This window comes from Mixophyes fleayi, chromosome 5, assembly GCF_038048845.1.
Source record: "Mixophyes fleayi isolate aMixFle1 chromosome 5, aMixFle1.hap1, whole genome shotgun sequence".
NCBI lineage: Eukaryota > Metazoa > Chordata > Amphibia > Anura > Limnodynastidae > Mixophyes > Mixophyes fleayi.
Genome location: NC_134406.1, coordinates 279,631,451 through 279,703,539, shown reverse-complemented (window position 1 = coordinate 279,703,539; position 72,089 = coordinate 279,631,451). Strand labels below are relative to the sequence as shown.

Here is a 72,089-nt window from a genome sequence, read left to right as displayed (position 1 = left end):
AGTGTAGGCAAGTCTCTCTAGAAGCTTGGAGGGGCAAGGGAGCTGAGAGATGGGACGGTAATTTGAGAGAGAGTTTGGGTCGGAGTTTTGTTTTTTTAGAATAGGAGTAATCAGTGCATGCTTGTATAGTGATGGAAAGATGCCAGTAGAGAGTGAGAGATTACAGATTTGAGTTAGAGGTGAAATGAGCACAGAAGACAGGGATCTACCAATTTGCGAGGGAATAAGATCAAGAGGACAGGAGGTAGAGTAGGAAGATAAGAAGAGCGTAGAAATTTCCTCTTCATTTGTGGGGTCAAATGAAGAAAGGGTGTCAGAGGGTAGTGGGAAGGAAATGAGCTGATGGCTTGTTGAGGAAGAGGATACCATTTCTAGTCTGATCTTGTCAATCTTGTCCTTGAAGTAGGAAGCAAGATCCTGAGCACTGATAGTAGATGGAGGGTTCGGGGTGGGAGGATTTAGAAGATGATTAAATGTATTGAAAAGGCGTTTGGGGTTAGAAGCCTGAGCATAGATAAGAGATTGAAAGTATGTTTGTTTTGCAGTGTCCAGAGCATTTCGATAGGAGTGGTAGACAGAAGTATATGTGAAGAAGTCATTAGAGCTTCGAGATTTACGCCAGTGACGTTCTGCTTTACGGAACAGTTTTTGAAGATTTCGTGTTGCTTTGGTGTGCCACGGTTGACATCAAAGTCGACGTGTAGTATGAAGTGACGCTGGAGCCACTTGATCAAGGGCCGTTGCTAAGGTTAGGTGAAAATGAGGTACTGCCATCTCAGGGGAGGAGAATGTAGAGATAGGGGAGAGAAGGTGTTGGAGAGAGGTGGAAAATTGTTGAAGATTAATAGAATTAAGATTTCTACGAGTATGAGGAGGCTGTGTTGAGTTAGACAGTAGAGAGGTTAGAGCAGTGGGGGTGAGAGTGTAGCTGATAAGGTGATGATCCGAGAGGGGGAAGGGTGTATTAATAAAATTAGAAACTGAGCATAGTCTAGAAAAAAACAAGATCAAGGCAGTGGCCATCCTTATGAGTAGATGATTCAATCCACTGGGAGAGGTCAAGTGAGGATGTTAGAGAGAGTAATTTGGAAGCAGCTTTGGAAGGTGGGTTATCAATGGGGATGTTGAAGTCACCCATGATGATGGTGGGGATGTCTGAAGATAAGAAGTGAGGGAGCCATGTAGAGAAATCCTCAATAAATTGTTAGTGTGCTCCAGGGGGACGATAGATCACCGCAACACGTAGGGAGAATGGATTAAAAATGCGAATAGCATGTACTTCAAAAGATGTGAACGTGAGTGATGGGACATTTGGTAGAACTGTGTATGTGCACTGTGGGGAGAGAAGTAGTCCAACCCCACCTCCTTGTCTGCCTTCAGGTCTGGAGGTGTGGGTGAGATGGAGGCCACCATGTGAAAGTGCTGCAGGTGAGGCAGTGTCTGATTGCATGAGCCATGTTTCTGTTATTGCCAGAAGGTTGAGGTTTTTTGAGAGGAAGAGATCATGAACGGAGGTAAGTTTGTTACAAACAGAGCGTGCATTCCAAAGGGCACATTTAAAGGACTTGGGAAGAGAGGGGAGACAGGTGATGTGTTTGAGGTTTGCTATAGAACGGTAGTGTTCTGATGTATGTGTGTGTGAGGAGTGTGGGGGACCTGGATTAGGTGATATATCACCAGCTAATAGAAGCAGAGTGAGCAAAAGATAGGCAAGGGGATTGTAAGATGTGTGGCCTTTTATTTTCTGGCGACAGGTGGAGGCTGTACTTGTTAGAGATAATAAATAGGATAACAGTTCATGGGTGTTAAATAGAGGTGAGTGGAGTAATGCAGGTGCAATATGAACAAATTTGTGTGTTGGTGGAGGGGTGAAAGATGACACAGTCCTAAAGATCATGCCATGAAATGAGACTAAGAAAAGTAATTTGTGAAACATTGTGATAAAAGGGGTAAAAACAAAAAGCAAGGGTATTTTAAGAATTACCTCTTAGCAGTCTTCCATATAAATAGACAAGTAGTGCAGAAATAGGCTGTGGCAGATGCAGCTTATTGCTGGGAGTAAAATCAAGTCAAATGTAGTCCAATGTTTGGCCAACTGTGTTGTCTAACTGTGCATTTTCGTCCACTTTGTGAGAAAATCCCACTTAGTGTAGAAATCACACACGTCTAACCCCACATACGTCTCCCCATAGAGTATACTATAGAGCATACTATAGAGCATACTACAGAATATACTATAGAGTATACTACAGAGCATACTACAGAGTATACTACAGAGCATACTACAGAGCATACTATAGAGCATACTACAGAGCATACTACAGAGTATACTATAGAGCATACTACAGAGCATACTACAGAGCATACTACAGAGTATACTACAGAGCATACTACAGAGCATACTATAGAGCATACTACAGAGTATACTACAGTGCATACTACAGAGCATACTACAGAGTATAGTACAGAGCATACTACAGAGTATACTATAGAGCATACTACAGAGTATACTATAGAGCATACTACAGAGCATACTACAGAGTATACTACAGAGCCCTCCTGTTGCTGGGGCTCTACCAGTAGGTCTCAGAGCTGTAGCAGCAGCAGCTGCAGATATTATCATTGGACAACAATTGTATTTGTATGTTCCACATGTAGTAGAAGCATTGCTAAGTAGTAAACTTACACATTTTTACTGGTAGGCTTACAAAATGGGAACTCAGCACAACTCCCAGCTACAGAGGCAATAAAGTCATTAAAGTTAAATAAAGCCAATCCAGAATGACTTTATTTAACTCCTGGTGAGAAGAAGGGTGCAATATGTTTTGGTTTGTATAGATTTGTTCTCTGGATGTGTGGAGGGACGGCTAGTGACCACAGACACAGTAAACATAACTGCAAAGTATTTCGTTTAGGAGTTTGTATGTAGGTTCGGTTTAACCCAAGTGATATCCTCAGATCAAATTTAAATTGACATGTTATCTAATAGGCAATAAACAACAGTTATACACAGGTACACACCCGATACCATCCAAAAACAAGTGAAAAGGTTGAAAGGTATAACCCGACTATAAAGACTAAACTGACTAAAATTATGAAGGAAACTAGACTTGCCTGGCCAGAAACATTGTCTGTTGTGTTTGGACCACCCACAGAAACTTTTTTTAGGAAACTCCCTAATGTTGCCTTTGCCAATCTTATCTACAGGAAATGGTTTGACTATTAAGTACTTGGCTCAAGTGGTAGACAAATAAGGCAGATCAATGAGGACTGTCTGATCGATGGGAAGGTCCTTATGAGGTTCTCTTGACGTCTTCAACTTCAGTCAAGGTGGGAGAAAATGTGATAGATGAATCACACTGTATGAAGGTAACTGCTCTCCCTAAATTATTAGAAAAAGAAGACATCTTTGCAGATACTTCCCTTGTCTTTTTGCAACAACAACTCCAGGTGCACCAACTTAGACAGGCATATTGCACCTCAGCCTGGAGTTGCATCAATCAGCACCAGGTAGCTCTGGGGGTACCAAAAGGTGCCAGCTGTGAAGAAAGGTAAAGAAATGAACTTGACAATGAATTTTTTGGGACCCAGTCTGGATAAAGGGCTTTGGAAATTTTTAGCAGTCACAACCATCTTTGCTGAAGGAATAATCTTTATTTTGGATGCATATTAAATGTTCACTGACTCTTGTAAAGTGAGTAATTTCCAAAGACCCAGAGAAGAGATCATTTAATTTCACGTTAAATAATAAGATGTAAGAATTTCTGATTGTAGCTAATGTATCAGTAATTTTATCAAAATGAAGTAATACAAAGAATGACACAAAATATAATGTTAATGTGACGCGCCCAGAACTCAGGGTAACACTTCTTCTGTTTGTTAATATCCAGTCCTGTTTTATTACTGTGTTTGTTCCCAATTGTAAAGTGCATTGGAGTATGTGGATGTTATTTCTATAAAGCAATGGCTGTGGGTCTCTGTTACAGTATGACTAGCCTGTAGTAGCCTAGTGCTGGGTACTAATGTTGCAGGGAGACCACATGATGTTTGATGGCAAAAAAAAATAGATATTAAGTTTAATTTAAATAAATCATCTCTATAATACAACAGGTATAATCTTATTTCTGCAATATGAATGAAAGTATCAAATATTTCATTCTAAAATACGCCAAAAAAATCATATAATATAGGCATTTCAGAGGTGAATCCTCAATCAGCCAATCAGAAGCAGCACCAGCCCTTAGGCACCTGCCAATGATATGGCTATTCAGGGGCGCACGGAGGATTGTCGGGGGGGGGGGTTTCTCCCCGCCAACCCAAAAAAAAACAAAAAACAAAAAACCGAGAGAGAGCTGCTGCGCATGCGCAACAGCTCCGTTTCGCCAGCGCTGTCTCATACAGCAGCCGTGACGTTGTCTAAGAAGCGTCTGCGGCGGTGCTGTATACAATACAGCACCGCCGCGGACGCTTCTTTGACATCGCCGCGGCTGCTGTATAGGACAGTGGCCACTTAGTTAGCGCAGGGGGGTTGTTTCTAGAGACTCAGAAACCCCCCCTGCGTGCACCACTGGCTATTGACAGGCAGATGGGCCTCTTCATACAGGTTCACGGCCTTACTGTACTCATTCTGCACTTGTATGCCCCTTTCCCTCCCCCATTCCACCTCTCTATGTGTAAGGAAGAGCCAGCACCTAATTTGCATACGGGTTAATGCTACCAAAAGTTGTAAAAGTTGAGGAGCGCTGAGACTACTTCCATTTCATGGCGGAGTGTCAGAAGGGACTTTCTTCACATAGGAAATTATTAGGATATCTTTGTTCCCAGAAAGAGCAGGTAGTAGGACAAGGCCAGGTTGAATTATATATAACTAATTAACTCTGAGCAGGGCCCAAGCCATATCACGCTAAAAGGGAAAATATGTAGCCTAGTGGGTTCTCAAACCAAGTTTTTACTGATCAGCTCTGGATGTGCAGGGGGGCACCCAGAGGGTGGCTCAAGTCCAATACATCGGTAGGCAAATATTTTAGGAATAATTCATGTCTCAGCCATAGCCCCCTTCTGATAAATACAAAAACATTTAACTTACTGATCTCAAACTATGTTTAAAGTATCATCTAATAGTGACCTCATTTAGCAAATCAAGCTACTACAGCTGTCCGAGATTGCAACAGAAAAAGACAAATTAAGACTTTTAAGATTTTAACAGCATTCTAAATCAGAATCTGCCTAGTAAGGCCCAAAAATCATAGCATTATGCCCCCTCTTCCACAGCCAACTTTATCAAGCTGTTTACAAAGCTATATTGTAAACATTATCAACTCAACCCATCTTTTCAACTTAATGGCACAATGACATTGCATGACAGGACAATACTTTCTAAACTCTGGATGTTCAATCATTTTACACCTTCATCCCACATGACTGTGGAATGCAGAGTATTAAAGATTGCTTCCAACAAGACGATGGCCTGTAGGAGAGGCTCCAGGAGTTCATCACTATTTTTAATTTGACTCTACTTATTTCTTACATGTAATGGGAATGGCCAAGGGAACCAGGACTTACCGAATCTATGCCAACCTCTATATGGAGTTATTTGATTCCTAGTATATTTTGGGTGGCGGATTTGGGGTGAACCTGGTTCTCTGTGTCTGCTATATATATAATCTATTTATTATTAGGGAAGGTTTTAAATTTGTTGCTTCTCTTAATACTAAAGATTATTATCTAAACTTATCTAAACTTCACTCAAACTTTCAATAGGACTTCCGTTGACTTTCTTGATTTGACCGTAACGGTACACGGTTTCTGCATTGTTGCATACTAACAATTATCTTCATTTTCAATTATCTTCATTTTCCAGTGCACATTATAAGCCTCAGAAGAAAATACACCCTAAGGCCAACTGATACGTTCAACACACAATTGTTCTTCTGTTTATCTTCAAGCTATTCAACTGTCAAACACATTCCTAGAATGCGGCTGCCCAAAGGATCTATTAATACTGGCTCTTAAGGAAGCAGAAATATTGCTCCAAAAAAGGAAAAGCGAAAGAATTTCACAAACATAGTGATTTGCTTTATTCACCAAATTTAATAAGGCCTCCCACATTATTAAACAAATTATTAAGAAAGTATAATTATTTCTTAATCAATATAAAACACTAAACAGTAACAGTAACAGTAACAGTAACAGTAACAGTAACAGTAACAGTAAGAGTAACCCTCCTTCTGGCTGAGCCAGTTATTACCGTATATACTCGAGTATAAGCCAAGTTTTTCAGCACATTTTTTGTGCTGGAAAAGCCCCCCCTCGGCTTATACTCGAGTGATGCTCCAGGACCACAATGAAAAGAACCAACCAATAACATCTGATTAGACGCCCACTTCCGGATATCGTCACATGTGTTTCACTGTGGAACGCCCGCCATTCTGACTGAGACCATGCGGATTACAGCCGCTGTGCAACGTCTAGGACTAGTGGGACGTCACCGCTCATCCACTGGCTGCATCTTTCTGTATATTAAGGATCAATCGCAAGTATTGTGCCTCCTTTGATAGTCCAATATTGAACAGCTCATTGGATCCCTGGATCCCGTTATTGCCATTACCTATAGGGACATCTATTTTTATTATTCTTTAGAATACTGGACATTATTGTTAGATTTCTGGACATTAACACCACCATCAACACTAATAGTGTTTATTATTGTGCACAAGCGGACTGTGCTATGGTTTCATATCATTATTTTTATGTTATTTAATTATTTTTTTTATGTTAGATTAAAGTATATGTGTTATTACTATTTAGCCTATGATCCATCTATGCACTGATACAATATATTAATTAGCCAATACATTTTATTTTTTAATTAATGTAAATTTATTGGTATCTATTTTTATTTTTGAAATTTACCAGTAGCTGCTGCATTTCCCACCCTAGGCTTATACTCGAGTCAATACGTAAGTAGATGTTTGTGTCAACATGAAGTGTATTGGATATTTCAACTCAATGCATTATATAGTTAGACAATGCAAATGTAACGAAGTATAAGAGTATATATGTCTTTAGAAATCATCCATATTTAGTATATTTTTTAGAAGATAATTTTTATTTTTCATATTTTTTATGAAGATAATCGATATACATAGAAGTCAGTCCAACTTTCTATATATAGTTATGAACAAACAAACTATATATAGTATCTAGATAAAGACATTTTGACCAAAATCCAAATCTAAGCATTCATTTAAATAGGTTGTAGTGTGCTGACCTGGTGGATCCAGAAGGATTCTCTAAGAAATAATCTATTATATCTATCACTCCCTCTATATGTAGGGGGGATCGTTTCAAGTCCTATCAATTTAATTCCCTTGGGGTCACTATTATGTTTCTCATTAAAATATCAGCCTATGTTATGATTAGATTTCTTAAGTTTAATATTCCCTCTGTGTTCTAAAAATTTAATCCTTTATTTCCTAGTAGTTTACCCATAATATTGAAAGCTGCAAGGGGACTGTAACATATAAATAATGTAATTTATATTGCAGTTAATAAAAGATTGAACTAAAATGTTTCTCTTGGTAATAAAATATTCCCCCAACATTTATAACAACCTATCATTTGTATTGGCTTTATAAGCCAATTATGGGTCTTATTACACTGATGAGGGATAGCTATTTCCTTAAAGTGACTTGGGGCTAGGAAATTGCCAAGGTTTTTACTGTTATGAAAGCCACCTTGGCTCTTAGTCCTAAATCAGATTTCAGCAAGCGATCTAAAGGTAAAAAATATCATGATTGTGATTAATGATCATTTATATATTGTCCAGTTGTTAAATCTTGGAGAAACAAAAAGGAAAAAGAAAATTCTATAGTTGAAGGCACTTTAAATATACCAATATTAAGATTATCTCTCGATTATATTTCCCATTGTGAATGTATTTGATTAAAAGTACATTTTATTTCAATTGTTTAAAAGGACTTCATAAGTATGGTAATGCTAAATAGAGATAGCAAAATATGTTAAAATAAAGCTGTGAAATAAGTAAGAAAGTGAAATAAAATAGAGGAAGAAAAGGAGAGACATTTCCCCTATGAATCCATATGTTCTGGATATATCAGGACCAGATTGATCTAATCTATATTGCTGTGTTTATTTATTTAGTTTCTCACTAACAAAGTTCTATAATCAATTGGGATCCTGTGATTTTTGCCAGCATTGTTTTATTGAACCATAATAGGTGATAATATTGCATTGAATTTATTACAATTCGTCTAGAATCCAATAATAACAGGTGTTTATATTGTGAACTCTATCAGCGCCCTTTATTTGGAACATTGACATCAGATTATTAACACATATTAGTATCTTGAAGCAGATCAGTTCTTAATAAAACAGCGGTATTCCTTGTTATTAGCATACAAGTGAAAATGATACCAGTTTTACCCTCTTATAAGTAGGGATGTGCACCGGCGACTTTTGGTGTCTCGTGTTTTGTGTTTTGGATTCGGATTTTCGTGATGTTTTGGGTTCGGATTTGTTTCGCAAAACACCTGCCGAAAGGTTTTGGTTCGGATTTAAGGTTTTGGATTCGGATTTTTTTTTAAAAAAGCATAAAAAGTTCAAAAATCAAGTTTTTGGGCTTATTTTCACTCCTACGCTATTATTAACCTCAATAACATTCAATAACAATCATTTCCACTAATTTACAGTGTATTTTGAACACCTCACAATATTGTTATTAGTCCAAAATGTTGCAACGAGGTATCTTTCTGGACTGTGTAGTGGAGTGGTCCCCACAATATAATAAGAAAACCATCAACTGGTTTTAATCGCACCAAAAAATGTACCTGGACTGCGTAGAGGAGTGGTCACCACAATATAAATTAAAAACCCTGAACTTGTATGATTCGCACCAATAAATGTATCTGGACTGCGTAGAGGAGTGGTCACCACAATATAATAAGAAAACCATCAACTGGTCTGAATCGCACCAATAAATGTATCTGGACTGCGTAGTGGGGTGGCCCCGGTACCCAATTTGATACCGTGGCCACAATATAATAAATACACCCTCAACAGGTCAGAATTCCACCAAATAAGTATCTGGACTGCGTAGTGGGGTGGCCACGGTACTAAATTTGGTACCAGGGCCACAATACCTCCTCCAAGTTCCAAGTGTAGTGTTTATAACATATTAACACTACACTAATTCTAGCACGTCAATACCTCTTGTTTTAAATAATGACAGGGCATTTAACTTTTGATTTAATTTTTTGAATTTGTTGACATTTTCTTTTACTTTTTGAACATGGCAAACGACTGTTGAATGGTCACATAATGCAAAAAAATAGTTGCAAGATGGAATTGTCCTTGGGCCCACCCACCCACCCTTATGTTGTTGAAATAGGACATGCACACTTTAACAAACCAATCATTTCAGCGACAGGGCCTACCAAACAACTGTGGCTGAAATGATTGGTTTGTTTGGGCCCCCACACCAAAAAAATAATTGATCTCTCCCTGTACAAACTAAACAGCCTCTACTGAGGAACGATGTCGTCCTCATCCTCAACCTCTGATTCCTCTCCCCCTACAGTGTGTACTTCCTCCTCCTCACACATTATCAATTCGTCCCCGCTGGACTCCACAACCACAGGTCCCTCTGTACTATCCGGAGGGTAGTGCTGTACTTCATTGAGGAATTGATTATTCATTTTTATAAACATCATTTTTTCAACGTTGTGAGGAAGCAACCTCCTTCGCCGCTCACTGACCAGGTTCCCCGCTGCACTAAAAACTCTTTCCGAGTACACACTGGAGGGGGGACAACTCAGGTAAAATAGAGCCAGTTTGTACAGGGGCTTCCAAACTGCCTTTTTTTCCTGCCAGTAACAATATGGACTGTCTGACATGTCTATTTGGATGGTGTCAGCAAAATAATCCTCCACCATTTTTTCAATTGTGACAGCATCCAATGCAGCGACAGTAGACATGTCTGCAATGGTTGGCAGGTCCTTCAGTCCGGACCAGATGTTATCAGCATCCCCGCCAGCGGCTCTATTAGGAAAACTGAGCTTTTTCCTCGCAGCCAGAGATGTGGAAGAAAATGAGGGTGGAGCTGTTGGCATGTCACGGTCCTCTTCAGAGGACAATCTCCTGACCAGCAGGTCTTTGCACCACTGTAGACTTGTGTCCGCCGGAAACAGAGACACAACATACGCTTTAAACCGAGGATCGAGCATGGTGGCCAGAATGTATTCCTCTGACTTTAAAAGAGTGACCACCCTCGGATCCTGGCAAAGCGTACGAAGGGCTACATCCACAAGAGCTACATGCTTGGTGTAATCGCAATGGTTTACCAGCTCCTCCCTCACTTTCTCCAGCTGCTTCTGCAACAGCCTGATCAGGGGAATGACCTGACTCAAGCTGGCAGTGTCGGAACTGACTTCTCGTGTGGCAAGTTCAAACGGCTGGAGAACCTTGCACAACACGGAAATCAGTCTCCACTGCGCTTGACTCAGGCGCATCCCCACTCCTTTGCCTATGTCGTAGGTGGCTGTGTAGGCCTGAATGGCCTTTTGCTGCTCCTCCATCCTCAACAGCATATAGAGGGCGGAGATCCAGCGCGTCACAACCTCTTGTTTGAGGTGATGGCAGGGCAGGTTCATGGTTTTTTGATGTGCCTCTAGTCTGCGGTAGGCACTGGCTGAATGCCAAAAGTGTCCAGAAATTTTGCGCGCCACCGCAAGCATCTCCTGCACACCCCTGTCACTCTGAGGTAATGCTGCACCACCAAATTAATGGTGTGGGCAAAACATGGGACGTACTGGAAATTGCCCATATTTAATGCCCGCACAATGTTACTGGCATTGTCTGACACCACAAATCCCCATGAGAGTCTAAGTGGGATAAGCCACTGGGAGATAATTTCCCTCAGTTTCTCTAATATGTTGTCAGCGTTGTGCCTCTTATTAAAGCCTGTAATACACAATGTTGCCTGCCTTTGCACGAGCAGCCATTTTGTAGATGCTGCTACTGATGCAGCTGTTGCTGTTGCTGCGGAAGGGGATGCATCTACCCAGTGGGCTGTCACAGTCATATAGTTCTTCGTTTGCCCAGAATCACTTGTCCACATGTCCGTGGTTAAGTGAACAGTGGGTACAACCGCATTTTTTAGAGCACTGAGGACACTTGATCGTACTTCTCTGTACATTTTTGGTATCGCCTGCCTAGTGAAGTGGAATCTCGACGGGATTTGGTACCGGGGACACAATACCTCCATCAACCCTCTAAATCCCACTCCACTGATGGCGGACACCGGGCGCACGTCTAACACTAACATTGCAGTTACAGCCGCAGTTATACGCTTTGTAATAGGGTGACTACTATCGTATTTTGTGGTCATGGCAAACGACTGTTGGACGGTCAATTGTTTTGTGAAAGACTTAGCGGTCTTACGACTTCCCCTCTGGGAAGATGACCGACTAACAGCAGCAACAGCAGCAGTGGCAGTAGTAGGCGTACCGCTGCAGGATTCCTCGGATGAATCCCGTATTGGAGAGGACTCAGTCTGGCTGCTGACTTGGGCTGCAGGACTGAATCTGATGGAGATCGTGGAGGAAGTTGACGAGGAGGGTGTTGCTGGTGTGTATCCAACTGGACCACGGGATTTAGGTGTCCCTGTACCGATGACGGTAATAGCCCCAGTTCCTGAACTAACCACTGAACTATGAAGGTTATTCAGGTGACGTATAAGGGAGGATGTCCCTAGGTGGGCAAGATCCTTACCCCTGCTTATTTGAGCTTTACATAAGCTACATATGGCCATACATTGGTTGTCCGGATTTGGATAAAAATAACTCCAGACCGAAGAGGTGCATTTTTTGGTCTTCTGACCAGGCATGACGATGGGCTTTTTCATCCCATGGACATCAGCTGTTTCCCCCCCTGGTGCCTCATTTTCAATAACCACATCACCATCCTCATCATCAAGTTCCTCCACAGCGCCAGCTACATCATCAATAGCCTCCTCCCGAGCCACCTCTTCCCGTACAGTGATGGGAAGGTCAGGCTTGACAACCACCAACACCCTTGGACTCGCCTTGGGGATTTGTGATAATTTCTCTTTAGAAGGCAGAGTTGTTTGCTGTTTTGTTGCTGACAGCATAACGCTCTTCAATTTTTTGTAGGGGGGGAGGAGGAGGAGGGCTAAGATCCTTGGGTGAAGATGGACCACTAGTCATGAACACGGGCCAGGGCCTAAGCCGTTCCTTGCCACTACGTGTCGTAAATGGCATATTGCCAACTTTACGTTTCTCCTCAGATGATTTTAAGTTTCTCTTTTTGCTATTTTTGGAGAACTTGGGCTTTTTGCCCTGTACTAGGAGATTGGGCATCGGGCTTGGAAGAAGACGTTGATGGCATTTCATCATCTATGTCATGACTAGTGGCAGCAGCTTCAGCATTAGGAGGAAGTGGGTCTTGATCTTTCCCTACTTTATCCTCTAAATTTTTGCTCTCCATTATATGTAGCACAAGATACTGCAGAATGTGTGAACTTGGTAATATTGCAGTACCAATGGGCTTATACTGCGGGATTGGTTTTGCAAATTTTGTTGTAATTAAAGTTTTTTATAATTATTTTTTTGTATTTTTTTTATAACTTTTTTTTTTTTTTTTAAACACTTGGGAATATTGGGGAAATAACTATGCCCTTAGAAGCACAGAGCACGGGACACAGGACCACTGGACTGAACAGGACACAGCACAGGACCCAGCAGCACCACTGAACTCAAAATTGACAGAGCACAACACACAGCACCACTGGACTGATACTGCAGAACACAACACAGCACAGCACAGCACAGCACAGCACAGAACTAAACAGCACAGCACGAGATCTACCAGGACAGAGGACCACCTAACACACCCTCCCTCTACCCTGATCAATGCCCGAGTGAAGATGGCGGCGACTAGCGGGGAATTTATAGGATCCGAGTATCGCGAGATCCGACAGCGGGATTATGACTCAGAGCCTCGGTTTCAGGTTTTCATTTGGCGCCAATACCCGGATCTGTCTCGGATCTGACTCGGATCGGCAACGTTCGGGTGGGCTCGGATTCAGAAAATCCGAGTGCGCTCATCTCTACTTATAAGTGTGCATTCATGCAGTGTAGTCAGCTAAAGTTCTGTTAATTCATATTAAACAGTATATTTCTTAAAGTATAGGACATTCCTACCTGTTTTCAAATAAAACATATGTAGTTAAATTTCACCCTCAACTAACAAAATAGTCAACCAGCATTGATAGCTTAAATAATTGTCACACTTCTATGGCGATTTTATCTGCTTCAAACTATCACTGGCTTGTGTTACTATTATAATAGCCACTGCTATTTCTTGTCTACAATGGGTGCTTGTTCATGTAATGAACAGTTTGTTCTAATTACTGCTACAATCTAATGTTCTATTATCCACATATAGGCAGCAATTTGCTGTTAATTTTGAACACTTGCATATTCATAAAGCGTGGTGACATATAGCCCTATTGCTTCCCATTAGATCATGGAAGCAGTGTGCTCCTAAATGGTTAAGAAACTCCTCCTTGTTTTGAGATCAGTTACTGAGGATCCCTTAGTAGGTAATGTTTACATGCAGCATGTCCTTATCCGGTCGGATTGTCTATAAACATTGCTAATATCAGAAATCTATTGGAGTTATTTCAAACTTTTAGTATTTAACTGTATATTCTGCTCTCACATTGCTATTACGTTTGCCTGATTAGCAGCTTTTCTCCTTCTCTCTTGGTTTACAGACTAGTTTGGCAGCTGCTAACTAGGCTAATAATTCTGGTTCCTAAAATGCACTTCTAAATCAAGAACATAGTGAGTAAATATGCAGACACCCCTGCATGTTCCAACGTACGTTTCGCTAAAAGCTTATTCATGGTAACAAATGTTGTTAAATCTTGAAACAAAAACTGGACCATTATTTCAGCCATTGTCTTTATTTTTCAAGTTTTTGCCTCTTAATAGAATTTCTCTATTAAGTTTAGAAACATATTTTAAAGAGTCATCTAAAAGAGGACAATTTTTTCCTTAAAGGAATCAATCAAGTTTGATGCTTGTTCCACAAACTTATTATCAGTAGAGTAATTTGATGTAATCATTTTAATTGTCCAGCTGGAATATTTGGAAGCCAATCTTTATGATGGTTGCTATGGAAATGTATAAGGTTGTTCACATCAACTTCTTTCTGGTAAGTTTAACCTTAAGTGTTATGTCTAAAAATTAATAGATAAAGCATCTGATGATCATGTAAAGGTAAACTGATAAGTATTTTGATTAAGATATGTGACCGGTAGAATTTGAGTCACCCCGCCTTATAAAAAAAAGGTCATCTATATATCTCGCAGAGAGCACCAGGTTCACTCCGAACTCACCAACCCATATAAGGTCCTGGTGCATGTGACCCATACAGAGACTGGCAATGCTTGGGGCAAACCTGGTCCCCATCGCTGCACCATTTGTTTCTAAATACAATTTACAATAAAATTATTATGTGTTAATATAAACACTATAGATGACAAAAGAAAATTCCGGTGATCTATAGAAGTGCTATTGTGTTGATCTAAATAATATTTGACTGGCTCTATCCCTTTTTCATAAGGAATATTGATGTAAAGTGACTGAGCATCACACGTGAAAAACAAACAATCTGCATCCCAGTGAATGTGTTGTATGAGATTGTGTAGTGTCTCTAATGTGAGAGGGAGAAGTAGCTGAATGTTGAAGAAAAGACTCAAACAAAGAGAGAGATTTGAAGTGAGAGACCAAAACCGGAAATTATGGGATTCCAGGGGAGTGAGTGAGGGATTTAAGGATATTTGGGAGATGATAATGATAAACTTCTTTGATGATAATCCCTTTATCTTGTGTAGTGTCAGATCAGCAAGATCTCTTTCATATTAAGCAGTAGGGTCTAAAGATATAGTTTTAGAAACCTATATATGTTAATGGTCGTTTTGCATCTAGAAGACAGTCATCCAAATTTTGAATGACCACTCCACCATCCTTGTCTGCCATTGTTATTATTATGAATCTTTCTTCACAAGGGTCTTTTAGTGCTTTTTATTCCACTAATTTAAGGTTTTGAGTTTTATATTTAATATTTTGGGTTTTTTCACATAAAATTGTAATTTTTCCAAAGAAGACTTGTACAAATCAGATTAGTACATCACAGAACTTAACATTCTTTAGAGTGAATTCTTTGTATAGAATAATAGGGATAAGGTTGAATGGATGGTTTATTAACTCATTGGGTTCTTAGCCTGTAAGTAGAATCCCTATCTTTTTGGAAGTTCATTGGTTGTTGATAATATCGATCATTTTGTTGTGCTCTTTGATATAAACAAATTTCATCTTTAGAGTAATCCCTTGGTTCCTCCTGTATTTTTTCTCTTTTATATATTTATTTATAATCTTTTTTTCAAATTGCATAAGTCTTTATTGATTTGATTTTCTGTATCTTTATGAAATGGATGATCATTAATTGTCTCTAGATTTTCTGTAGCTGTATCACCGACCTATTTAGATGCTGGAACACTGGTTGAGAGTCAGCTAGACCAGCAAATAAAAAGTAGAATAATTCCCTTGAGCGCTTATGTATAATGATTAGATATTGTGTGACTTCTTAACAGAGAATAAGCTGCTGTCCTCCTAGGTTTGTGCAGACCTCACATATGAAAATATAGAAACATAAAGAATAAGCACCAACACTTGTCTAATTAAATAGTGTAGCAACTCCTTATAAGATAAATAAAAAATGTACATTCATTTAGAACACGTATAGTATATAATACATTAATAACACCATACATATACAACTGTAAAATTATTACAATGCACATATAGCATCAGTATCTGAAAATGACTGCAACTATTTAATTTATGAGCTCAATGAACTGATATGATCAACTAATGCAATGTTAGACAATATATTCCCTTCAATACTAGTCCGCTGTGATGATCCAGATTGGACATATATTGGTTGATCATACCAGCTCATTGAGATCAGGAATTACATAGTTGCAGTCCTCTCTCAATATCTGGGAGGGTCGCTCTTCAGTCAAAATATAGAGTTTCCATAAGTTCGATTTTGACATCATTTTAAAATGGGGGAGTGAATAGAGTCCATTTAAGGAGAATTCCTCTTTTTGCTGTTGTGATGATAACAATTAAAAGTTTGATTTTATATCTATAATACTCCTTGCAGGAAGGAGTTGAGCCCAACTGTCATAATTGCAGAGGAGAAAGGAGATAGGGTAAGAGCAAAGATTTAATAAAGAATAAAATCTCAATCCAAAATTTGACTGTTTTCCTAAATGTCCAAAAGTTGTGGAGAAAGGAGGCAGGTGTATTCTTACATTGTGGACATAATCTTGATTCTCCTTCCATATAATGCTTTCTTTGGGATTGGGAAATATAGACTCTATTTAACATTTTTGGGCAGATTTAACTTCTGCGTTGTTCTTTAGAACAAAATGGGGCACTCATCATTACTGTTACATTAATATTACCATACTAAGGGTAATGATGTGTGCCCGCGTTGTTCTAAAGAACAGTGAGGGGAATTGAATCTCCCAACTTGAGAAGAATCTCTTTCAATCTAGTTGAATGTAACCACTTCATTATCTTATCATAATATTTATATAATACTTCTGGGGAGCTCAGCTCCAGTGAGTCTCTGACCCAGGAATCATAGAGTTATCAGGGTAGAGCAAGTCTTAATATATAAATCTTATTTTATACCTGTTGCTTTAAGAAAAATGAATTCGATTTTCCAAGTTGCCTGGTTAGGTAATGTTAGTTTGCCCTGTGTAAAGGACATTTTATAATGGTGTAATTGTAAGTACATAAAAAATTGGAAATTATTTAGGGCACATTTTTCTCTGATATTGCACTGGAACACGGGCAGTTATTGAATGGATTTCTACATCTTTACATTGCTCTTTGAATAGGTTTTATCATAAAATGATGTAAACGTGATCAACACTGTATTGACAAACACATTAGTATTGGACCTGTTTTTTTTGTTAGATTTACCATCTGGATTAAAAAACCTTGTAAAATGTATAGGTTGACGTGAACCTTTATTTTATTATCAAACTTATTCCAGCTATATGTAACTATATATATATAAGATATATAGCTGAATTCTCTTCGATCACAGGTTAGGGCTCTTGATGTTTCTCTACCAAGTGTAAACGAAATCCAACGCTATGTTTCACTGATATCTTCTCCTCCCCATGGGCGGTTTACTGTGGAATGTCGAATATCGATAGCCAAAATCTGTGGACTTGAGAAATAGGTTTTTGTTCTTGTAACATGGCAAATATGGAGTAGAACAATTATTTGGACCATGACCCAGCTCATTATTTTCAGGGTATGTGTCCGGAGATCCATTATATCTTGTTAACCATGTGTCAAAGATCCTGTGAAAAATATGAAATAACATTAATTGTAGTTTAATATCAATCTCTTCAACTCATTGTGTCACATTAAATATATTATTTGTACCAACAAACCTATAGACAGGCATATATGACATAAGCATTTCATCTTATGTTCTGTCATCATATGTTCCATTGTTTCCTGCTAAGCTTTATAAACGATTCCGGTGACGTCACAAACCCGACAACGGCTGTATGCTGCGTTTGCCGGTTATTATATCTGCATAATACTATCATATAAGCGCCTGTGGCAACATATATTTTACATTAGATAGACCATCCATAGGACTATATCACCATCAACTTATAGGAGAAAGTATAGATAGCATCTTCAGCGATATCACTCTGCCTAGATATGAGTCTATGGCATAGATAATGGTGTATGTAAAGAGAATACATGAAGAGGATATTTGAACACAATTTATATGGCAGCCCTAAAAAGTTTCTGGCCAACATAAAATAGGGATTTTTTTTCCCTCTTTGCGTATTATGTAAAGCAAACTCCTTTGAATACATAGTAAAAAATCAATATTTTTTTGATAGCCTAAAACTATGGATGGTTGCTTGATACTGCAGATCTGGTTTGACATAAGATGTTGATAGAAGATCAGTGTCTAATATTGCGAGAAACTAATAAAGATTGACTATTGTGGAATTATTACAGTGACTCCTATTGAGACATAGTTTGATCCCCACCAAAGAGTCTGATTATTTTATTTGGCACTCTATTTCTTTCTGCTACACTTCTGTTACTTTATATGTTTTTTAATATTTCACCAATACATATGTGAAATACATTAAAGAAAAAACTTTATTGTTTTTATCCATAAGAAAAATTGTATATTAGTGGACCGGAGTGCTCTTTTGCTCTTATCCAACTCTAGTCTTTAAGCTATAACTTTATAATCATCATCTTTGGTTACAATATGTAGATTTCAATATTTTCAACTTTCTTGAACCACTACAGTGCATGACAGAGGCAGCATTCAGAATTAGTGCCTAAAAAACTGTTTTACAATTTAACTTTTTTGCTTAATGTAAATGAAATGTCATTATATTTATCAATATAAAACATTAAACTTTTTCCAATTGTGCCCATATTTTTTGTGTAAAAGGAGTACACATATAAAACATTATTTCACACTTGGGAAGGAACATTTTTATTAAAACATATTTTCATCACTTTTTATTCTCAAATTGCCAATGGTGGCTCAGTGGTTAGCGATTCCCGACCATTCCGGTGGAGTTTGTATGTTCTCCCCGTGTTTGTGTGGGTTTCGTCTGGGCGCTCTGATTAATTTGGCTGCTATCAAATTGACCCTATTCTTATTCTGTGTCTGTGTGTATATATTAGGGAATTTAGACTGTAAGCTCCAATGGGGCAGGGACTGATGTGAGTGAGTTCTCTGTACAGTGCTGCGGAATTATGATGATGATGATTAATCTCAGAGTTCATCAGTCTAAAATGAAACAGTTTGAGTTTCAATTTCTCTACATTCTATAGTTCAAAAAAGATTCAATTCATGTATAATAATATATTTGCGGAATTTGCTGGTGCTTTATAAATAAATTAAAATGATGATGATGATTATATGTTATTCCTGAGGAGGGATGTTGGGCCTAGCTGCCAATCAAGCTAGGATTGTGGGAGGAGTGTAAAGTATAAAAACCTGTCTTTTTCATTGTTCAAAGCGACCAATGCCAGATAGTGGCTGGTGTCTAGACAGAAGGACTGTGTCTAGCCAGTGTTAGACTGCCAGTTGTTCATGTATGCATCACCAGAAGTGTGCCCCTGCCACAAGTGTCGTCAGGAGTGCAGATGCTTAATGAAGCAAGTTTCCGATACCCAACCCATGTAAACATTAACATAGAGGAAGTTTTGAGAGCCCCCGTGAATGTGGCTGCTGCACAGCAAGATCAGCAAGCTCAGGTGCAACAAGTTGTGGAGGCACAGGGGGAAAACACCAGACTCTTATGGGAAGAATTAGCCCAGGTAAGATGGGACAGAAACGTGCCACCTAATCTGGCTCTGTAGAAAATGTCACAGGCTCATGACGTAGAAGCGTATTGGGTGTCCTTTGAGAGAGGTGCAAAAAGGGCAAAATGGCCTCCTGAAGTTTGGGCTGCAATCGGACCCACAGACTTATGAAGAGCTTTTCACAGGGGTAGAGAGGTTTTGTGCTTTACAGTAAATGACCAAAGCACCTGCATTTGTGCCAATTCCAATGCCAAAAGCCAGGTTTGACAATCCTTGCTACAGGGCCCAATGGTAAAGCTGCTATTGACAAAGGGCTGGTCACAAAGGTGTTTAAGTAGAAGTGCTTTGAATGTGGTGGGCCAGGCCACTTTCTGGTGAGTGTCCTAAACAACTGGAACCCATGAACTGTTCAGTTGTGCATGTTGGTCCTGCTTAACAAAACTATTGTACCGTGAGTCCCACATTAGGAAGTCAATGTTTTTTCCTAGGGACTGTGCTTATCAACCAAAATCTTGTCCTGGCTTTTACCATCCATCTACTTTAGGACAATATCCTGCCATTTACCGGACTCTGTGACCTGCCTGGTTATTGTATTTTACGCTGTTGTGATCTGTTGATGCTCTTGACTGTTAAGTGCACTTTCAACAACTAAATAAATCTCATTAGATTTATACCTGGTGTCAGTGCAGTGATATAAAGAACCCCATCTCTTCACTCTGAGTTTAAGGTGTGTTATACTAGAGAATTACAGCTCTGTTCAATCTGATATTCATGTGTAGTATGTACTTGATAGCAGAGAGCAGGGGCAGGCTGGGCCGGGGGGCAGAGGGGCATCGGCCCCCCGGGCCGCTCAGATTTACCGCTTTTAGGGCCGGGAGGTAGGCCGGCTGGCCGCCCCCCGATGCAATTTCTCCGGACTTTTTTCTGCGGCCGCATCTGATGACATCAGATGCGGCCGCGTCAGTGCACAGGCACATTGATGTCATCAATGACGCGGCCGCATCCCGTGTAATGAGATGCGGCCGCCTGTGTGCCCCCCTGCCTGCAGTATCCCAGCCCACGCCTGGCAGAGAGATCATGCATTTTTTATTCATTGATCAATAGAAATATGAAAATGAAAAACTATGTAAAAGATCATTCAGAAGTTCATTCACTTGAGTCCAGGTGATTGCATCACTAGAGCATCCGTCCATGTGAATGAATCAATAGAGCAACCATTCTGGTGAATGCATCAATAGGGCATCCATCTTGGTGAATGCATTAATACAGCATCCATCCTTGTAAATGGATCAATATAGCAACTAGAGATGGGCGGGCTCGCTTCCCCGAGATCTGAATCCATCCGAATTTCGCCTATCCGAGTACTGAGCAGAGCAGGCTCGGTACTCTCCCGCCCGTTCGGTATCAAAATCGAGGCAAAACTTCATCGTGTCGTATTCGTATTTCTGAGCTCGGTTCTCGCGAGATTTGAAAAGCATAAATACCGCATACACAGCAATCCATTGCCATTTGACAGATGGAGAGAGCAGGGTTAGGTCACAGGCTATATTAGCGCAGAGACAGAGCAATAATTTTACACATTATTGTTTCAATTCTCTTATATACAATTCAATTATTAATACTAATTCTATTAGCAATCGTTAGAGCAGGAAGAGAGGAGGATAGAGGCTTTTTTTAAAATTTTTGGCACTACAAGTGCTTTGGGGTGTCCCATATTCCCCAGTGTTTTACACTAATTTTTCTGGCTGTCACAAAAAGTCATATTTGTCAGCAGTATCCATCTAATACAATATTTTGCACTACAAGTGCTTTGGGGTGTCCCATATTCCCCAGTGTGAAACAATAATTTTTCTTGCTGTCAAAAGTGATATTTATCAGCAGTATCTATACAATTTTTTGTACTACAAGTGGTTTGGGATCATTAAAATGGATTCAAAGCAGTCTATATATGAGCAGAATCAGCAAGCAGGTTCTGGCACCAGTCCTGATGGTAGTGTTCCCAGTACGTCATCTGGTAAAGGCGATGTAAAAGTAAATAGTCTTTTTTAATCAGGGGAAAAAACACACACCCAAAAAAAAATTACTGTGTTGAAGCGTAAAAGAAGTGTAACTGAGGAAAAGTTAACTGCTGATAAAAAAAATAAAAATTGCCAACAACACACGCGGTGGCAAAGACAGAATGAGGCCTTCACCTTTCTCTATTAGTGGCAGATCAAAAAATGTTACTGAGCCTTCTTCTTGTACAGTCACTCGTGACCAAGCAAGACCAAGTAATTTGGAGTCTAAAAGTGGTGCACAACTACTGTTACGCGTCAAAGCCGAGCTGCAAGAAAACAGTAAGGCATTAATGTATGCTCAGAATCAGAAATGACACCAATCCCTGTGGAGAGTCCATCCACCAGTGGTATGTCTAATTGTGAGCATTCTGATAATGTACCCATAAAGAAGGGCCCTTTCAGCAGTTCTGCTGATGTGTGCCTGAACAGGCCGAGTGTAGCCGGTGATACACCAAGTGAGGATGACACTTTGGAATTAGAAGAGGATGAGGGGGAGATTTGGGTAGCCGACGAGGGCGCTGATAAGGATGCGGTTGATTTTGTATGTCCTGCACCAGTGGCAGCAGGGTGGCACCAGTGGCAGCAGTTCTGGCACGTGTGGTTCTGGCACCAATTTGCACTTTCCAAACACAAGCCGGGATGACGCAGGTGGCAGACCACAACAGTTTGACATCTTGGCTGGTTTGAAGGATTTGACATAAAAATGTGTGACCTTCCCCATAATTTCAACCAATCCTATTATTAACATGCAAAGGATGATGGAGGGCCTAGCAGGGATTAAACTGTATTTTTCATAATTTGCACTAATAAGGTTTGGGTGTAATATACACCCAAAGACACGTGCTCAATTGCTAAGAGTCATTGATGAAGAGGAAGACAAGCAGGCTTGTCTGTAGAATTTGCAGGCAAATTCTACTGTGTTATATAGGTAACACCCAAAGAGAAGAGCTCCATTGCTCCATGGCTAATTGTAATTGCTGAAATAGAAATAATAGGGCTGACAATCTTGGTCTAAATCTGCAGTTGTCACGATTTTTGGGCAATTCTTTTACAGCAGAGCAAATATCCAAATGTTGTGTGGAATCATCTGCATTACCACTGGGTGTCTTGTGAAAGCAATTTTTTGTACAACAAGCAGTTGCCAGAGAAACTGAAGGAAAAGACATCCAAACAAGATGTTGATAGCTCTTGGATCTTTGCGAAGCAAATTATGTATTTAATCTACAATTAAAATATAGTTAGCACATTTACTTTGTTTTATTTCACACATTAAATCTCTGTAGCTCCTTGTCAAAATGTACATTCCCCTCAAATGCTAGTCTTCTTGCAGCTGCTGCATTCTCCTACATGTTGTTGCAGAAACCAGAAATTGACCCTAAATGTTTCTGGACACAAACAGCATCTCCTGCATGTCATTTTTTAAAAGTACTGTAACACCAAGTTGATTGTGTGTGTAAAACAGGAAATGTGATGGAATTCAACACCGCTGTAATGCTTGAACAATATTGGGGTCGTAATCAGAAATGACATATCCTCAGGAGAGTCCAAGCAGGATTAGCCATCTTTCAATGACATCCCTTAGTTGTTGGAACAGATTGTCAGCTGTATGCCTCTTAGTGAAGCTGCTGATACACAGAGTAGCCTACTTCTGAAAAATGTGATGTACTTGGGCACATGCTGCTGCTATTCCTGCTACTGAAGGCGAAATCATCAACCCAGTGGGCTGTCACAGTCATATAATCTTTACTTTACCCAGTTCCATTTGTTCACATATCTGGGGTTAAGTGTACAGTGGGTAGAATGGCATTTTGTAGCCTAATAAGTACATTTTTATGAACCTTCTGGTAGACGTGAGGAATAGCTTTTCTAGTAAAATGGTGTCGTGATGGAACTTGGTAACAGGGACAGAAGACCTCAAGTAACTGTCTATAACTAGCTGCATTAATAATGGACATTGGACGCTGGTCTAATACTAGCATAGTCCTTATGGCGTCTGTGATCCGCTTTGCGACTGGGTGACAGATTTCATACTTGCTTCCTCTTGCAAAGGATTGTTTAACTGTAAATTATTGGTTCTGGGAATATTGATGATGAAGGTGTTGGGGGGGTAGATTGCAGGTCCTGGGATGTAGATGAGAGAAGGGAGGCAGATGATGCTGGACTGCTTGTTGTTATTTTTTTTAACCTAAGTTTCTGATTTTCCCAACAGCTTTCCAAGAAGTCGCTGAAAAATGAGGTAACATGGATGAGGATCCCACATGGTTAAGGTCCCTACCCCTACTGAGTGTGGCTTTAAAAACGCTACAAATGGCTAGACAACTGTTGTCAGAATTTGTGTAAAAATAATTCCACACTTAAGACGTGGATTTTTGGTCTTATGCCCAGGCATGACAATGGCCTTTTTCTTATCACTGGCAAAAATTGCAGCAATTTTTCTTTGAAAGTATATGAAAATGATATTGTGACCTAGGAGGTGGTGAAAATTGAATGGAAATGATTGGAAATTAGTGTTAGTGAGGTTAATAATAATAATGTAGGTACAAAATAATACCTAAATTATGTTATTTTAGGCCAAAAAAAGTAATTTTTTTAACAATTTGCAAAACAAAACCAAACAAAACCAAAACCAAAACACGCAAACCTGGTTTGGCATAACCAAAACACGACGGTAATCCAGATCCAAAATCAAAACCAAAACCAAAACACGGGGGTCAGTGAGCATCTCTAATAGCAACCATCCTGGTGAATGCATCGATAGAGCCAGGCCCGGCGCTCCCATTAGGCAAGGTTAGGCACTTGCCTAGGGCGCCGGGCTCTGGAGGGCGCCTGGAGGGCGCCACAGAACTGGAAATTAATTTTAAAACTGTGCGGCGACCGCTGACCATACCTGTCACGGCCGCCGCTCAGCATTCAGATGCATGGGGAGGGGGGGAAGAGGCTATTGCTCACCACCGCCGCCTCTCTGCTCCGTCTCCTCCCCTCCACTCACTAGTGTCAGTGAGTGGAGGGGAGGAGACGGAGCAGAGAGGCGGCGGTGGTGAGACAAGGTAAGAAAAGACTGGGTGAGGGGGGAGGAGGGAGGAGGGAGGAGGGCGCCGATTTTTGCGGGGGGGGGGGGGGGGGGGGGGGAGAGGGCGCCGATTTTGCCTAGGGCGCCATGGACCCTAGCACCGGCCCTGGATAGAGCATCCATCTTGGTGAATGCATCAATAGAAAATCCGTTCTCATGAATGCATCAATAGATCACTCATCCTGGTGAATGAATCAATAAAGCAACCATTCTGGTAAAAGCATCCACAGAGCATCCATCCTGGTGAATGCAACATTAGAGCATCCGTATTTCTAATGGTAATTACTTTAACCTTATTGCATCGGTGTTAGAACTGAATTAAGAAAGTGCATTTTTATTTCTAATGGTAAGCTGTCCTTTTACTGTTCGTTTAAACCTTTTATTGCTAGTGTTTGTTGAGGGCTTGATTGAAGAACACTAATCATATATGTTTGTTAACCATATATATTCATTGTAGAATGGCTGCATAGTTAGTGTGTATAGTTCTAAGTGTATAGTTACAAGTATAAAAAATTTAAATAGCATAATTTGGAGTTAGAACATTCTGCCTATTACCACAGCTACACAAGGATAACAGTCAGTATTCACCTGAAACTCCATATTCTACTCCTGATGTTTCCATATTTCCCTGGCTACAAACTTCACACCACAAGAAGACTGTTTTGGCCTCTGATATTATTTTCTACTGAGCTCATGAAAGCTTGTTTTATCTGTCAGTTTATTTTCCCTGCAAAATCCCCTCGGTTTAATCAGCCTGCTGTACTACTTGCTCAACCACTCCCTACCCATTCTACAGCTATTTCAGTCCCCTATCTCATCATCGTACTTTCAATTTTACTCAAGGGGCCTGATTCATTAAGGATCTTAAATGAAGAGGTATCTTATTTTAGTCTCCTGGACAAAACCATGTTACACTGCAAGGGGTGCAAACTATTTTTCTGTTTTGCACATAAGTTAAATACTGACTGTTTTTTCATGTAGCACACAAATATCAACTTTAAATTTCAGTGTAAAAATAAGCTATCAAGTATTTGTGTGCTACATGAAAAAACAGTCAGTATTTAACCTATATGCAAAATAGAAAACTAGTTTGCACCCCTTGCAGTGTAACATGGTTTTGTCCAGGAGATTGAAATAAGATACCTCTTCATTTAAGATCCTTAATGAATCAGGCCCAAGGCTTTTTCTGCCATCACAAGTAGGAAGATATGATACTGACTTTGAACCACTCTCCTCTCTCATGACTCCGCAAGAACTCAGCTACTCAATCACCTGCTCTTTATTACTCTCCATTCAACACTTCCACCCACTCCCCCACATCGTTACTCTATACTATCCAGACATCCATGAAAAAACTACATATACTGCAGCCTCACTCTGAACTACTTCTCTGATTACACAGGACATTGCAATTAGGTAATTCTTTTAATTCCCTCATTTTTTGCTATTTTACTCATAAATCCCAATGCTTGCCAAAATATTTTTCTTTTCTCTTTTCATGGCATTATCTTTAGGACTATATCATCCCTCATCCAACCTGCAACACACACCTCTGTCCACATTGCCCCTTCATTACTTCACTCACCTCTTGTTAACACTCATGTACTCTCTTTCTATTTAAATGTAATAACTTTAACAGCCTCACCCTGCCGCCAGAAACTAAAGGACTCACATCTTACAATCATCTTTCCTACCTTTCTTCCTCCCTGCTTCTATTAGCTGGTGATATATCACCTAATCCAGGTCCCCCTCACTTCTCCCACACACATATATCAGAGCACTACCGCTCTATAGCAAACCTCAAACACATCACCTGTCTCCTCTCTCTTCCAAAGTCCTTTAAATGTGCCCTTTGGAATGCACGTTCTGTTTGTAACAAACTTACCTCCATTCATGATCTCTTCCTCTCAAAAAACCTCAACCTTCTGGCAATAACAGAAACATGGCTCATGCAATCAGACACTGCCTCACCTGCAGCACTTTCCCATGGTGGCCTCCATCTCACCCACATCTCCAGACCTGAAGGCAGACAAGGAGGTGGGGTTGGACTACTTCTCTCCCCACAGTGCACGTTTACAGTTCTACCACGTTTACAGTTCTACCAAATGTCCCATCACTCACAGTCAGATCTTTTGAAGTACATGCTATTCGCATTTTTATTCCACTCTCTCTACGTGTTGCAGTGATCTATCGTCCCCCTGGAGCACACCAACAATTTATTGAGGATTTCTCTGCATGGCTCCCTCACTTCTTATCGTCAGACATCCCTACCATCATCATGGGTGATTTCAACATCCCCATTGATAACCCATCTTCCAATGCTGCTACCAAACTACTCTCTCTAACCTCCTCACTTGACCTCTCCCAGTGGATTGAATCATCTACTCATAAGGATGGCCACTGCCTTGATCTTGTTTTCACTAGACTATGCTCAGTTTCTAATTTTCTTAACACACCCTTCCCCCTCTCGGATCATCACCTTATCAGCTACTCACTCACCCCCACTGCTCTAACCTCTCTACTGTCTAACTCTACCAAGCCTCCTCATACCCACAGAAATCTGAATTCTATTAATCTTCAACAATTTTCCACCTCTCTCTAACACCTTCTATCCCCTATCTCTACATTCTCATCCCCTGAGATGGCAGTACCCCATTTTTCACCAAACCTTAGCAACGGCCCTTGGCCCGCAACACTACAAACTACACGTCGACTTCGATGTCAACCGTGGCACACTAAAGCAACACGAAATCTTCAAAAACTGTCCCGTAAAGCAGAACGTCACTGGCATAAATCTCACACCTCTAATGACTTCTTCACATATACTTCTGTCTACTACTCCTATCGAAATGCTCTGGACACTGCAAAACAAACATACTTCCAATCTCTTATCTATGCTCAGACGTCTAACCCCAAACGTCTTTTCAAGACATTTAAATATCTTCTCAATCCTCCCACCCCGAACCCTCCATCTACTATCAGTGCCCAGAATCTTGCGTCCTACTTCAAGGACAAGATTGACAAGATCAGACTAGAAATGGTATCCTCTTCCTTGACAAGCAATCCAGCTCAATTCCTTCTCACTACCCTCTGACACCCTCTCTTCATTTGACCCCACAAATGAAGAGGAAATTTCTACGCTCTTCTTACCTTCCTACTCTACCTCCTGTCCTCTTGATCCTATTCCCTCGCAAATTGGTAAATCCCTGTCTTCTGTGCTCATTTCACCTCAAACTCAAATCTGTAATCTCTCGCTCTCTACTGGCATCTTTCCATCACTATACAAGCATGCAGTGATTACTCCTATTCTAAAAAAACAAGATTCCGACCCAAACTCTCTATCAAATTACCGTCCCATCTCTCAGCTGCCGTGCCCCTCCAAGCTTCTAGAGAGACTTGCCTACACTCGCCTCACACACTTTCTTTACGCAAACAACCTGTTGGATCCTCTTCAGTCTGGCTTTCGTTCTCAACACTCCACAGAGACTGCATTGACCAAGGTTGTCAATGATCTGATCACTGCTAAAACTGAACGCCATTACTTTCTCCTAATTCTCCTGGATCTCTCGGCTGCATTTGACACCGTTGACCACTCTCTTCTCCTACAAACGCTGCAATCCCTAGGTCTTCAAGACACTGTTCAAATCTGGTTCTCATCCTACCTTTCTAATCGCTCTTTCACTGTTAATTTCTCTGGAGCCACCTCTGCTCCGCTTCCCCTATCAGTTGGAGTACCACAAGGCTCAGTGCTAGGTCCTCTGCTGTTCTCTATCTATACCGCTTCTCTTGGAAATCTAATAAGTTCCTTTGGCTTTCAGTATCATCTCTATGCGGATGATACCCCTATCTATCTATCCTCTCCTGATCTCTCGACATCTGTGTTGTCCCGTGTAACTGACTGTCTTTCTGCCATTTTATCTTGGATGTCCTCTCGCAAACTCAAACTTAATCTTTCTAAAACAGAGTAAATAATATTCCCACCCACCAACAAGAGCATACCTGACATTTCTATCTCTGTTGATAACATGACCATAAATCTCACCCCACAAGCTCGCTGCCTAGGTGTAATCCTTGACTCACACCTATCCTTTGTTCCCCACATTGACTCTATATCTAAATCCTGCTACATACATCTAAAGAACATTTCCAGAATTCGCACATATCTCACGCAAGACACTGCAAAAACCTTAATTCATGTACTCATCATCTCCTGCATTGACTATTGCAATTCCCTCCTTACTGGTCTTCCCAAAAACAGACTCAAACCTCTACAATCTATTTTGCACGCTGCAGCAAGACTGATTTTCCTTGCAAATCGTTCTTCCTCTGTTGAATCACTCTGTATGTCTCTACACTGGCTGCCTGTTTTGTACCGAATCCAATATAAAATACTTTTACTAACCTACAAGGCCATCAACAAAGCTGCACCAACATACATCTCCTCTCTTGTCTCAAAATATCTCCCAACTCGGCAACTCCGTTCTACACAAGATCTGCGTCTCTCATCCACCCTCATTACATCCTCCCATTCCCGGTTACAGGACTTTTTCAGGCTACACCCACTCTATGGAATTCTCTCCCTCGTACAGTAAGACTCTCCTCTGGTCTACAAACTTTCAAGCGTTCTCTGAAAACCTACCTCTTCAGACAAGCTTATAATATTCCTCAGCCACCCTCTTAACCTTGCTACCTTTAGCCTGTTACACAATTTCACACAAGACAACTACCCCCTGACCAACTTTGTTGTGTGACGGGTTCCTTTAGCTTATGAGTCACTTTTACCTTTGCAGTCTTGCTGGGCCAAAATGCAAAAATGTAGACTTAACCTCATGTGTCAATCTCCCATTGTCCCATAGATTGTAAGCTTGCAAGCAGGGCAAGGGCACCTCTTTGTCTGTTTTACCCAGTTTGTTTATTAGTTTATTATGTTTGTCCCCAATTGTAAAGTGCTACGGAATATGTTGGCGCTATATAAATAAATGATGATGATGATGATGATGATGATGATGATCCTCACTTGACCTCTCCCAGTGGATTGAATCTGCTACTCAAAAGGATGGCTTTTGTCTTGATCTTGTTTTCTCAAGACTATGCTCAGTTTCTGATTTTCTTAACACTCCTTTCCCCCTCTCGGATCATCACCTTATTAGCCACTCACTCACTCCCAGTTCTTTACTCTCCCTAGTGTCAAACTCTTATAAGCCTCCACAACCGCAGGAATATCAACTCTATTGATCTTCAACAGTTTTCCACCTCTCTCCAACACCTTCTCTCCCCAATTTCTACATTCTCCTCCCCTGATCGGGCAGTACCCATTTTCACCAAACCCTAGCAACTGCCCTTGATCATGTGGCTCCAGCGACACTACATACTCCGCGAAGACTTCTTTTCCAAAAGTGACAAACTAAAGTAACACGATCTCTACAAAAACTTTCTCACAAAGCAGAACGTCACTGGCGTAAATCTTGTACCTCTAATGATTTCATCACATATACTTGTATCTACCACTCCTATAGAAATTCTCTGGACACTGCAAAACAAACATACTTCCAATCTCTCATCTATGATCAGGCTTCTAACCCCAAGGGCTAGATTTACTAAGCTGCGGGTTTGAAAAAGTGGGGATGTTGCCTATAGCAACCAATCAGATTCTAGCTTTCATTTATTTAGTACCTTCTACAAAATGAAAGCTAGAATCTGATTGGTTGCTATAGGCAACATCCCCATTTTTTCAAACCCGCAGCTTAGTAAATCTAGCCCCAAACGTCTTTTTAACACATTTAAATCTCTTCTCAATCCTCCCACCCCATATATACTCCGACTACCATCAGTGCCCAGGATCTTGCTTTTTATTTGAAGGACAAAATAGATAAAATCAGACTTGAAATGGAATCAGCTCAATTATTTTGTAGCACCCTCTGACACTCTCTCTTCATTTGATCCCACAAATGAAGAGGACGTTTCTACTCTCTTCTCATCTTCCTACTCTACCTTCTGTCCTCTTGATCCCATTCCCTCACAAATTAGTAGGTCCCTGTCTCCTGTGCTCATTCCCCCTCTAACTAAAATCTGTAATCTATCTCTTTCTACTGGTATTTTTCCATCACTATTCAAGTATGTAGTGATTTCTCCCATTTTAAAAAAAACAAAATTCTGACCCAAACTTTCTCTCAAATTACCACCCCATCTCTCAGCTCCCATGCCCCTCCAAGCTTCTAGAGAGATTTGCTTACACTCGCTTCACACACTTTCTTACAGCAAACAACGTACTGAATTCTCTTCAATCAGGCTTTCGCTCTCAACACTCCACAGAGACTGCGCTGACCAAGGTTGTCAATGATTTGATCACAATAAAAAGTAAAAGCCATTACTTCTAATTCTCCTGCATCTTTCTCCTGCATTTTACACTGTTGACCACTCTCTCCTCATACCAATGCTACAATCCCTAGATCTTGAAGGCACTGTCCTATCCTGGTTCTCATCCTACCTATCTAATCGCTCTTTCAATGTTAATTTCTCTGGATCCATCTCTGCTCCGCTTCCTTTATCAGTTGGAGACCACAAGGCTCAGTCCTAGGTCCTCTGCTATTCTCTATCTACACCACTTCTCTTGGAAAACTAATAAGCTCCTTTGAATTTTAGTAGCATTTCTATGTGGATGATACACAAATCTATCTATCCTCTCCTGATCTTTCACCATCTGTGTTGTCTCGCGTTACTGACTGTCTTTCTGCCATTTCATCTTGGATGTCTTCTCGCCAACTCAAACTAAATCTTTCAAAAACTGAATTAATAATATTCCCACCCAAAAACAGAAGCTTCCTGCCTGACATTTCTATTTCTGTTGATAACATGACCATAAATCCCACCCGCAAGCTCGCTGCCTAGGTGTAATCCTTGACTCACAACTATCATTTATTCCCCACATCAACTTTATATCTAAATCATGTTACATACATCTATAGAACATTTCCAGAATACGCACCATATCTCACACTAGACACTGCAAAAACCTTAATTCATGTACTCTTCATCTCCCACATTGAGTACTGCAATTCCCTCCTTACTGGTCTTCCCATAGTCACACTTGAACCTCTATAATCTATTTTGCACGCAGCGGCTAGATTGATTTTCCTTGCAATCCGTTCTTCCTCTACTGAGTCACTCTGTCAGTCTCTAGATTGGTTGCCTGTACATCAACGAATCCAATAAAAAATTCTTCTACTAACATACAAGGCCGTCAACAAAATTGCACCGACATACATCTCTTCACTTGTCTCAAAATATCTCCCAACTCGACACCTCCGTTCTGCACAAGATCTGCATCTCTCTTCCACTCTCATCACATCCTCCCATTCCCAGTTACAGACCTTTTTTTGGGCTGCACCCACTTCGTGGAATTCCCACCCTCGCACAGTAAGACTTCTCTCTAGTCTTCAAACCTTCAAGCGTTCTCTGAAAACCCACCTCTTCAGGAAAGCTTATAATTTTCCTCAACCACCATCTTAATCTCCCCTATTACCACCCTCTACACAGCTAACACAAGACAAGAACCCTCTGACCAACACTGCCACACACAGCCCACTCAGTACTTTTACCTTTGCATTCTAGCTGGTCCATTGTGCAATTTGATGTAGCACATGCCCTTGTGTTTCAAACTCCCATTGTCCCATAGATTGTAAGCTTGCAAGCAGGATTCTCTTACCTCTCTGTCTGCATGTATTACCCAGTATTGTTTTATTAATATTTGTTCCCAAATGTAAAGCGTTACGGAATTTGCTGGCCCTATATAAATAAATATTAATGATGATGGTGAATGCATCCGTCCTGGTGAATACAACAATAGTGAATCCATGAATACAACATCTGTCCTGGTGAATGTATCAATAGAGCATTCATCACGGTGAATGAAATAATACAGCATCCGTCTTGGTGAATGCATTAATAGAGCATCTATTCATACGTATGTGCTTTGGCTTACTTATTTCATTATATATTTAGACACCTGTGTATGATACATCCAACTTGTTATGTGATATAATTTCATTAATGAAATATGGTCATGTTAGTTTTGATACATTTTGACACTAACCATGTATTGTTGAGTGATTAATGTTATCTTGTTGTATAATTAATCTTGTAAATATGTCTTCTCTATGCCAAATCCACATGTGATTTTTTTTAATCTGTCCAGGGTCTCTATCCCATTGATAATGATGTTTTACCTCAATGTTTAATTGATACATACAGGAGATTTAGGTTTCTATAATAAGCTTAGAATGAAGCTATTGGGATTGAAAATCTGTTCTATTTTATACATACATCTTGGTGAATGTTATTTTCACTCTTATACTCACTTGTCAATGAAACTGTGGTGTAAGATGAAGATGGGATCATTGCTGGAGATAGGGACATGGGACATGGTGCCACCCAGATATATGTGTACCAGGTTATGCATGCTCCTTTTTAGTGTCACCCCATCTGGTGCCAGGAAACCTGTAACAAAAATGCAGGTTAGGGCTTTTATTCATGAATCAGGTTTGTGACCGGTCAAAGTAAACGTAACCCTCATAACACAGTCCTACGTGTATATATCCAGGTGTCTTTGTAAATGGTGTGTGTGTCTATATTAGGCAGAATAACAGCAGTACAATATCTGAATATCTGTATTTAGATTTCATTGTCACCTTAACTGGTCACATGAGTGACGATTGCGTCAGACAATTTGGTTACTTCTCATGAAATGAAAATCTAATCAGATCTGACAAAGTTTTTGACCTGTACGTTCAGTAATTGTCTAACAGGAAACAATGTGCTTCTTGACCAGACTTTTGACAATTTAGGGCCTGATTGATGTTCAGATGTACATCCTTTGTGCAGCATATCTTGCATGATTCTTCACTGCGTATGCCCAGAAATGGACTTTATGCCAATGAGCGCAATTTTTATATGTTGTGATTAGAAGTGGAACTAGCAAGCTGTGGGCCCTGATGCAGGAAGGAGGGAACGAAGGCCACCGACCCTCTGCATCTGTCATGCAGCTGGCCCCATTATCTCCATTGGGCCCCGGTGCAGGGAGGAGGGAACCAGGGCTCCAAACTCTCTGCATCTGCCGTGCAGCTGGCCCCATTATCTCCATTGGGCCCCGGTGCAGGGAGGAGGGAACCAGGGCCCCCAACTCTCTGCATCTGCCGTGCAGCTGGCCCCATTATCTCCATTGGGCCCTACCGCACCATTGGTAGTTGCGTCACTGGTTGCGATATAAATATGGGTGTAAATACTCTCTGTGTAAACAGCACTTGCTGTACGTAGACACACATAACAATCTGCAGTATACGCACATACATATGTACAATAAAAGTTCACATCAAAATGCATAAAACTTTTATTTTATCATAAATTAAATAAAAAATAACAACTGTCAATAGTATAATAACTTTAAAAAGTAATTATTTTCAAATATGACTTTTTTATATATATATTTTTACATTATTCTCATAAATAAAGATAACTTCAATGTGTACAGTACATACAATGGGCCTGATTCATCAGGGCAAGTATCTTACACAATTTCACTCTGCGCATGCCCAGAACTAGGAGATTCATCCATGAACACAGCCCTGTTCGCTGCGACTTCAAACGCAAAGGACGCTTACTACAGGGGAGAGAACAGAGCGTTTTGCCGTAGTCAATTTACAGTAGGAGCTCAAGCACACGCAGCCATGTCTGAATCGAGGAGTGAGCATCTCTGTTTTACTTCTGTAATCTCTTGCTCCAGCTAAAGGATTAGTCTAAGTCCTGAGCAGTAGTATGGACAGTCTCGTATGCATGCTATAACATGTGCTTGCAGTCAACTCTAAACATTTATTTTATGCTCAGTAGACATTAACAACATCCTAATAAATGTATTTCAAGGAAAAATAAAAAATAAATAAAAAAAACAAAACGTTTTTTTAATCTGTTTTATCATTAGTGCATCTATAATTAACAGGTGACATAATTTCAATGATTTTTATTCCATGTGCGTTCCTTTGCAAATTTATAATCCACATAGGTATTGGACGTATCCTGCAGCATGATTTGTAGTAGAGCACAGCAGACTTGTCCCCAATTTCAACAGCAAGCGTATCTGGAGATCAGTGATGAATTTGGGAGTACGCAAAGCCTAAATACGTGCATTTAATACTAAACACAGGTTGCTCTCAGAATGCATGAATCAGGCCCAATGTGTTTATGTAGAATATCTTAGTTCTATGCAGCTGTGATAGCTACTGGCACACATAAATCTATGCTGTGTCTGTTATCGCTATGAGCTGGTATTTACACCAGAAGTTCGGCGAGTATAAAAGATACAGCTGCAAGCAGGCGGACTTACAACTACAGATGAGCGGTTCGGATTCTGTCTATTTCGACAGCAAGATTTTAAGTTTATGGTTGAACATAGGCCCGGTACACAACTAACCAACACAAATTTGTTGTTTTGGATCTTCTGTTTAGGAGCTACAAGTGTTCCGCCCCCTAGGTCAAAACAGGGGAGAGGGATGTGTGATAAAAACACTGGAATAGCATTTTTGGTGAGTATTTTTTTCCCAGGATTCTGACCTACATGTTTTTAACCCCAGGAAAATGTTTGACTGTATTTAAATGGCTTGATAAGGGCTTTTGGTAAAAAGTGGAAAGGGGATCCAGGGGTTATAGATGGAGAGTGAGGGTGGGCTCCATCCATTAGGCCCCAGTTGAGGTCTTTTGGGCCTCCAGCTTGAGGACAGGCTGATTAGCACTTGCATCTGGGTAAGGATGTTGAAAAGCAGCCAATCTAGACATCCTAAATACTAAGAAGGAAATCAAAAAATACTATTTATGACGGGCACTCCCTGCACACAAAATGTAGATCTATAAACAAGTGTAGATCTATAAAAGATTCCAGATTATGACCCCCCACTTTGAAACAGTCAAAAAGTTCTATATGTGGCCAACAAGGACAAGACAATATGTAAAATACTAACCATAAATAAAATCTAACTTTTGTTTTGTAATCATAAAATGCTATTATATTTTAAAAGCAAAACATTCTAATATTAAAATAAGTGAGTGTCCATGGGCATAAATTCTTATATAGACCCAAAAGGTCAATAGCTGGGAAATTTATTAGAATTGGACCCAGATGCCACTAATGAGTAAACAGATACTTATACTTATGGAAAGGTACATAATATAGTACGTTTACTAATATGCTGCTTTAAAGTATGTCACCTGCAGGATCTGATTCAGTAATATTGACCAACTGATGCTAGTGCCAAATATTTCAATGAATGTTACATTTAATCACCATAGTGGAGCCTTTATGGCGCTCATAGGTTATTATTATTTAGAAAGATATGTTCAACATATGAACATCTATAGTCTGCACCATTAACTATAATATGATAATGAGTATATAGCAAATCAGTCTATAATAGAATATAGTTGCAAACTGTATTATCCTTTAGTTCTTTCAATTCTCAATAAATTATGTCTTATATTTACTAAGTGTAATATATTAAATCAAACCAAATTTTCGATATCCCTGCAGTTGCTATCATTTGGATAAACCTATGTGATCTTAGTAGTACACCTGATAATCAGTAGATATAGTTTTGTCCACTAGACTAGAGTATTACGGTCTCATGTGAAGTATATATACACAATGGTTAATTAGCTCATACATTTGATACAGCTGTCTTACATCTTATAGTTTAATTGTCAGCACTTCAACATGTATACCAGATAATATTGCAGTGGTATGTGTTAATATATTCAGAGCACACTGTCACATAATGACTCCTATATTGTATCTCGTGTGGAACTTCCACTCCACTGTTTATGTATAAATCTTTGCGCTATTATCCAGGCATTTCAGATTAACAGTGTAGTTAAAATAGTTTCACACATTTAACTACAGCTTAGATCGCGCTTGTGTACAAGTACACATTTGCTTGATTATATTTTTTCCTTCAAGCATCATTGCTATCTGCCAGCCCTGTTAATACAGTACGTCTGCAGCACTGACCACTTCTGACTCGGCAGTGTTTGCCCTGATGTTACACTTAGGACCAGCAGCTGAGGCATCCTTACCTTCTCCCCGCCGTGGTCCTCTTCGGCGCTGAGCGCCACGAACCCCTGCATGCGCAGTCCCGATTTCTTTTACAAACTTCTCCTCCCATTCTTTGGCCTGTAATCACCTCCAACAGGATATTTAAAGCACCTGCAGCAGCAATATGGTGCCTGTTCTTTGTGTCTGCTTTCCAGCTAGTGCTCAGACGTGGCTCCCACTGTTCTGGTATCTTTGCTGCAGCAATTCATTACTTTTCTATTACTCTGTTATTATCCACTCCACTGTTCCAGTGGTATCCTCCAGTCTGCAGACTATCACTGCCTAATGTCCAGCTTGCTGTTACAGTGGTATCCTCAAGTCCGCAGACTATCTTCTCACAGAGTCATGTTGCCAGCAGCTTCTTCCTCTGCAGGCTATCGTTCCAGGTGTAATGTCCTGTTCTCCCAGTGTATTCCTCTAGGGCTGAAGGCTCCCAACTTTCCTATCATCCCGATTTCGTCTAGCACTCTCCCAGAGAGCCGTGACCTGCGATGCAGAGGCCACAGTGTCCATACCTCCTTGCGGGGTTCCCTGGAGAAAACCACCTTCCTTGTTAGACTCTGCGCCACTGGCTAGAGTAGCGTCTAACTAAACAAACCCCAGGGTCCGGTAACTCTGTTTTTGTGACACCTGGACAGTCGCATAAGACCACATCTATGCAGAGGTATTTTTCTCATGCATCTAGATCTGAAAATAACTTTTGCGCTCGGGGTACTTGTTGCAGAGTGAAATAAAGACTGTATATTTACTAGAGGTCCTCTACTGATGTATCTCCCATGGTTTACTGCCTACTGGACACCCTAAAAAGACAACATATTGACATTCCCTATTGTTTCCCCTGAAGTACATTTCGCTACAGGCTTATTCTTAGAGGCAACCAGGTGACTATATAAGAAGCTATAGTCACCTAGATGTCCTGACTTAAAGGCCCATGGAGTTCTTCTCTTGGCTGCAGCTGTAGTCCATCAGTAGAGAACGAAAACTCAAAACCAGCTGCACTGCACCTTTCATGAATCAATCCTCAGAATGAATATCACCTCCCCCCTGGAGTGGCCTCCTTATATCTCTTGTCTAATTTCCAGAGTGTTTTTCCCTCCCTGAGCAATTCCCTGGCTCTCTCTTTCTTAACCATTGATAAGTGCTGGGCTAGGGGTTTGGAGAGGGGAGTGCAGATGAGCTGTACTTACACAGAAGGTCCCCTGAGAACAATGGATTCTAATTGGCCGCCCCCCTCACCTCTATCCTGCAATCTGATCCTTACCCATAACCCACCTGGCTTCACTTTAAGGACAATGAATAACAACCTCACTGCCACATCAACAATATACAATAAACTAATTATATACATATTTACAATGAGCTACAGTGTCCCCTTCTCCACATATAATGAGCTGGTGTCACGGGCACTAGGAGTTTATACCCGAGTTTCACCTGATGTTATAACTGACAGAGGGGCAGTGTTGACCACGGACCTCATGGCAGTTAGGTGAATGATTGGAATGATGATAACAGCAGGAAAGTAGAGAATGTCTTATGAAGTCAATGACTTGCAGCTGTTGATGGTGGAAGGTCAGCGACTTGGAACTGTATAGAAGAAGCAAAATAGCTTCAGACGAGATGAGAGGACGTGAGTAGGTGAAGGTAGCTCGTGGAGGAGTCAGTGGTCTGCGTACAGCAAGTTGTACCACTGTAGTGATGAGGAGGTTGTCCTGGTGCAGGTAGGTAGTAGGGTAGTCGGTGGTCTGCGTATAGCAAGTTGTACCACTGCTGTGATGGGAAGAGTAGTACTGGTGCAGGCAGGTAGCGGGGTAGTCGGTGGTCTGCGTATAGCAAGTTGTACCACCGCTGTGATAAGGAATGTCCAGGTGTAGGTAGGTAGCAGGAGAGTCAGTGGTATGCATATAGCAAGTTGTACCACTGCTGTGATAGGAGGACTTGTCCAGGTGCTGGTAGGAAGCAGGGAAGTCAGTGGTATGCGTGTAGCAAGTTGTACCACTGCTGTGAGGAGGAATGAGGACTTGTCCAGGTGCAGGAGAGTGGTGTGGAAACGGCAAACTGTAGCTGTGTGGAAACAGCGCGAGTAGAAAGGAGTTTTGTACAACACAAGTGGGTAAGTACAATGAATAGTCTGTCAATATAGTAGCTGGCTCTGCAACGTGGAGAAGCGGGTCAGCGCGGATATGCAAGTAACAACAAAGTCAATATGATGAGAGCATACCACAGCTGAGTGAGAAGCTTGTCCGGGTAAACAGGCAACGTAGCATAGACAGTCTATCATAGGTAACTGTACCTTAGTGCAGTAGTCACGTACAGTTCAATAGGTATGCAAGTAAACAATAATAGTCAATAGTGGTTATGCATAACAAGTAGAGCAGGAATCAGCTGGGAAGCTGAAGAAGCGATCAGCTGAGTAGACACGCTGTAGCGGGTATGGGAACCGCCGTTGAGTAGAGATGGGAACAGCTTGGAAACTGTAGACGATCAGCTGAGTAGACACGCTGTAGCAGGTATGGGAACCGCCGGTGAGTAGAGCAGGAAGCAGCTTGGAAACTGCAGACGATCAGCTGAGTAGACACGCTATAGCGAGTATGGGAACCGCCGGTGAGTAGAGCAGGAAGCAGCTTGGAAACTGCAGATGATCAGCTGAGTAGTAATGCTGTAGCGGGTATGGGAACCGCCGATGAGTAGAGCTGGAAGCAGCTTGGAAACTGCAGACACGAGTAGAGCTGGAAGCAGCTTGGAAACTGCAGACACGAGTAGAGCTGGAAGCAGCTTGGAAACTGCAGACATCTATAGAGAATCACTGGGAATGAGACTCCAATATCAGGCAGATACCTAAGGCTGCAGGTGCCTTAAGTAGGGTGAGGTGATTGATCCATCAATCACAATAGTGGTCAGGTGTAATTGTTAAAGGTACCTTCGCATGCGCAGTGCGACAGGATGGCAGACGGCCGCGGTTCAACACAGGTGTGAGCGGGAAAGATGGAGAACCACGTACCAGAGTGGAGGCACTCACACTCCGTTGAGTGACAGCTGGGGAACAAAAGCAATTTCACTGTCTTGTAGACTTTACTGTTACAATTACTATAGCCTCTTTCTTTTAAACAATGTGATAATGCAATAGCTCTTATTTCAAATTCAACATCGCCTGAGAAATTTCTTCGAACACAAAGAAATGCACCTTTGGATAAGGCCTTTATTGTGGAAGCTAGATGAAAACTGGTACTGGAGTAAGCTAATAGTTGCAGTTTCCTTGTGGTAAATATCTGTAGTGATTCTTTGATTCTGCTTGATTTTGATGGTCAGGTCCAAATAATTGACTTGTTCGTCAACCTCAAGTTAAAGTAATTCTTGTTGAGTAGATTGTAAGCTTGCGAGCAGGGTTCTCTTACCTCTCTGTCTGTATGTATTACCCAGTATTGTTTTATTAATGTTTGTTTCCAATTGTAAAGTGTTACGGAATTTGCTGGCGCTATATAAATAAATGTTGATGATGATGACGATGAGTAAATGTCATCTATTCGTCCATCCCATAAAAAGAGAATATCCTCTATGAACCTAATCCATAATAACACATTCTCTGTAAATTTAACATTGATGTCATTAAAGACACATTCATTCTCCCACCATCCCAGGTAAAGGATGTATGTAGGGGCACACGTGGTCCCCATTGCAGTCCCTCTTACCTAGATGTAGACTTGATCATGGAAAATGAAGTTGTTATTTTTCAAAATGAAGCTCAATAAATCAATGATAAAGTTGTTCAGGTCCTTATGATGGTTTACTTTGTGAAAGTACTTTACTGCATCTATACCAATCGTATGGTGAATGTATACAACGACTCTACTAGTTACCAGCAGAGTGTCCATATTTACCAAAATACCTTGTAGTTTTTTAAGAGCATTTGCTATATCTTTTATATAGAAAGAAAGTACAATTGCATGGTTCCTCAGACATTTATAAAAATACTTGTTTTATTTTATTTATTCAAATATATACAGTATATTTGAGATAAAATGACTGGAATAGTGTTTCTAGGCATATATGTTTGTCCCAGGTGTCTGATCTACATGTTTTAAAAACCCCAGGGAGAGTGTTTTGTGTGGGAAGGAGCTTCACTAAGAGTGTATTCAGCTTTAGGAAAAAGCTGGTAAGGGTCCCTGAGTAATAAATGGAGAGAGAAGGCTGATCTACATTTGCAAGACCCAGTTCAGGTCTTCTGATCGTCCAGTCTGACAGTAGACTGATTAATAGCTGCACCTGTAAGGTGTGTTTAAAAGGATGTAGGATCAGTCTCGGTCTCTGTTCTGTCTCGGGGCGAAGGGTCTGCAGAGTCTCTGAAAGAGAAAGCCTGATATTGGATGTGAGTAAACTAAATGTGCTAGAAGTTTTTGTTTAGTTTTGATAGTCAGAAACAACATGCGTTTAATTAGTGCCAGACAGGCAGGGTGTTTATTTTGTAGTTTTTTTCAAAATTAATTAAACTTGCTGAGGCTAATTGTACCAAAATCTTGGACTTGTGTGATTTCTCTACTGCTGACACTACCATCTGCCACAGGAGATGGCACCTGTACACCTAACCCACACCTGCCAACTATTCCTCGTTAGTTTCAGGGAGATTCCGGGGGAGGTGAGCGCGCGGGGGCGGGGCTTGTTGAATTGCATCATTTTGGATCTGCCCCATAAACGATTATTACTATTTTGGCCAATTACAGCAGGGGGTGGGGCTAAGATGACACAATATTTGCATCATTAAGCCCCGCCCCACCACTTATCTATTGTGGGGACCAGAACCGGGAGGTTGCCCTGCTCTTTGGGAGTTTTCACAGAAATGCGGAAGTCTCCCAGACATTCCGGGAGAGTAGACAACTATGTGTTAAAGAAAAGCAGCTAATGAATCTCTAGAGACTGAAGTGTCTTTTACATTTCTGTCTCCATTACTGAAGTCATGTTGTCTTACCTGTCAGTCTCTGATTAAATCTTGGTCTCCATAAAAAGGGGCACCTACATAGGCATCAATACATGGACATAGGACACAATTTCTGAACTCTGTCATCATGCCACAGATGGCGAAGCCAACAGCGTCTTGTAGTGGCTCAGCATCAGGGAGAATGCCAGACTCTTCAGGGAGTGAGGGAGATCACCCCTATTTCAAGGAGTCTCCCTGACATTCAGGGAGAGCTGGTAAGTATGACCTAACCTGGTTATAATATATATGTTAATATTGTGACAATGGGAGTGATATGCCACAAGCATCTAAGAAAGGAGTTGGGTGTTCAGCTGACAGTCTGCAGGAAAAGGCTGCAGACAGCACAGTAAATCTCCTAGGTTGAACACACACAGGTAGTCTAATGAAGCAATTACACCAAAGTGAAGGGTTTTGCATATTTACAGTCTTACAGGGAGTCCTATGTCAGATAGTGGCCAGAGACCAGACAGGAGAATTATGTGTAGTCAGTGTTATGTTGTCTGGTGTCCGGTGGGGTAGAGGTCAGGGCTCTGTGTGGGCCAGTCAAGTTCTTCCACACCGAACTCATCAAACCATGTTTTTGTAGTCCTTGCTTTGTGCCCTGGGGCACAGTCATGTTGGAATAGAAAAGAGTCTTCCCCAAACTGTTTCCACAAAGTTGGAAGCATAGCATTGTCCAGAATGACTTGGTATGTTGAAGCATTAAGATTGCCCTTCACTGGAGATAAGGGGCCTAGACCAAACCCTGAAAAACAGCCCCATACCATCATCCCTCCTTCACCAAACTTTACAGTTAGCATAATGCAGTCAGGCAGGTAACGTTCTCCTGGCATCCACTGAAAAAACCCAGAGTGACCCATCTGACTGCCAAACAGAGAAGTGTGATTTGTCTTTCTACAGAACACGTTTCCACTGCTCCACAGTCCAGTGTCGGTGTGTTTTACACCACTCCATCCGACGCTTGGCATTGGTCTTGGTGATGTGAGGCTGCATGCAGCTTCTCAGCCATGGAAACCCATCCCATTGAGATCTTACTGCACAGTTTTTGTACTTACATTAATGCCAGTGGAAGTTTGGACCTCTTCACTTATGGAATCAGCAGAGCGTTGGCGACTGTTACGCACCATGCGCCTTATCAGTCATTGACCCTGCTCAGTGATTTTACGTGGTCTTCCGCTTCGTGGCTGAGTTGCTGTTGTTCCTAAACGCTTCCACTTTCTAATAATATCACTTACAGTTAACTGTGGAATATCCAGCAGGGATGAAATTTTACAAACTGTCTTATTGCAAAGGTGGCATCTATCACAGTACCACACATCCTATCACACATCCTATCACAGTACCACACATCATATCACTGTACCACACATCCTATCACTGTACTACACATCCTATCACAGTACCACACATCCTATCACACATCCTATCACAGTACCACGCATCCTATCACAGTACCGCGCTTGGTGTCACTGAGCTCTTCAGAACGACCCATTTTGTATCACAAATGTTTGCAAATGGAGACTGCATGGCTAGTGCTGGATGTTATACACCTCTGGCAATGGGTCTGATTGAAAGACCTCAATTCCATAATTAACAGCTGTGGCCAAATACTTTTGTCCACATAGTACCAACTCCTGATGTAGATGGTGTTTATAGAAGCTGAGAGATTTTACACAAGCCCAAAGATTATGTGCAAATGGCCTCAGCTAATTTTATTCAGTAAGAAAACAAAAAGAAAACTACAAAATAAACACCTTCCTGTCCAGCTCTAACTAAACACTGGTCACTGCTGACTAACAAAATTTCAGCACAGTTTACTTACATGCAGATATTAGGCTTTCTCTCCCAGAGACTTTGCAGCCCCTGTTCCCGGGCAGTGAGAGACTGACAGTCTATTACCAGCACCACTAAGGTGCAACTCCTGATGACCAGCAGAATCACTGGTAACTCTGAAGAGACAATATATATTTGTCACTATATATATATATATATATATATATATGACCATTCATTTTTATTCCTAATGTTTGAGCGCAAATTGATTCATATAGAGATTTGGGATATCGCTACCCTGAAGCAGCTCTTAGAGCTAATAACTCAGTAAACAGATTGATTATGCTAGTCCTTATTTTCTTCAATGGATAAAAAGAATCGGCGCTTCTATAACATTACCTCTGTCTGTGTCCTACATCTACACTTGGTCATATTGTTAGCTATGCGCTGAACCCTTTTTTTTATCAAGTTATATGTACCTTTTTTCAGCAGCAGGTTATTTTATATAGAGAAGCGCCGATTCTTTTTATCCATTGAATTTTGTAATAGTATTTAATTGGCAGCTCTCCAATATGACTTCATTTACATATCACAAACATAGGGAAATAGCATTGGAACATCTCTTTAGCAATATAAATGATATTGAAGTGGATATTACTTTAGAAAATAATTTTCAGAGCCAGTTCTTGAAATTAGAGAGACTTTTGCATACAGAAACTAAACAATACTGGGAAATGACTACACTCAAAAAATATTTAGAGTCTGAGATTATACCTAGGGGTTTAAGACTCCAGAAAAATCCCACATTCAATCTAGAGAACGGAATATTCATGAAAGAATGGTATAGAATACTAGATGAAGCCTCTTATAACTTAATGAGACTTATTGTAAAAGAACGTGAAAAATCATTAGAGAATATAAATAAACAAATTCAGGAACTGGAGGAAGTCTTTCTACCACTACAACATATGGAGGAATTTGAACAACTGAAATGCATTACTAAGTGTAGACTGGACAAAATGGAAGAAGAAATTCTAAATAGAAAGAGGAATAAATTCAACAGAGATGTAAATGATTACAACACAGACTATAGAAATTGGAAACCTGATAAGAAAATAGGGATGAAAAAATATACTCAAAAACACACCAGCAAAGTTAGAAAAGAGCCAGAACTAAAAAAGGGGCTTGATAAACAGAGAGGAAACATACAAAACATGTATAGAAAAGAACCCCTTATAAAAGGGACTCCACATAGAACATATAGAGAATATCCATCCTATGATAGTAGAAATTTCACTTATCAAACAAATGAAAGCAAAAGGATACAGAATACACCAGGGAAGTTTTCTCAAAAGCAAAAAAACATACAACATCGAAACAATGCATTTAATGAAGGTGTACACAAAGCAAAAGAGGAGGAAGAACTAAGAATGGAGGAACTCATTCTTAAAATCAATTCTAAAGAAAAAAGAAATATGAGTTTTACACAATCCTCCACTAGTAAAAATCAAGAGGAAGAAGATTTCTTAGAACAAATCCTATTCCCGAATCAATGCATAGAAATAGAAGAAGGAGGAAAGAGAAAAAGGAAAAAGTCCCTATCAAAAGAGGAAGTAGAGGGGCGAAGCAAAACAAAAAGAAAAATGACCCCCTAAAAATGGAAGGTATTTTTAACCTAAGTCAAACAATACTCACTAATGACCAGATTAAAGTATTAAATAGAGGTCTGAAATTCTCTCCACATTGCAGGTTCAATAAATTTGAGACCTATATTGACTTGCATAAATAAACAAGGAAATTGAATCTTAAAAAATATTTTTTAAAGAATCCGATAGAGGTAAATTCAATTCCTCAAACTAAAGAATACACTCATACCAATTTAAAACCATCCTCCAGTTTTAATCCCACATATATGAAAGGTGCTTATGTTGAAACATTTCAAACATTAGTAGAAGAAAAAATTGAAAACATTAAAGGGAATGAAAAAATGAAATATAATCTCTCTAAAGGAGAACTTAAAGCAATTAAAGAACTAAAGAACAACACTGAAATAGTTATAAAACTGGCTGATAAGGGTGGTGGTGTGGTCATACTAGATACAATTCGATATCAGGAAGAAGCAGAAAACCTTCTGAAAGACACCACCACCTATAGAGCTTTAACAGAGAACCCTACAGAGAAATACAACAAACAACTACTAGAACATTTAGAAGAAGGCCTATATATGGGGATACTCACAAAAGGTGAATATGGTTTCCTATACAATAAAAACCCGAGAATACCGGTGTTTTATCAACTCCCAAAAATTCATAAAAATTTGGAAAATCCGCCAGGACGTCCTATAATATCAGCAATAAGATCCATCACTTCGAATCTTTCACATTATGTTGATAAATTTCTCCAAACTATTGTAACAATACAAAGAAGTTATCTACGTGATACTACTCACGTCTTGCAAATTCTTGAAAAAATAAAGTGGGAACCAACATACATCTTGGGATCATGTGATGTAAAATCACTTTACACTTGTATTAACCACATTGATGGATGTCAACACACCTATAAAATGTTATGTGGTAAAACTGAATTAAAAAATCAACAAATACAATTTATCATGGATAGTATAGAATTTATACTCACCCACAACTATTGTTGGCACGAAGGTACATTTTATCAATAGGAGAGAGGGACTGCTATGGGCAGTCGCTTCGCACCTAGTTATGCGAATCTATTTATGTCGCAGTGGGAGGAAGACAATATATGGTCTAATAATATCTATAAAGATCACCTTATTTGCTGGTATAGATTTATTGATGATGTTTTTTTCATATGGAATGGGGAACAATCAGTATTGAATCTTTTTTTACAAGGAATAAATCAAAATGATGTAAACTTAGAATTTACGGCAAATACAAACATTGATTTAATTCAATTTCTAGATTTAGAAATTTATGTAAGAGATGGAAAGATCTTGTCAAGAACCTACATTAAAAAAGTGGATTGTAACAATTATCTACCTGCTAATAGCAATCACCATCCGTTATGGATAAAAAAACATACCTAAAGGACAGTTCAGAAGGATTCGAAGAAATTGTTCCAATCTAAGTGAATACACTGAACAAGGAGAGAATATGATGGAAAAATTCATAGACAGAAACTATAACGAGAATACTGTACAAGAGGCCTTTCAAAGTATAAAAGAAATAAATAGAGATGCACTTATAACATATAAGACCAAAGATAATGCAGAAGATGAAAACAAATTTGACATCGCCTTCATCACTAGATTCAGTAGTCATTTCTACATTATAAAAAACATCATAGAAAAACACTGGCCTATTCTCCTACATGATGAACATCTAAGACAAATTATTCCTATGAAACCCACCATCATATATAAGAAGGCTGATAATTTGAAGAACATGCTTATAAGAAGCCACTTACCTGTACAAAAAGAAAAAGCTAAAAATACTAAAGTAGGTTTTTTCTATTGCAACAATTGTTTATGTTGTAGGAATTCAAACATCAATACGACAAGTCCAATACTAACCTATGTATCCAGGACCTCTAATGAAACACATTCCATCAAAGATAGAATTACTTGTGATACGGAAGGTACCATCTATTTATTGGAGTGGCCTCCAATATGTAGGTAGGACGAAAAGGAAACTAAAAATACGCATTGGTGAGCACATAAGAAATATCAAGAATGGCACCAATACTCACACCATACCTCAACACTTTTTATTACATCATAATAAAGATCCTGGAGGATTAAAATTTATAGGCCTAAAATACATACCGAAAACTTGGAGAGGAGGAAATTACATTGCAGCTCTATCAAAAATAGAGACAGAGTTTATTTATAAACTGAAAACTTTAACCCCCTTAGGGTTAAACCAGGAATTTGATTTGTGGCCATTTTTAACTTGAATGAAACCTATGTTTCAATTGTGGCTTTTATCCTTATTTTGTTTTGTATTTTCATTTTTATTATTATACATGGTTTTATTAACATAAGTGATTAATGTGCGTAACAATGGATTATTCACAAACTATCACGAAGAATTTTAATTTTACATAATATGTGCATTTTGTCATGAACAATAAAGTTGATTGAACATCCCTATAAAAAGAACACCAGTTGAAAGTGACATCATCCTTGAGAAAGTCCGGTAAGGACGAAACGCGTCGGGTGAAAGCATACACATCAGAATACATCTTTGGATTTTTGTACACAGTGGGCACCCGTAAGGAAAGGAAGCGCCGGAAGGACTTATGTGGTCCACCTGCGTTCCACTGCGTGTGAGGACACTGTAACTGGATTGTAACAGCACCGTTTGGACAACAATCATCAGGACATCAATTCCGGAGTGAATATATGGAGGCTACTGGATTGTGGAATCTATTTCACTGATACTAAGAGGGAAAGAGCAGGGTAAGAACCTTTAATTAATACATTCTCCGCAAAAGAGCTATAACATTACCTCTGTCTGTGTCCTACATCTACAATTGGTCATATAGTCCTTATTTTCTTGTTTTCCATTCTATGTAAGACTGTATTGTGTATTGTGCATTTTGATAATTGCACCTTCTCTAAGGGACTCTATCTTTCTAAGTGCTGACCAATGAATATAAAGCTCTCAGAGAACACGCCTAAATGACTCACCTTCTAGGGCGTTCCGGAAGCTGCCTCTGGCTGTCTCATTATATGGGGGAACATCAAAGTCTTTGATTTTCAGCACATTTTCCACATCCTCAAATGTGGGCAGATTGGGGGCATAGGGCGTGGTCCCCGGCTTTCTGTGTAGTCTTTCCATCTTATATTCGGAGTCGGCCAATGGACAGTATTCATCTGGGAAGTTGTACCCACTGCAAATGGCCTAAAACATAATATGAAAATGTGAAAGTATTTAGTTAGCAGATTGAAATTGCTGCTGTGAAGTTAAATTAGTATTTTTATTTTTAAAAAATTCAGGGACATCTATGATCAGATTGTGTTTTTGCTGTTAAAATTCAAAGCTATTATGAAAGCAAAAGTTTTCCAAATTACAAAACTATCAAAATAACATCTATATACTTTTCTCATAATTGTAGGTTGCATGTTATGGTGGAATATGACTGCAGCATTGTTGTATACATATAGTATACTAGACAACAATTTTCAAGTTTATAATATATTAAGAAAATAAATTTGAACTAATTTCTGTACAAATTGAGACCTACACTGCATTTATTGTGACGATATAGTGCTGTGAAACTTACAAATTAAGCATAGATATACCAAATGCCCAATATATTTAAAAATAAAAAAATATAGACGTCATGATAGAAGTGTATCAGTAGATGGGGATTTTATTAAGCAATCTCTGGTTATAAAGCTGTTCCGAGATCAAAACACCACTAACAGCACTAGTCACACCCAAATATAAGTGAAAGAAGATTTCCACTGTTGGAAGGTGGATGTAGCTGTCCACTAGATGAGTTAATAAACGCTGTTTTGTGTATGTTGGTCTTTGAATGACATCCACTGTATGGAGCAGATTCTGTTGCAGCAAAGGGGCTACGATCTCAAGTAAAGAAATGTTAAGGTGCAGAGTGACAGAGAATCCTGTGACCCGGGGCGGACCTATCATTTTTTTGGGGGGAAGGGCGATTTATGCCCCGCCCACTTTTTTGCTATCATAAGCAAGCAGTGGGCATCCAGTGACCGCTCACTATATTCATGCTCCCAGCAGCTGAGAGGCAGGCAGAGTGTGCAGACATGAGTATAGTGAGCTGTCACTGGATGCCCACTGCTGCTAGGGGGGCCTTGATCGCCCCCCCCCCTCCTGGATCCGCAAGTAGCTATGGGGAACATTGCTGGGGAGGCTCCTTAACTTGCTGGGTTACTATCCTTTGTTCTTTCATAGACTTACATCAGATGCCAGCAGCACTCCCCCCCCCCCCCTCCCCTTTAATTTCTTATCATAGGTGGTTCACAAACAGTGTAAATTAGAGATAAGCGATCAGATTCTGTGATATCAGACAGATCCGAATTTGGGCAAAATGTAATTTCCAGTAAAATGACGGATCTTGTGAGCTTTGGATCAATATATTTTATATATAGCCCTCTCTCCTGTACTCATCTGCCATTTTAGAAGTGATAGCATGAGAAGGGTGGCTGCAATTCTGAGCTCAGAGAATCATTTCTAGAGGGTTAAACAGGATGAAAGAGGCAATTTAAATTGTAATAGCTGTGATTTTACTGCAATTTATTTAGAGATCAGTCTGCTAGAATTGTGTGCTGATCAGGTGTCAGATAGAGAACAGTTGTAGCTACTGGTTGTTATAGTATATATAGTATAGACATCTGAACAATTTAGTGTAGAAAAAACAGGATGCTGCTTGACTGTGATCACCACACCCCAAAAACCAAATTCAAAGTGTTTCAAGCTGAAAGCGATTTTGTTATGGGCGGTATGTTATGGCTCACAGCTGTTAGATAAGCGTCTACAACCAGACTGGTAGAGATCTTTGCCTAAAGCAGCCACCTTTCCCGTAGAACTGGCAGGTTAGGAGGTACTCGGATGCTAGGTAGAGATTAACTGGAATACTGGAGGTGGATACCAGTGACGGTTCAAAGGTCGTGGGTCAGATGCGAGCAGGATAGCCGAGGGACTGGCAAAATGTCATGGCAAGTTGCAAACAGAGTCAAGTCAAAGGATCACAACATGGAATGAATACAAGGTAGCTGGAGGTACACAGGAACAGGGGAGCTGGTCAGCAATATTTGCAGGTACAGAGAACGCTATAACTGACAGGGAGGCTAAGCCCTCCCTGCCTTGTATACAGGTATGAACCAATCAGAGGGGTGCAAGTCATGTGGCCCCCCCACTCAGCTTCAGGAGGCTGTTAATTAATTAAAACATTATAGGCACGCGTCCAGCTGCCCAGTTGGCTGGGACGCGGTGGAAAGTACAGAACGATGAGGAAGAATGAAGTGATGTCCCAGCTGTTACCATGACAGCCAGGACGTGAGTAGGATAACACAGTATCAGTGACATATTTAGTAAACAGCCAAAAAAACAGGATGTTCTTTGATTCTGAGAAGCAGCCCCCCCCCCCCCCCCAAAAAAAAAATATAGAAAAATGTTTTAAATAACAGTTGTCTAACTTATATTGTGAAGCAGGGTCAGAAGAATTGAAAGATAACATTCCCCTATTTCATTGGGCGTTCACTTTATTTTGTCCGGCATCTACTTTACTCCTCTTGTTAACCATTGATCAGTCTAAAGTTCAGGAGCATCCTAGTATCAGAACTGGCAGTAGTAGTACTTTTACGACCTTTACTAATATAAAAGGTCATGCAGGAAGAAAGTGTAAGAAAGTGTGCTCAAAATCCAAATACTGTTTGTCAGTCTCAAAGAAAACATCAGCTCTTGATGTATGGATTAAGAAGGAAGTTTCTGATGAATATGGTGATTTTTCACCAAAAATTAAAATAGCTAACAATCCATACACCACCCACAGTGAAAAAAAAGGCTCAGATCATGCCCACTTTTTGCTACTAGGGTTACTGATACTGCTTTTACACAAATTAGAATACCCATTGTGAAATAGAGTGCATTTCCTGTAACTTCCCATGCACCACCTTCTCGCTCAGTGTGTATGTCTGTCACCTCCAAAAGAGCCACATCACTGCCTGAAAAGAACACTGATGCTGAAGAGAAGAAGATGATTCCCAAGAGACATCCTTACACGCTACAACTGCTGCTGCTGTGGGTGATACATCTCTACAGAAAGGAGCTGAGAAGAGTAAGCATAGTTTTGCACAATTGTCTGTGAAGCAAGCGCTTGAATGAGGAACCACGTATGACAGTCAGCATTCTGTTGCAGAACGGATCACTAAAGCCATGACAGGTATGTTAGCATTGGATTTGTGTCCCATTTCCACCATTAATACATCAGGTTTTAGGGGACTAGTTAAAGTCATGTGTCTATTAGCCTCTCAAGATGAGGCTTAGCTTCCTGTTCTCTGCAGAATTTCTCCAACAGATGTCAGCAGCAGGTAAGTACAAAGGGCCGGGGGGTGGGGGTGTTATATGCCTGGCTTTGTGTGTGTATATGGCATTATGTGTGTATGTATATAGGACATTATGTGTGTGTATGTGTGTAAGGCATTGTGTGTGTATATATGGCATTGTGTGCATACGTATACACCAATATATGTGTATGTATAGGGCACTGTGTGTGTGTGTGTGTGTGTGTGTGTATAGCATTGTGTGTGTATGTATAGGGCACTGTGTGTGTGTGTGTGTGTGTGTATAGCATTGTGTGTGTATGTATATGGCATTGTGTGTGTGTGTATGTATATAGGACATTATGTGTGTGTATGTGTGTAAGGCATTGTGTGTGTATATGGCATTGTGTGCATACGTATACGCCAATATATGTGTATGTATAGGGCACTGTGTGTATGTATATGGCATTGTGTGCGTATATTGCATAGAGATGCTCGGGCTTGGTTTTCCAAACAACGAACCCCCCCCCCCAACACATCGCAAATCCGAGTAGGGAGCCGAGCTTTCTCCAATATGAATTTAGGCACAATATCATTGTTTCATAGTTGGATCTCATAGGTTTTGGTTTCCATAAGTACCTCCCTCCCCAGCAGATCTAGTGCCATTGCTCACACAGAAACAGGGGTAGCAGTGTTCTTGTCACTCTCCATTCTCCAGTGACATTGCTCAGTGCCATTGTTCACACAGAAACAGAAGGGGTAGCAGTGTTTCTGTCATTTGACAAAAATTTACTGGAAATTACTGGAAATTAATGTTATTTAGGTTAATAATATTGTAGGAACAAAAAAAAGATATGTTCTGGACTATCTTTTGAATTATAGCCCATTTACACTGGAATGAGCAATACTCAGAGAGGTGGATTCTTCTTTAAAATTGTCTCTAGGGAGTAGGATGCTACTTCTTACTATTTCTGCGGTAGCTGTAAAGTGTATTTTACATCAGTGGATTTTTGACCAGCCCCCTTCTCTTACTTTATTCAAGATCAAACTATATTTTGTGTTTAGGATGGACTGGCTGGAGACATCATTACATAAAGAAAAGCATGATGTAGCACATGCCCTTGTGTTTCTAACTCCCATTGTCCTATAGATTGTAAGCTGCGAGCAGGGTTCTCTTACCTCTCTATCTGTATCTATTACCCAGTATTGTTTTATCAATGTTTGTTCCCAATTGTAAAGTGCTACGGAATTTGCTGGCGCTATATAAATAAATGTTGATGATGATGATGATGATTGTTGAGAACTTTTTTCCTATTTGAGAAAGTTTTATTAATAGTTTACCAAGTTCTACACAATATCTTATTTATCAGTTTTCGTTTTACAACTTGGTATGAAAATCGTTTAATGTTGGGAGATCCGCAATTATACTGGAGGATCCAGATTAAATTGATGGAAACATATGATAAATATTCCAATGTTTCTTGACTTTTTATGAAACTTTTGCTGTATTAGTTATGCTTAAGTATTATTGCATGCCTAGAATATAATTTTTATGTGGTATGTATTTACTGTACTGTGGTAATATGTTATTCCAACAATAAAGAGCAATATGAAAGGAACAAAAAAAGAGCCAAACTATGTGATTTAAGCATTTTTTAGTAAAGTTTAAAAACAAAAAAAAAATACAGATCCAAAACCAAACCACAAAGTTAATACAGATCCAAAATCAAATCCAAAACACAGGGGTCAGTGAACATCCCTAATATTGCATTGTGTGTGTATGTATGTATATGGCATTGTGTGTGTGTGTGTGTGTGTGTGTGTGTGTGTGTGTGTGTGTGTATAACATTATGTATGTGTATGTATATGGCATTGTGAGATGTGAAGAATAGAATCCATTAACCATGTAATTGTAATTGGCAACATAGAGTGCTATCAACTGTATTTCTGTATTCCACTATGGTGATAAGATCACTTTCTGTGCTTGTACACAGGTTTTCTCAATCTGTCAATTTGCCTGAGGATTGATAGGCCTAGAAATACAGTTTAAAAAAAAGAAGAGAAAAAAACCTTCCAATGCCCCATTCTGGTGAGATCCCTATTGGAGACTTTCTTTACAAAAAGCAATACGGTGACAAAATACTTGCAACATGCCAAAGTATTTTTTCATGTGAGTTGTTGGTCGCAAGGCTTCCCTACGTATTGTGTGGTGGTCTCAAGGCTGCCCTACGTATTGTGTGGTGGTCTCAAGGCTGCCCTAGGTATTATGTGGCAGTCATGAGGCTGCCCTCTGTACTTTGTGGCGGTCACAAGACTGCCCTACGTATTGTGTGGTGGTCTCAAGGCTGCCCTAGGTATTATGTGGCAGTCATGAGGCTGCCCTCTGTACTGTGTGGCGATCACACGGCTGCCCTCTGTACTGTGTGGCGATCACACGGCTGCCCTCTGTACTGTGTGAAGGTCACAAGGCTGCCATCTATACTGTGTGAAGGTCACAAGGCTGCCATCTATACTGTATGGCCCTCACAATGGTGCTCTATGTATTGTGTGGCAGTCACAAGGATGCTGTGCATTGTTTTGCAGTCACAAGGGTGCTCTCCTTATTCTCTATCTTTTTTGTGGTCACTTATTGCACTACTTTTGCATATTGTGGCCTCCCAAGAATTTTGAATAAGAGACTCTTAAAAGCATCCAGAAAAGGCCTTTGATAGTGTTTCCTGGCCCTTTATGAGACCTACACTCAAAGAAATGAGCTTCCAATGTCAATTCTTATTCAAAGTTGCTGCATTATATCATAACTTTTCTGATACCCTCCGTGGTAATGTTGCAGCCTTGGCTCCTTTCCCTATTGAGACTTGCACCAGACACGGCATGTCTGTTGACTCATCTTCTTTCTGTTCTCTTTATCTCTTGATGGAGTCACTGGCGTCTAGGATCCGCAATAATTCTGCAATAATCGCAATATCACTGTCAGGTCTCTGACCACCAAATCTCGTTCACCCAATCAGGGTGCACCTTATTGTTTATAAAGGTTCCTCAGGCACCATTAAGTTGCCAGAGTATTGGTTCACTGCCTGGGCCAGCGTCTCCTGTTACTACTGATCCCTGCATACTTTGGTTTGACTCGGCTAGTTCTCTACTACTCTCCTGTGTTACGTTTTGGTACCTTGTTGCTCGGTTGGTTCAATTGTTTCCTTGACCTGACTACTCTCTGGATCCTCCCTGTGCAACACTCTGTTCGGCTGGCTCTGACCTGTACCATTTTACTAAGTCTGTCTACTACTGTCGCTACACTGGTGACTGTCTTGGAGAACCACGACCTGCGTACCCTCTGAAGCTAAGCCCAAACTCCCTTGCAGGGGTCCCTGGTGAATACCAGGGTTACTTTAGACTTCGCTCCTCCCTGTTCAGTTGTGCTAATACCAGTTAGCGGTCATCTCTGCAAATTCCGTGACAATCACAGGCAAACAAGCTGGCTATGGAGAACATAAGCTCAGCTCAGTGCTATTAACAGAACAACAGTTATAAATGAAACAGTCCTTGGAATAACCCCAACCCTTTTTCTGGCCTGTCTGAAATCCATGGTCCAGCAGCAGGGTTAATATCACAGCGCAAAATCTTGAACATACTGCAATGGAAATATCTCTGTGGTACTTCTTGATTTTCCCAGTCACAAGGCTAATGCTCTTTATCAGCGTGATAGGGATCTGAACCCCAGTCTTTCTGCTCCAGCAGGAGCACCAGGTGAATAGACCCATGGGCATCTCCTGATGGAGCAGAGCTTTGTAGCAACATTATATGTAGGGTAGTTGTGGGCTAAAAGCAGAATCAGATCCAGGAATCACAATGGAGCTGGTGAGACAAAACTCTACACCAAGCCCAAGAAATCCAGGAACACTCACTAGTCTGCAGGCTCTTTTAAAGTGTCCAATTTTCCCACTGTGAAATCCCGCCCTACAATGGTAGCCTTAAACCAGTTTGATTAAACTGGTTTAAGAATGGAAAGATGGGTTTGTGGTGTGCAGGGATTAGGATGCTCTTCACATGTGGCTCTTCCCTGCTGGGCTGGTTGCTCCAAGTGTACTAGAGTTCAGGGGTGAGCAATGCCAAGGAGAGAATAATGGTGGACAACACTGGATAAAGAGATTTCTAATCATTCTTGATAAACAGCAAATTCATGTTTTAACCCCTTACAAACATTTGTGATGTTGAAAGGGCTGAAAGAGCTGCTTACTTCCTGTGTATAATATGAGAGGGGGATGGAGACCAGAAAATAGGGAATTCATCTTTTTATAATTCCTCAGCATTGCAATATAATCCACGTGGCTCCATTAAGAATTGAGGTGGTTCTAGTCCAGGGGGTAAATGTATTAATGCCCGGATACTTCAACTCCGGCGTGTTCAGCGTCTTCGGCGATTAAATTTAAAGCGGCGCTGCATTGTAAAGGGAAGTTTCCCTTTATATAACAGGGAAGGATAACTGGGAAACAGATTTTCTCAGCAGGCAGGACTTCACTTCTGAAAATTGTCCTTTTCTCTTGAAGTCTTCAAAAAGTTAATGTACAGGTGGGGTCAGCCAGATGTTGACATGATGGTATCTCAGTTGAGATACATAGAGGAGTGCTTCTGCTCCAAGTCAAGTGACCCAAAGGGTATTAATGTTAGATGAAATGTTGGTACCTTGGGACTTCTGTCTGCTTTACCTGTTCCCTCTGTTAACAATAATTACAAAGAAGAAAAAAAGTGAAGGTGTTTATGGGATTCTAGTGGCAACAGACTGACAATGGAGGGCATGGTCCATGGATGTTCTCAACATAATGGAAGGCCCACCTACTAAGTCAAGGTGTTTTGCTGCATCAAAGTTTTGACTTTAATGGTGTGGCTGTGGAAGTCATGATCCCTAGAAATGAGCAGTGTGATTCAGAAAATGCTTAAGGTCAGAAAGCCGGTTTCTGGCAGGAATTATCACAGGGTCTGGGAGACCTACATCTCCTGGAATGAAAGGCACGTCCTAACTTCTTTTGCCCATTTGCTCTTCTTCTTGCAGGAGAGCTTAGATGGCTGTTTGAAACTTAGCTCCTTGAAGGTTCAGGTTTTTGACTGATCAGTTTTCTTTTAGAGTAAGTGCAGACTTTTTACGTTCAGCTTCCCAGGAGCACCTTGGAATCTCAATCTGGTGCTGATATCCCTACATAACCCTCCTTGAATTCAGTGAATTTGAAGCATGGCCTTATCTGTATGGAGTTTGTATGTTCTCCCTGTGTTTGCGTGTGTTTCCTCCGGGTGCTCCAGTTTCCTCCCACATTCCAAAAACATACTAGTAGGTTAATTGGCTGCTATCAAATTGACCCTAGTCTCTCTCTGTCTGTCTGTGTGTATGTTAGGGAATTTAGACTGTAAGCTCAATGGGGCAGGGACTGATGTGAGTGAGTTCTCTGTACAGCGCTGTGGAATTAGTAGCGCTATATAAATAGCTGATGATTATTTTTTATAAGAACAGGGCTGTTTTTCAGACTTCTTTTTCAGCCCATGATGGCCTACATGTTCCATTTTAATCAGAACAGTGTGATCCTGTCTTCAGACTGCGGTAGGTGTGGGTTCTCTTCACTCTTTAATGTGTCCAAGGCCTTGATGACCTATGTTCACAGGACCCACAAAGTGTGTAGGACCTCCTGTTCCTCTATGATGCCCACAAGAGGGGGTGGCCTGCATCTAATCAGACCATTAATGAGTTGATTAACTTATGATTCACCAAGCTTATATTGGAGCAGGCCAGACTGTTCCTGAAAATGTCACAGTACATTCTACCAGACCGGTGGGTTCCACATGGGGATGCAGCACAGAGCACTTGCACTCCTCCTTCTACGTGAGGATATTGATAATTCATCCTGTTACAGCTATTCACAAACAGCATCTTTCTACTGAACAGTGAGTGACCTATTTGTTTTTTATCCTGCTGGAATGGCTTATGTCTGCGTTTTTTGTTTTACTTTGCTGTGATGATTGACTCTTTTTTGAACATACTTAGAGGATTTATTTTTCCCACCAAGAGTAGCAATATATGCATACATATTTATCTACATGAGGACTAATTTAACTCATCTCTATTGCATTTTTGGTTTTTATCCCATTAGTATATATGCTACAGTTCTTACTGGTCTGGACCATGTATGGACTATGTGTTTGATTTTTCCCGTCTATATTTTCCTTTTCATCCTTGATTAAATTCAACTATTTTTATTTACTCTTATTGCTGGCACTCCATTTTCTTTTGTTATATAATTGTTTTATTTATGCGCCAGGTAATACGTTTTTCCAAGCTACAGAAAGCTACAAGTCCAGAACATCTGCAGATTAGTACTTTAGCAAGTGCCCTCCCAAGCTAGCCCGACAACGGAGAGGGAGGCTCCTGTGCTGGTGAATTGTGGGTAAGCAGTGAAAGATTACAAACGAGATTTCAATCAAGATTGGGGCTTAAGAGGACTTTCGAACACTAGTAATTTCAGGGCCATCACATGACTGAAATAAGTTTATTGCACAAAAATTACACCCTAAAATTGAAATATATTAATTAGAGACATTATAACATCCTATACTCCAGCTCTACATTCCCATTTTTGTATAGTACCATTATCAGGAGGAATCCTATCTCACATTTGGACAGTGATACACTCTCCATTCTCATCTGCACAGAGACATTCTTGGGAGGAATTTTTAAGTTTCATCCAGCTGCTAGGTCAGCGCACATCATCGGAAATTCATTATATATTGATGTGTGCCACAGCCAAGTGCCAACCAATCAACTTATAATACAAATCCCTAAACTATTAGTATATTCCCATGAGTCTGCCAAATTATTGACAGAGATTTTGTGATCTGGTACTAGGGGATTTCCGAGTCCTCCCCTGGTGGAATGACTAGTATTCCGCATTCATTCCAGTGTAACAAAGACTCAGGTGGAGGCAATATGTCTGGTGTTTATAATGTCATATTTATGGTGGCCGCTTCTTTTATTTTTTCCAGCAGCTTGGCAAGGTGCAGCGGGCGCAGGATGCCTGGTCATGCTGGACCTGGTAGTACTACAAAAACCAGCATACCCAACCGCTTTAAGGTGCCCAAGACTTGCTGGGCCAGTAGTGCACCCTGTCAAAATGTTTTATCACTTTACATTTGTTAGTTACCCCACACCCAATGCATTAGAGGTGGGGGATTAGTCCTAGTGCTTCCATCATTTCAATATGAAACAATAGTCTTCTATGAATAAAGAATTCAGCATTAAAATAAAACTTAATTTACAATTTAAATGAGCCAACACAGATCTCTGTTACCTTCATACCTACAAATACTTAGAACCAACTGTGTTCTGTCGCCTCACAAACATATAAAGCAAAATGTACTGTATTTTACCAGGTCTGACCAATGATCAGCATACAGTTATGTGATAAAAGCATGCAGAACTTACTTGCAGTGTTGGTCTCTCCTCCTTAATATGCACCCACTAAATGATAATCAGAAGTTATTTATCTCTGATCCAGGAAGTCTAGGCCATTTACTGTATGCAACAATGAATAGAATAGTGGGAGATATTATTTTAAGAGGAGCATTTCATCCCAAAGAATGGCAAAGAGTGCAATATGTTTAGGAGTTCGAGTTGTACTTGAGCTCTACTGTACTTTGTATGAGGTCAATACTGCACTTTTCAATATATAAGAATAAATCAATATTGAAATATGGTCTTATGTTGTACTTTAGAGTCATAATATAATGGGATGTTACTTACCTTCCAGAAAGAAAAGTGGGAGTATGGATTGAGGACACCTTGTGCATTATTAGAACCCATCAGCTCATCTATACAGATGGAGCAGTTCTTCTCTCCCCGCCAATCATAATAGGGTATAGCAAAATCCTCATCTCCCATCATAAGCTGAATTTGTCTCTCCAAGAAGAGAAGCCCTAGACGATGCCATCCAGGAAATACAGGGCCCTGATGGGCATAGTTTTTATCAGGATCAAATGTACTATTTATCAATATAGGTTTCATGGAATAATAATGCAGCCATGCAAAGACATCATAAAGAGATGCGTCCACAAAGCGATAGGTCTCACGGTGGTGTCTGTCTCCTGTGCTCAGGACCACAAAATCTTTGCTTTTGGTTGTCTTTGCTAGAGCCAGGTAGCTGAAAAAACGTTTTTTCTCTAAAAAGGACAGTTCCCGGAGCTCTCTCCGAACCACTACTTTATATCTATCACATTTCTCACCATGATAGCCAAATTTGCAGTCACCACAGTCAAAGCCACTAAAGTTTCCATGGCACTCACAGGTATTGTCGTAATAGTGTCTTGGCCAATCCAGGCGATCATCATTATACTGGGGAATTTTGCTTCCTCTGAAAACCGCCCAATTGATGCATTTTCCACGACCTGACAGAGAACCACACGGGCTTTTGTCCTTCCAAAGTGGACAACAACTCTTGGTGCGAAAAGCAGCTTCAGTAGCGCAGACTCTGGGGAACTGGCTGTCCACAGCACAAACACAGCAAGTGAGGAGGATGATGGTAGTAAGCATGACTCTCTGACACTGTGAGGAGACCTAGGGATGAGAAGCCAGGATAAAAGGTTACACTGGAGAAATATTATTAATACACTTTCTAAACAAAATGCAGAAACAATTTCGGTGACAGGATTTATTAACACAGATCTGCATCTAAACGTTTTCATGGAAAAGCCTCTTAAAAGTCTTGATTTGCTGACATGTTAAAGGTCTTTTACAAAAATCCAAATAGCATTTTTTGACATGACGTATATACTTTTGTGTAAATGCACCTACTTTTACGGACCACTTGTGAGCGAAGATAACGATGTCTGCGTGGTGCAGATATTTGCATCTATAGAACATAGGGTTGAGTAACACGTTCCTTAAGATAAAGTGCATTTAAGTGGAAAAACTAGATTTTATTTTGCACTCTTTTTATTGAAAGAATTCAAACATTAAAATTGGTTTGGATTTCTATAATAGGTTAATAAATTACCCAAGCTGTGATCATATGATTGGAGTCATCGTCTTGTTTTTGTGTGGATAGAGGATCCAGATCGTAATAAAGATTCCCCCATTCAAAGGGGAGAGACAATTGGAAACAGGATATACAGAGTTATAAGTGAAATACGTTGAAGAACACAATATTAACTTTGTCAGTATGGAGCTCTTGTAAGACACGTAGTCTCTTTTCTGGGATGTTCAACCCCTTTGCATTGATTGCTGCTAAGTTATGAACTGTTTCTATAAGTTACCTTACCACCAGTGATCTGGGAGCTGAGGGGATAGGAGCATGGGGTAGCATACGTGGGGGGGCACTGCATGAATGAAGGTGAGGGGTGGATAAGTTAACATATTCCAAAAACACTCCGAAAAAACTTATGGGAAGTAAAACTCACGGAATGACCAGGACAATTCACTTGTGGAGCGGGTTGGTGGTGTCACCGAAGGATGATGACAAGGACAATCATTATAAATAAGAAACACTAGTTAAAAGGAGTGAAATTATACCATTAACCAACAAAGTCATTAAAAGGAAAAGAGACCATGCATAGTTAGTTAAGAGCCACTTCAGGGACTCATAACTTGGCCACAGTTGGTTTAGTTGCTGAAATATCAAAGGGCTGTCTATGTGCCTATGGGTGGAAGCTGGAATACATGTTTGTTGTGCTGGATATCTTCAAAAACTGCCATAAGTTGATGTGCTTGATCTAGTGTCTTTCTCAGTTTTTGGGCCCTCTCTCATCCTTTCTGTGAAGATACCAGACATGGTACCTTCTAGTGGGTTACCTAAAAAATTTGCAGTAACCAAAAGAAGACAGGTGAAATTCTGAGGTATTGGAGTAATCTAGCACAGTCTCTGTTGCAATGTAGGAATCTAACATTGTGCCTGAGGCAATGCAGGAATACAGTGCAATCTTTATTGTGAATGCCCCGCAGAGCATTGATAACTACAGCTGTCCATGCATAGGGAAACTATGTAGAATTATTTGAATAATGTGCAGATGCAAAGTCAAGTATCAGGAACCAGGAGAGACTATATCAGGAGACTGCTGTATACAGAGCCAGAACTGTTTGATGCAAGGTCAGAAGCACACCGTACACAAACGCAGGAATGAACCAGGAAGCTATTGTGTAATGTTATCACTGGCAATGAGTGCAGGACAAGTGAGAGCTTATAAAGTGTAGACTTATAATCAGACACAGCTGTATTGAATAACAGTAACAAACCGAAGGCAAAGCACATGAACACCTAATCACTCGGTCACATTAAAGGGATAAAATAACCAAGGAAGCAATCTCTTTTGCAGCAAATTTATGTATTTAATGGAACAAACAGCCAAAAGAGACACACAAAAATCATTTTGATTTGCTCCCTCGCTTGCCCCATGGCCCAATATTCTCTTTGCAGCTGGATCTTAGCTGCCTCCAGGTCACCTAAACAGCAGATTCCACTGGGGTAGAAGGAGCAGCAGATATTACAGGAGCAGGAGAAGCAGCAGATGTTACTGGGGCAGAAGGAGCAGCAGATGTTACAGGAGCAGGAGAAGCAGCAGATGTTACTGGGGCAGAAGGAGCAGCATATGTTACAGGAGCAGGAGAAGCATCTCATGTCAGTGGGGTAGGAGGGTAAACATGTGGCATATGGTAAGTAGGGGCAGTATGTGGTATATGGGAAGGAGAATAAACACTAACCCTGTCCACCTCTGAAAGCGCCTACAATGTGAGCACCAGAACTGGACCATGGGAGCAATGGAAAAAGGTGGCCTGGTCTGATGAATCACATTTTCTTTTACATAATGTGGATGGCCGGGTCCATGTGCTTGGTTTATTTGGGGAAAAGATAGCAGCAGGATGCACTGTGAAAAGAAAGCATGCCGACGGTGGCAGTGTGATGTTCTGGACAACTATCTGCAGGGAAACCTTGGGTTCTGCCATTTATATGGATGTTACTTTGACACGTACCAATTAACTAAACATTGTTGCAGACCAAATACACCCCTTCATGGCAACAGTATTCCCTGATGGCAGTGGTTCCTTTCAGCAGGATAATGCTCCTGCCACACTGCAAAAATTGTTCAGGAATGGTTTGAGGAACATGACAATGAGTTCAAGGTGTTGACTTGGCCACCAAATTCCCAGAACTCAATCCAATCGTGCACATGTGGGGTGTGCCGTAAAAACAGGACCGAGCCATGGAGGCCCCACCCCGCAACTTGCAAGACATAAAGGACACCTTTAGAGGTCTTGTGGAATCCATGCCTTGATGGGTCACTGCTGAGGGGGTCACTGCTGAGGGGGTGGCATGAGGGGCTCTACATAATATTAGGCAGGTGGTGTTATTGCTGTCGCTGATCTGTGTATATCTTGCAGATCCAGCCTCGATCACAAAATGACAAGGCATTTTGATTGCCTCTCCAGCTTTTATATAGTGTCTGCAGAGGATTTTTGTCCTGGTATTGGTTGTGTGTGAATGCCCATGCGTTTGTCCAAAACTCCACTAACTGCCTGGTTACAGTTCACTATTGAGATGAATGACAGATGCTCCATTAAGGACAGGTGAGTGGAAATCAACCACTTTAGATATGGCATACAAGGGATCTACGACTTATGTGCCTACGTCCACACATAGTCTGAAAGCCATTCATTGAGGAGAATGTGGACAAATCTCATTCACTTGCAAGCATGCAAGATGCTAGCTTCTAACGCACAGAGCTGTGGGACCTTACCAGGGTAATGATCCACTGTCTTGGTCCAGCTGCTCGATACAGTAACAAGCAGAAAAACACAGCTGACAGGACTGCAAGAGTGGAGCTTAGGCATTGCTTCGTCGCTAGACCGACCTGTGAAGGTGGCAGCCCCAGCTACTTGAAGATCTTAGGGGTGAAATTGCAAGTCGTAAGTTCTCAATTTAAAAAAAATATTTAATTAATAGATTACAGTTTGATCGATCCCAGTGTAGAATATAAAGTATTGTATTTATTAAAGTGGCTTGCAATAACCTTCATTGGACAATGTACAAGGCCTGCTATGTAATACTGATGTTTCAGTGTCAGTATTTGATTACATACTGAAGTTTTCCAAAGCCTCAGAGATCATGTCCATATGCAACTGGTGTAGAGGTATTTTTTGCGAATTATACGAAAATCCACTCTGAGCATGCCCAGAACAGGGAAATAAGAAGGAAAATCCGCTGCGTAATAATTACAATTAAGAATTTCTTAAGTTAAGATGCAAATCCTTCTTAACTGCTCTCCGACCATTTAATAAAAAAGGGTTGGGAAAGGGCGGGGAATGGGCGGAGATCGCACTGACAAAAGAAGAGTAGGCCTTTTCTCTCGATCTGTTGAATAGATAAAAAGAAGTACTTAGCATTTTTCTTAAATTCATGCTTAACACTTAAGGAAGCTCGGGGTCATGTTGAAGTCCAAAAAAGCTATAGCAGCAGCGCTGAATAGCAACACTAAACTTTTGAAAAAGCATTGTTCGTTTAAAATACCCCTACTCACAACTATATCCACAACATACATCTTAATACACTTCACTAAGAATATTTTTTTTTTCATATTTAAGTCACATTGAACAATGTACTATTTAAAAAAAAAACACGGTGGATGCCCAATTGTAATAAATTGCAATGTGAAGGGGTTGATGTGTAATATCTAATAGTTAGCCCTATACCTTGTTTGCTTTTTGTTTTTTATGGCTAATAATATGCTAGTATAAATAAAAGGCATTACAGTTTAATTTGTTTAAACTATGTAAATATAATGGTAGTACATAAACCGTGCGTATTCTTACATAAGGGACACATAGGAGGAAACCCACACAAACATGGGGAGGATATTTAAACTCCACAGAAATAAGGCCATGACTCAGGAGTCGAACTCATGACTCGTGCAACGTGCAGATGGAAAAAATACGTGCATTATATACACTAGAACGAAAAGCTCAACAATACACCTTTGCCTGCAAGTCAAGTGCTAGTGGCAAGCTAAAGTGTTAGTTAGAAAAATTAACAATTGCACACACCAGCAGCACCGAATAAGCCATAACACTAAACTGTTGTAAAACTAAGCTTTCCTTTAAATAACCATTATCACAAATAACTATGCACAACATACACCTGCATACAATTCTCTCATAACAAACATTTTTTCTTTTTAAATTTTTATTAATGTCATTAATTATACAATTAATTATTTTACCCCTAAATCCATGATATATGCACAGTTGTAATAAATTGCAATGTAAATTCATTGATGTATAATATAATAATAGTCGGACTCTAATTTTATTGTTATTTTTTGCCTTCTGCAGTTTTTTTGTGACTTAGGTGTTGTTTGCTTTTATCTGTGAATATTTCCTATTTGTTTGGATGCACTTTATTTTGAACAGTTGTTTGTCTCTGTCATAGCTCCATACAAATTTCAACATTCAATTTAGGCATATTCCACAAAATGGGTCACAAATTGAACTCATAACCCCACTGTTGAAAAGTGGATTGTCTAACCACTAAGGCAATGTGCAGATTGCGCATTACATAGATTATATAGACTTGAATGACAAGCACCATGTCTGAAAGTCCTATGGGTGCTAGCTAACAGTGCTTCTAAAAAACATACAACACAACAAAGGCACTACTGGCAAAATTAAGGTTTAAGGATAAACAATAAAGAATTACACACACATTCTCTTGTTTTCCGACATGGAGAATGTGTCATCTGTAATTTTGTGTTGGAAATAAATGTGGATACGAATTCAACGGCTAATAATTTGCAATCATACATATACCTACACAATATAATACTCAGTATAAACAAAGCCAGCACCAAAACATATACTAGTGTAGTCTTCTATAAGTGACACATTGGATTAAACCCACAGAAACATGAGAATATTCAAAGTCCACACACATACGGCTGTGACTCAGGATTCGAACTCTTGACTCTACTGTTGGCAGCTGGAATGTCTAAGCACTAAGGCACAGTTCAGATGAAAACAAACATACAACAGAACACAGGCACTAGTGGCAATCTAAACTGTTACTGAGCATAAATAAATGAACAATTGCACACACCTTCTTAATAACCGACATGAAGGATCATGCTTCTTTTTTTAAAATTTAAAATAACAATATCTATGCAAATGTATCTAGAATAAGTCACAATCAGAAATAAAGGCAAACATATTTTAATCAGTATAAAATTAAACAACAGATACCCGTAAACAGCATTGCATAGACCCAGCATCAGATTTCGTCATCTGATACCACAGTGGGCCATACACCTGCATATACTTGTCTAATTAGAATCTACTATAAAAGACTGGTTCATGCACACTTGAAGTTGGTTAGGAATCTGCAGTGGAGTTTACTGGTGTGTATTTGTATAGTGGACTTTTATTTGTATTTAGAGTTATACTTTCTCTTACACTTTTATAGACATTTTAAAAGTTTGTATTTGTAAAACATTCTATGTTCCACAATAACAGTGCATCTCTATTTTCATATATAATGTGCATTTTAACGTGTGTTTTGTTTGTCTTATAAACGTTTTTATTTGGGGGGGGTCTGTGAAGCTTTTCAATCTAATATCTATTAAAATGATTCTCATGTGTTTTGGCACTTCTCTATGTTACATGTTTATCTAACAGACCCCCAGCCCTCTTGAAACTGTGGAGGCAGACCACTTCTGGTTCCATACTGATTTGCAAGATAAAATCTTTTTCCAATATGGTTTATATCACACTTCTATAAGGTCCTAAAAATACAATTGTTGGTTGGTGATGAAAGTTAAGGCATGTTTTATTTTTCTAAACATATACAAATGCATGCACCAGACAGTTTTGACTGAAAAAAAATGTTTACTTTTGAAATCTGCAATTATTTTCTAATTGGGCTGTAAGGGTTACCTCTGCCACTGCTGAGATTATCAGATGTGAGTTTTCTAGCCATAGCACTAAGTAAAGACTTTCATTGGTGAACTACCACACCTTGGCTGGGAGTTGTCTGCTTTACCTGAAATATATTCAGCAATCAACCATAGTCTGTGTTAATCATATATCTGACTCACTATGTGAATGTTTTTTTCTGCCCAGGTCATGTACATCAAGTAAGTGTTGAGTCTGTTTATTGATTTGAAGGAATTGATTTGTCAATGTATTCTAATGGAGATATCTTACATTATCTTTAATTTTGAGAATAAGTGAGAAACAGACAACATTTTAGTAAATAGCTAAATGTGTGTAATTTATTCCAACAGGCCTTATGACCCAGCTGTCAGCTGGAGCACAAAGGAGGTGCGTCCAGGATCATTTCATGGAGGAGTAGGACCAGGACATGAAGGAGTTGACTTTGTAAACATGTAAGTATCTATAGTTAACAATGTTAGTCCTTTTAGGTTATTGGGGGACCTGCATTACAGTCAAGGCATCAGAAATTGTGGATTTTACAGCTGGAAAGTACAGGTATATACAAAGTACACACACACAGTCAAGTAATATTATATTTCAAAATGGCCTAAGGTTGATCTCTTTTTCTATAATATTTTAACCAGATAAAGAAGACAGCCATTATGGGTTCCAGCATGTCCTGCCTTGCAACACCTCTAACCAGGGGAAAAAACAACATCCATGTGTTTGTATTTGATGTTTTTTTTATTATTTATAAAGGATTTTGTATTTACAGTTTGTTTTTAAGTTTTGTTTTATTTGATTACTGAAAATGTGTTTATAAATAAAAATTATTATTTTAATTTCTCAATACTCATTCTCCTGTCCATCTAGACACAGTTCTCTCCTGGGTCCCTTCCTTGCCCTATTGCTGGGAGGCAAAAGTGCTAACCACTAAGCCACTGTGCTGATTTGTATTTTCCATACATCTTTAATATAACACTGGTAGGTGTAATGTAATTTTTCGCCAACACTCAAACTTTGCAAATCGGATTGTAGCATATTACAAGGCCTTACCCAAACAATATGTTTCCCTAATCTGTCAATATTTATATTCTTTTTTTTTTTATCAAGAATTTTTTTTTTAGTACTTATTTATACATTACAAAATGTCATTGCAACATCACTATGTCACCGAAGCAGATGCCATACAGGCAGGGCCGGTGCTAGGGTCCACGGAGCCCTAGGCATTTTTAAAAAAGCGGCGCCCCCCCCGGCAAAAATCGCTGCCCCCTCCCTCCTCTCCTTACCTTGTCTCACCACCGCCGCCTCTCTGCTCCGTCTCCTCCCCTCCCCTCACTGACACTAGTAAGTGGAGGGGAGGAGACGGAGCAGAGAGGCGGTAGTGGTGACAAAATAGCCTCTTCCCCCCCTCCCCGTGCATCTGAATGCTGTGCGGCGGCCGTGACAGGTATGGTCAGCGGTCGCCGCACAGTTTTAAAGTATTTTAGAATTCTGTGGCGCCCTCCAGAGCCCGGCGCCCTAGGCAAGTGCCTAACCTTGCCTAATGGGAGCGCCGAGCCTGCATACAGGCCATCTGAAAGTGGTGTGTGTGTGTCTAATTTTTTTATTTTTTTTTGTTTATGACATTCAATTATCTCTGTTTGTAAATGCATGTTTCACAATGTCCAATAACATTTTTATATATAACTACATGTAGGTAACTGTGAAACAGGGAGAACATTTTTAAAGAAAGTAATGTGTTATACTTATTCCAACAGGCCGTCAGAGGCGTGAGGCCAGGGAGGAGCCGGAGGAGGAGGTGCAGGGGGCAGGCATGGTGAAGCCGAAGGAGGTGGAGGAGGCGGCGGTGGCCGTGCTGGAAAGGAAGGAGGAGAAGGCCTATGTGGAGGCTTTGGTGGAATGTATGTTTTTTCACAAAGAGATATTTTTGTTGTTGAGGGTAGGCTCATTGCAGTAACCATAAAGCACTGTTTTCCCACATGCCATTTGCCCAATAGCTATTATTATTATTATTATCTTTAATTTTTAAGGTGCCACAAAGGTTCCGCAGCGCCGTACATGACACAACATGATACAGAAAGGACAAAACAAGAATAAAAATATCTACACTGACACAGGTAACATAGTAATGCAAATCAAATTATTACTGGGACAATGAGTGAAAATGATGATAGAAATCAGCGAGAAGAAGGCCAAAGCTTAAGAAAATAGGGCTAGGGAAGCAGCCAAGAGGTACAGAGGGTGATGGAATAGTAGAAGGAGCACACAAGGAGGGAGGTCCCTGCTCATGTGAGCTTACATTCTAAAGGAAAGAGGGAGACACAAATAGGGTGGTACAAACTGGGGGAGTGAGCCGGGACAAGGGAGTTAGGAGGACTGATAGACTTTAATAAAGAAATTAGTTTTAAGGGCACGCTTGAAGCCATTGAGAGTGGATGCTAACCTGATGGAACGTGGAAGATCGTTTTACAGCTGGGGAGCAGCCCGGGCAAAGTCCTGGAGGTGATCAGTGAAGAGGTGATCAGTGAAGCAGTGAAGTGGTGGTCACAGGCAGAGTGGAGGGGGCGGCTTGGATATATTTCGAAGGTAGAAGTAGTAGGCTTTTGAGAGGGACAGAATGTGAGGCTTGAAGGATAGGGAGGAATCAAGGATGACCCCAAGGCATTGGACTTGAGGGACAGAATCGAGGGTAGTGTGATTAACAGAAATAGAGAGGGGGGGAGGTGGGAGAGTCCTGGAAGGGGGGAAGACGATAAGTTCAGTCTTGGAAATATTGAGTTTAAGGAAGCGTTGGGACATCCAAGATGAGATGGCCGTGAGACAGCAGGAGACATGAGACAGAAGGGAAGGGGAGAGGTCAGGGGATGAAAGATAAATTTCGGTATCATCAGCATAAAGGTGGTACTAGAGGCCAAAGGAGCGGATGAGGACACCTAGGGAGCTGGTGTAGAGGGAGAAAAGCAGAGGGCCAAGAACGGAACCTTGAGGAACGCCAACAGGTAAAGGAAGAGGGGGGGTGTGGAGTCATGTGTTGAGACTGAGAAGGAGTGGTTGGTTAGGTAAGAGGAAAACCAGAAGATAGCGGTGTTATAGAGGCCTATAGAATTGAGAGTTTGCAAAAGGATTGCGTGGTCAACGGTATCGAAGGCAGCAGAGAGGTCAAGAAGGATAAGAAGGGAGTAGTGTCTTTTAGATTTAGCGAGGTGGAGGTCATTAGTGACCTTAGTGAGGGCAATTTCAGTGCAGTGGAGGGGGAAAAAACAGGATTGGAGCGGGTCAAGAAGTGAGTGAGAAGAGAGAGAAAGGAGGTGAGACCGCTGTAGACAACCCATTCAAGGAGTTTGGAGGCAAAAGGAAGAAGCGAAATGGGGCGGTAATTAGAAAGAGAGGCGGGATCAAGGGACTATTTTTGAGTATGGGGGAGGCAAGAGCATGTTAAAAAGAGGAGGGGAAGATATCAGAGGAGAGGGATAGGTTTAGGAGGTGGGCGAGGTGGGAGCAAGCTTCAAGAGAGAGGGAGCGGGGGAGGTGGGAGGGGATTGGGTCCTGAGGGCACATGGAGTGCAGTGGTAAGAGTGCGATTGTAAAATGAGACAGCCTCATCGGGGCAAGAAAGACTGGTGATGGGGGAGAGGAGCGAGCCCAGGGAGGAGGAGAAAGTAGTAGGATCAACTGTGTCAAGATTATGCCTGGTGAGAGTAACCTTGGGGGATGGGGATGGGGACGGTGAGACTGAGAGGGGTGGAGAGATGGTAAAAGAGAGGAGATGGTGGTCCGAGAGAGGAAAAGGTGAATTAATGAGGTCGGAGACAGTACCAATGTGTGAAAAAACCAGATCAAGTGAGTGGTCACTGTGGTGGGAGGAAGAGGAGGTCCACTGAGAGAGACCAAGGGAGGAGGAGAGGGAGAGAAATTTGGAGGCAGCAGGGTCTGAGGGATTGTATATAGAGATATTAAAGTCCCTCAAGTTGAGGGAGGGCAGGTCAGAGGAGAGAAAGTGAGGGAGCCACGTGGCAAAGTGATAAAGGAATTGAGAGACAGGACCAGGAGGACAGTAGACAACAGCAACACGGAGGTGGACTGTGTGGAATAGACGGAAATAGTGTACCTCAAAGGAGGAAAAAGAGAGGGAGGGTTCAGGGGGAAGAAACCGAAAAGAGCAGCAGGAGGAGAGAAGTATGCCAACCCCACCACCTTGCCGATCCCCAGGTCTGGGTGTATGGGAGAAGGACAAGCCCCCAAAAGAGAGAGCAGCAGGAGAGGTAGTGTCTTCAGGGGATAGCCAGGTTTCAGTGATGGCAAGCAGGTTGAAGGATCTAGAGATAAAGAGATCATGGAGAAAGTTCAATTTGTTACAAAAGGACTGGCATTCCAGAGACCACAGGATAGAGGAAGAGAGGGGAAGGGAGAGATGTGGATGAGATTGTTGGGGTTGATCGACTGCAAGGATGAGTATGATATAGAGCGAGGGGCATGACAGGGAGAGAGTGTTGGAATTGAACGAGAAGCAGAAATAAGAGGGGATGTATCAGCAGTCAGGAGACAAGAGGCAGGGGAGCAAGAGGTGGGGGAGGAGTGGAGATGGGGCAGATAAGGCGGTTTATGACTGGGAGAGGCAGAAGGTAGGAGTGACGTGAGGGAATAGATTATCTGGGGGGAAAGAGAGGGAGGTGGTAGGTAGGAGCAGTCTGACGCTGAGAGAAAAGCAGCGAAGGGGACAAGAGGGAAAGGGTGTGAGTGGGGAAAAGGAGGAGAGAGGGAAAGATGTTGGAGGGGGCACCGAGTCAGATCAGGGGCACAGAGGCACAGAAGAGAAGAGAGGAGTAAAATAGGGAGGGGGATGAGAAGGGAGAGGGGAAAGTGAGGAGGAGGAAGAATATGGAAAGGTTGGGCAAGGGAAGCGGCGGGGGGGGGGGGGGGATAGAGAGAGAGGACAGAAGTGAGAGAGGAGCAAATCATGATAAAGCTAGAGAAGGTGTGGAATAGACAGGTGAAAGTAATACAGAAATCAAGGATGGTAAGTGCTAACAAGTGGAGTGAGGAAATGGTGAGAGCAGGAAAGGTGAGTGAAGCGAGAGAGTGGAAGGAGAGAAAAGAGGAAGATGAGATGTAAAGTATTAGCCAGGGAATAGGAAGCAGTAAGGACAGCAGAGATACCAGATGGTTGTGTTAAGATAAATAGTTAGATTAGACAGTGACATCAGGCATGATTGGAAGGCAAAAGTATAACATAAAGCATAATACAAGGTGCACTGAGCTGGTTATGTAAGTCCACAGGACAAGAGGGAGCCAGTGAAAAAAATGAAGCTAAGTGTGGCAACAGTGTGGTTTAAAGGTGGGAATACACGCAGCATAAGTGGAATCAGCAAGTGCTATTAAAACTGCAGCAGCCAAAAATAAGTGTGAGAAACAGATCCACAGGGAGTGTCCAGGCAGCTGACAATCCAGGTGGTGGAGGATATCAGAGCTCAGGCTGATTGTGGAATGTTGTCCTCATGTAGCAGTGTTTGCAGGTTCACCCCCTGTTCTTCTCTTGTTCATCTCTTGCTATATAACTGAATTAGTTAATACACTTGTAAAAATCCTCACTTTAGTTATATAGCTAGTTATCCATTCCGCAGTTTTCAACCATGATGGCGGTAATA

The 72,089-nt window shown here is 40.6% G+C and overlaps 1 protein-coding gene across 1 annotated transcript; it reads right to left on the bottom strand.

Annotated features, from left to right (window-relative positions):
- Positions 1-15,863: 15,863 nt before the first annotated feature.
- On the bottom strand, positions 15,864-60,066 carry LOC142157927 (tyrosinase-like). The gene is made up of 4 exons (XM_075211436.1): positions 59,275-60,066; positions 48,162-48,375; positions 32,975-33,113; positions 15,864-17,494 (listed from the first exon to the last, which is right to left on the bottom strand). The coding sequence occupies exons 1-4, from the start codon at positions 60,058-60,060 to the stop codon at positions 17,287-17,289; spliced, it is 1,347 nt and encodes a 448-aa protein (XP_075067537.1). The 5' UTR covers positions 60,061-60,066; the 3' UTR covers positions 15,864-17,286.
- Between the last annotated feature and the right edge of the window lie 12,023 nt (positions 60,067-72,089).

Excerpts from the sequence above, each read along its gene's own strand:
- LOC142157927 (XM_075211436.1), bottom strand. The coding sequence starts at position 60,060 with ATGCTTACTACCATCATCCTCCTCACTTGCTGTGTTTGTGCTGTGGAC. Across the intron at positions 48,376-59,274 it reads CCCACTTTTCTTTCTGGAAG|GCCATTTGCAGTGGGTACAA; the intron begins GTAAGTAACATC and ends ATTATGTTTTAG. Across the intron at positions 33,114-48,161 it reads CTTCCGGAACGCCCTAGAAG|GTTTCCTGGCACCAGATGGG; the intron begins GTGAGTCATTTA and ends TTTTTGTTACAG.